The sequence below is a fragment of the Anolis sagrei genome, chromosome 2 (assembly GCF_037176765.1).
Source record: "Anolis sagrei isolate rAnoSag1 chromosome 2, rAnoSag1.mat, whole genome shotgun sequence".
Lineage (NCBI taxonomy): Eukaryota > Metazoa > Chordata > Lepidosauria > Squamata > Dactyloidae > Anolis > Anolis sagrei.
The window spans coordinates 282,941,319-282,996,203 of NC_090022.1; the positions used below are offsets into that span (position 1 = coordinate 282,941,319).

A 54,885-nucleotide genomic window follows, 5' to 3' on the forward strand; every position below is an offset into this window, starting at 1 on the left:
AGCTGTTATTCCCTCCGGAATTCCTCAGGGCTGTAAGGCTGTTTCCCCGGGACCCTTGGGAATCTTCAGAGGCTCTCAAGACTGTTCTCCCCCAGAAAGTCTTAAGGGACGAAGCCTTTGTACAGGAGGACATCTGTATATATCCTCTGCATAGACTTCCTTTTTGAGACTAACTGCAAAATGGCCCCTTCCCTCCAAAAAACCCAGAGGGGGGGGGGGGGGAACCAGGGATCCTAACTATTATTGACAGTTGGCTTGCCCTATGATTGCAAACTATAACAAGAAGCCACCCTGCTGCAAAATCCCAAGCCTGGGATTGCAAACAGACATTTAATTCAAAGAAGTAAAAAATGGAGCTCCTGGAACTGCTGTTCCAGAACAGAATGCTTCTAGAACGTGGCCATATAACCCGAAAAACCTAGAACAACCTACAATATTGTTTCTGAAATCAAGTGTTTTTGGACTCCAACCCCCACAATTCCTAACAGCCGGTAGGCTGTTAGGAATTGTGGGAGTTGGAGTCCAAAACACCAGGCGGGCCAAAGTTAGCCCATGTCTAAATACTGCAATGTGTGAATGCTCCTTCCCAAACCCTGTTGGGTTCCCAAACGGCTGATGCAATGCACAGAAGTGTCACCTCTACCGGCACCTGTAAAACCAATACATTTAAAGGGGCGGTGACACTTTTTAGGAAGCAGGAAGGTGCCTCTCTTTCCGGCTTCCCTATCCAATGAAAGGCAGCTGAGTAAGCCAGGAGGGCGGCGCGCGCCTCGACGACGCACGCGCAGTCGGCTCCTTGCAGCACAGCAGCAGCAGCAATTCCCGGGGAAGCGTCGCTTTGCGGCAGAGAGGCGCGCGCGCGGCTGATGCAACTGGCCTGCAAAGGAGGGAGCAGCAGCAGCATCACCCTCGGAGGCCAGGACCCTTTGGAGCCATGTCTGCCGTGATTATCGAAAAGGCGGCCGGGCTGGGCCTGAGTGAGTCTGCAAAGAGCCCGTCTGGCTTTTTCCTTCCTGGGTGGGATGGGTTTTTGGGGGCGGGGAGCATCCACTCCCATTCATTGGAAGACCTTTGAGGGAATCAGCTTGTAAGGACATTCCCTTCCCCAACCTTTAAATATTTGTTTATGTGGAATGTCATTGGAGGTTATACTAAGGTCCTGTAATGGAAAATAAAGAAGAATATAAATGCATGCATGCACCATGTGTTCCCCACTCACAATATTCATTCTCTATTGGAATAAGGGGGATATAAATACATGCATGTGTCATATGTTCCCCACCCATAGTGTTCATTCTCTCTATTGGAAAGGGGAGATATAAATACATGCATGTATCATGTGTTTCCCACCCATAGTATTCATTCTCTCTATTGGAAAGGGGGATATAAATACATGCATGTATCATGTGTTTCCCACCCATAGTATTCATTCTCTCTATTGGAAAGGGGGATATAAATACATGCATGTATCATGTGTTTCCCACCCATAGTATTCATTCTCTCTATTGGAAAGGGGGATATAAATACATGCATGTATCATGTGTTTCCCACCCATAGTATTCATTCTCTCTATTGGAAAGGGGGATATAAATACATGCATGTATCATGTGTTTCCCACCCATTGTATTCATTCTCTCTATTGGAAAGGGGGATATAAATACATGCATGTATCATGTGTTTCCCACCCACAGTATTCATTCTCTATTGGAAAAAGGGGGGGATATAAATACATGCATGTATCATGTGTTCCCCACCCACAGAAAACATTCTCAATTGGAAAGGGGGGGGTATAAATACATGCATGTATCATGTGTTTCCCACCCATAGTATTCATTCTCTCTATTGGAAAGAGGGATATAAATACATACATGTATCATGTGTTTCCCACCCACAGTATTCATTCTCTATTGGAAAAAGGGGGGGGATATAAATACATGCATGTATCATGTGTTCCCCACCCACAGAAAACATTCTCAATTGGAAAGGGGGGGTATAAATACATGCATACACCATGTGTTCCCCACCCACAGAGTTCATTCTGTATTGGAAAAAGAGGCGGGGGAATATAAATACATGCATGTATCATGTGTTTCCCACCCACAGTATTCATTCTCTATTGGAAAAGGGGGGATATAGATACATGCATGTATCATGTGTTCCCCACCCACAGTTTTGTAAAAATGTATATTGTAAAAATGGGGGAATATAAATACATGCATGTATCATGTGTTCCCCACTCACAGTATTCATTCTCTATTGGAAAAAAAGGGGGGAATATAAATACATGCATGTATCATATGTTCCCCACTCACAGTATTCATACTCTCTATTGGAAAAAAGGAGGGAATATAAATACATGCAGGTATCATATGTTCCCCACTCACAGTATTCATTCTCTCTATTGGAAAAAAGGGGGGGGGGATATAAATACATGCATGTATCATGCATGTAGTTATCTTCCCACCCACAGCTGTTTCAATGCCCACACACAGCTGTTTCAATGCATTACAATGTTTTGGTGCTAAATTCGTAAATACAGTAAGTATAGGTTAAGGTAAAGGTTTTCCCTGACATTAGGTCCAGTCATGTCCAACTCTGAGGGTTGGTGCTCATTTCCATTTCTAAGCCAAAGAGCCGGCGTTGTCCGTAGACGCCTCCAAGGTCATGTGGCCAGCATGATTGCATGGAGCACTATTACCTTCCTGCTGGAGCGGTACCTATTGATCTACTCACATTTGTATGTTTTCAAACTGCTAGATTGGCAGAAGCTGGGGCTGACAGCGGAAGGTCACGCCGCTCCCCGGATTCAAACCCGCGACCTTTCAGTCAACAAGTTTAGCAGCTCACTGGTTTAACCCACTGCGCCACCGGGGGTTCCTTACTACATAATGTTATTGTGTATTGAACAGCTTTTTCTTTCGATTTGTTGTAAAAATGATGTTTTGGCTTTTAATTTGTAAGATCATAATGTCATTTGACATTTAATAAGCTTTTCCTTAATCCCTCTTTATTATCCAACATTTTCACTTGCCCAACATTCTGCTGGCCTGTTTATGTTGGATAAGCGAGACTCTACTTGTACATGCATGCATCATGTGTTCCCCACCCACAGTATTCCTCCTCTCTATTGGAAAAAAGGGGGAATATAAATACATGAATGCATCATGTGTTCCCCACCCATAGTATTCACTCCCTGCATTGGGGGAAAGGCAGAATATGCATACACATACATAATATGCCTTTCCTTCACTCCACAGGAGTAGTTTCCACATGCAGAGCCCCCCTGTGGTGCAGTGGGTTAAATCCTTGTGTCTACAGGGCTGCTGACCACTAGGTCAGCAGTTCGAATGTGGGGAGAGCAGGTTGAGCTCCCTCTGTCAGCTCCAGCTACTCATGCGGGACATAAGAGAAGCCTCCCACAAGGATGGTAACACATCAAAACATCAGTGTGTCCCATGGGCAACATCCTTGCAGAGGGCCAACTTTCTCACACCTGAAGCAACTTGCAGTTTCTCAAGTTCCTCCTGACATGAAAAAAGATCAGCTTCCAAATAATCACCATAGTTACTACTAGCTATAAAAAGTGTATACATTATTGAAACATCCTGTATGTGCAGATCTCTCCTTCTTTTTGCTAGTGTACTGATAGATGGTAAAGATTTGTTTCTAATGTGTACAACTAAGAATATAATGGTATGCCATCCATATCTTCTTCTGCCCTGGATGTGAAAGCTCTCCAGAAAAAAAAATCTCCTTAGAAAAAGGTTCTTGGATGCTGTAGGATTGCTCACAGGGAAGCCATGCAATGGGTGTTTTCCCTGCCGTTCAGATTTCACAATAGTTTCCGTTTCTCTTTCAATTCGGGGAATTCCAATTAGTGCATGTTTGCTGGGTGACTAGTTTGTTTCAGTGGATGTTACAAAAGTCACTAACTTGGTGTCTTTTATGCTATGTAGTCCACTATATAGGTGCTCCTGTGGATTGGGAGTTTCAAGCTTCTTGTCTTCTGTTGAGAATCATAGAGGGTCTGCAAAGACTATCTAGTCCAAGCATGGGCAAACTTGGGCCCTCCAAATCCCACAATTCCTAACAGGCTCTGGCTCTTTTCTTTCTCCCCTCAGCTGCTTAAGCTGAGTAGAAGTCCAAAACACCTGGAAGGCCTAAGTTTAGCCATGCCTGATCTAGTCCAACCTCCTACATTAGTGCTATGGGGTAAGATAGCCATCCAGCCCTTGAGCCAAGCTTAACGAGATGGTGTTCCTTGTCATAAGGGATGTCTCTTGTATGAGAGCCAGAAAGCTTGTCCTTTATAGGGCTGGCAGGTGCCCCTTAAGGTTGGAAGGCTTTTGCTTTTATGCAAATTGAATAAAATACCCCCTATCTCCAATTATGGTTTGGACCCCCCCCCCCCCATAAAGATAGAAAGGTGTCCGTTATAGAATCATAGAATTAAAGAGTTGGAAGAGACCTCATGGGCCATCCAGTCCAACCCCCTGCCAAGAAGCAGGAATATTGCATTCAAATCACCCCTGACAGATGGCCATCCAGCCCCTGTTTAAAAGCTTCCAAAGAAGGAGCCTCCACCACACTCCGGGGCAGAGAGTTCCACTGCTGAACGGCTCTCACAGTCAGGAAGTTCTTCCTCATGTTCAGATGGAATCTCCTCTCTTGTAGTTTGAAGAGAGGAGATTCCATCTGAACATGAGGAATTTATGCACCATAAATTATAAATATTGACACTGTGTTAATTTTACAGAGAAAATCTATGGCTAAGTTAACTGAAGTGGTGCTTTCATTTGATATTTAGGTAGAACATAAACTTAAGTAATAGTTTTCCTCTTCAAATGACATTTAGCTAATCATAGCAGACATTTTTCATCTAGTGATGTTCCTTGTTTTTGTCCCACTGCAAATTAGTCAGAGATTTATTTATTATTTATTTACAGTATTTATATTCCGCCTTCTCACCCCGCAGGGGACTCAGAGCGGATTACAATGTACATGGCAAACATTCAATGCCATAGACACATAACATATATAGACAGACACTCAGAGGCTATTAACATTCCAGCTTCTGGCCACCAGGGGAGCTGTTGCTTACTCATTCTTTGCATGCTTGCTGGAGATTTTTATGGCCTCGTAAATCAGTTAAATTAGCCTCCCCACAAAGTGGTACCTAATTTTCCTACTTGACAGATGCAACTGTCTTTCGGGCTGCAAAGGTTGACAACAAGCTACACAATTTTGGTCGGGAGCTCACTTCGACCCGGGCGGGCTTCAAACTCATGACCTTTCAGTCAGCAGTGATCTTAATGCAGCTGACTCTCAGCCAGCTGCGCCACAATCCTGGTGCAATACATACGGAACTATGTTCAGCCATCTTTGATTTAAATTAAAACTTTTCTCTTTGTGTTTGTTTGATTGTGAGTGTGAGCTATAAAACTAAGGAATACCAATTATGTACATGTACTTTTTTAAAGGCGAAGTCTATGTCTCTGATCGAGAAGGAAATGATGCTGCAGGAGATGGAACGCAGGAAAAACCTTTCAAAACTGCTTTGCGGGTACCTTTTTAAAAAATCAATTTGTGTTATTTGTGCTCAGATGAACATCTAATTGTATGATATAGTAAAGTCTATACATGATCAACTTATATTTTATTGTTTGCTCCCATTTTCCAGACAAATAATAATAATAAACTTTATTTATACCCCGCCACCATCTCCCCATCGGGGGCTCGGGGCGGTTTACATGAGGCCAAGCCCAAACAACAAATTACAGTAAAATAAAAACCAAAACGCAAGCAATAGCACAATAAAATAAAAAAAAAACATATGAATACAATAAGCAATATACAAATGCAATATCCATAAACACAGTGACAGTGAGCATGTGCATGTCAAAATACTAAAACTCAGGAAGAGCTAAAAGAGGAGCAAATTTGCAAGGGAGAGCTCAAGAAAAAAACAGGGTTATAAAAACAGGCTTTCATATAAGGAGGGAGTGTACGCCAGGGGCAAAAGTGTTCTGAAGTTCCTAAATCAATCAATTTAAATAAATAAAATTTATTTTTCATGGGCAGGTACCACAGATTGAATGGCGATGTGTTGTCAGCCCATTTCTCATTTTTATATCTTAAAGAGACAGAGGAAAAATGGAAATGAAAAAGTAGCGAGAGGGGAGAGATCAGTTTGACTAGTTAGACCAAACAGGTTTGGGAATGTTGGGTTTTTTTGGACAACATCTCCCAGAATCCTCAGCCACCATGGATAATGGCTATGACAGATTTTGAAAAATTGTAGGGATTTCCTTGGGAATGATAGGCAGTTGATGTTAGGGAAAACTACCCTAAAATATACAGCAGAGCATCCAAAAACAAACAGGAGACAAAAGTCGAGCATCAGCTCATTAGCAAGCAAAGCGTGAAGTGCCGTGTGATGTGACTAAAGAATTTAGAGCTTAGGCAGGTAAAGATGCAGAGTCCAATCTTAAAAATCACAAAAGATTTATTTATAATAATAAACCATAACTGCATTTCTTAATAGTAAAGAACTAGGTCTGAGCTACTCTAACACCCATCTCTTCTAAGGTTTCAAAGAGAGGGAAAAAACGCCAATCACTACATCTGTCCTGACACACAAGCAGAGAGAGATCTCAAAGCACACAGCACATACACAGATGTAAGAAACAGAAGTCAGGTTTAAAAAAGGCTTACAGTAGAAAAGTATCCATTTTAAAAATATCCCCACCTTAGAAATTTTCAAGAGGGATCTCAAAACCTGGTTTTTCCGATGCGCTTTTAGAGAGTAGCCATATTATCATACATAGTTGCTCCCCCTCAATGGTTTTTGTCCCAGAGTATATTTTCCGACCTGTATGAAGGTCTATATTTATGATCCAGTTCCTTTATTAGTTTCTCCTCCACAAACAATCTGCTCCATCCCTATCTCATCCTGATTTTAGTATTTTTAGTGTCTTAGTTTTTATCTTGCACATGCGGCCCGCTCATTGTTATGTTATGTTATTTTATTGTGTATGACTTTGCTTTATCATTTTTGTACTCATATGTTGTATGTATTTTACTGTGTTGTTATTGTGTTTTAGTTTTACTTTATTGTAATATACTGTTGGGCTTGGCCTCATGGTAGCCACCCTGAGTCCCCATTGGGGAGATGGTGGCGGGGTATTAAATAACGTTTATTATTATTATTATTATTATTTAAACAAACAATCTGAATGAGAGCTGAAGTATATGAAAGTAGATATATTCCAACTGTCTTGCCAGAGACATGGGGGAAGGGAACTCCCACAGCCTATACTAAATTAATAATAATAATAATAATCATCATCATCATCTTTATAACCTGCCACCATCTCCCCAAAGGGAACTCAGGGCAGCTAACAGGAGGCCAAGCCCAAAATAATACAACATAATGAAACACAAAATAACAAGGGAATACATCATAACAAAATATATAAAATAACAAATAAAATAAACAATATAAAATGACATAATAAAATCGAACACAAATGGTGGGCCAAATGTATGAAAGGTTAAAACCCTGGGTGGGATAGGAATAAAAAGTGCATTTATAAAAGAGGAGCCCGAGAAAGAGGAGCAATGGGATTTGGCCTTTATAGAGGACAGGGAAAAGTGGTTTATTCTGAGAACAACTGTAGGTGGAAACAACCAGGTGGATTGAGCGGTCACTCTCCGAAGGCACATCAGAAGAGCCAAGTTTTTAGATCTTAACTATCCTCGTTGAGGGCTTGAGACTTAGGCAGTGTGGGGTTGAATTCCAACAGTTGACATGTCTGATTCATTTGCTATTGAAATTGGAAGTAGTCCTGCTGCCTAGCTTCCCTTCTTCCTCTGTCCAGTGGCAGAAGGTTCCTTTGTTCACTCATTGTTTGCATTTGCAGGTGATGTCTTGCTCTTGTTTAATGTACAAAATCTGTAAACTGGGCGCTCCCTAAGCTTTTTATGGCAGCGAGAAAAACGTGGGTGCAGGGACGAATCACAGCCATTTAAACATTGTCCACTTTTACATCAAATGTTCATCTATTGAATTTGTCTCCATGTATGCACGTCAGAGTTGTCATGCCTCTTTGTCATGTCAAAATAAGGATAATTTAAGTGCAATGTCAGTGATTTGGGGAACTTTTTTTTAAGCAACCAGTATTATCCCTTTAGGAGCAATGGTATATGACCTAACTTCTATCATTTTCTTTCTTTCTAAGGCTTTGCTATCTGTAGGAAAGGAACCCTTTCCTACTATCTACGTGGACTCACAGAAAGATGACCAGGTTGTGTAACATTTATTTTTATTTTTATTTATTTATAGCATTTATATTCCACACTTCTCACCCCGCAGGGGACTCAGGGTGGATTACAATGTACACATATATGGCAAACATTCAATGCCAATTAGACATACAACGTATATAGACATACACAGAGGCTATTTAACTTTTTCTGGCCGCCAGGGGAGCTGTCACTTTCATCGTCCATCTGCGACACTGATGAAGTACTTCCACATTTCCCGCATGCTTTGCTGGAGTGCTTTTTGCTGGAGTCTTTTTATGGCCTCATAAATTAGTTAAATTAGCCTCCCCACACATAGGTGGTACCTAATTTTCCTACTTGACAGGTGCAATTGTCTTTCGGGTTGCAAAGGTCGACAACAAGCTACACAATTGGTTGGACACAAACTCCGACCCGGGCTGGCTTCGAACTCATGACCTTCTGGTCAGAATGATCTTAATGCAGCTGACACTCAGCAAGCTGTGCCACAATCTTACAGTGTGAAGAAGAAAAGGAAAGGGCCCGAGGCTGTTAGGAGTTGAAGTCCAAAACACCCAGAGGGCCCAAGTATGCCCATGCCTGAGATATATGATTTACAAAAGCAATGAATGGCTGCCATATCTGGATAAGCAAGTTTACCCTAGTTTACCCTTTTAGGACTTTACTTGCAAAGGTTGTCGATGTCAACATTGTTTTGTGACAAAGCAAATGAATATCCCTTCTTTTCTTTCAATATGTCAAGAGATGGGAAACTATTTCCAAGACACAGTTCAAGAATGTCAAAAAATTGTGGCAGAGGGAAAAACAGAAAAATGAAGCCAGAGAAAAGAAAGAGGTAAGATATTGAACATTAAGGCACCCTTCTTCTGTGATGTATAATGCTGAAGACAAGTTGGATGCAATGTAAATGAGTCTTGGTGTCCTGAAGACAAGTTGGATGTCATGTGAATGTGTCTTGATATGATATTTCTTTGGTTATGTGAGAGGTGGCATAATTTAATTGGTTTTCTTTTTATCTAGCATAGAAAATAATAGCATAGTAGCTACAATTTAGAAAAAAATTCATGGCTCGAATCACTGGGTTGTTGTAGGTTTTTCGGGCTATATGGCCATGTTCTAGAAGCATTCTCTCCTGACGTTTCGCCTGCATCTATGGCAAGCATGCTCAGAGGATGCTTGCCATAGATGCAGGCGAAACGTCAGGAGAGAATGTTTCTAGAACATGGCCATATAGCCCAAAAAACCTGCAACAACCCAGCGCCTCCTGGTAGTCTGTTGAGCTTGGGCTTCTTTGTACCTTGACTATTTTGAGTTCCATCTTGGGACGAAATCACCTTAAATCCTATTTGGCAGGATATTCATTCATCATAATCTGGGTATGCTGCACTTTCCACTGAAAATTAATGTTAGGAATGCTCTTGGTCTGAATGATTCTAGGGCTGGATCTATATTGTCATATAATGCAGTTTCAGAATGCAGATTGACTGCATTGAACTGGATTATATGAGTCTACATTGCCATATAATCCAATTCAATGTAGTTAATCTGCATTCTGAAACTGTATTATATGGCAGTGTAGATCGAGCCTCACTTTCACTCCACATGCTTTTATTCCGAGTCTGCACTGAACAAAAGGCCCTGTTTAAACCTACTTTTTACCTGATCAACAACCCACAGGCAGAAGACTTATTGAGACGTGAGAAGAACTTGGAGGAGGCAAAGAAGATCACCATCACGAAAGATCCCAGCTTACCAGAACCCAAATGTGTGAGTAAAATACTCCAAAAGACGTTCTAAACTTAGCCTGATGTTTTTACAGATTTTATTGAGAAATGGGTTTGGTTCACACATATAGTATGAAGCCCTCCAGATGTTTTGAACTATAGCTTCCATCAGCATTAGCTAACATAGACAATAACAAATCCTATGAGGAGCGGCTTAAAAAGCTGAACATGTTTCACCTGCAGAAGAGAAGACTAAGAGGAGACATGATAGCCATGTATAAATATGTGAGGGGAAGTCATAGGGAGGAGGGAGCAAGCTTGTTTTCTGCTGCCCTGGAGACTAGGACATGAAGCAATGGCTTCAAAATACAGGAAAGGAAATTCCACCTGGACATTAGGAAGAACTTCCTGACTGTGAGAGCTGTTCAGCAGTGGAACTCTCTGACCTGGAATGTGGTGGAAGTTCCTTCTTTGGAGGCTTTTAAATAGAGGCTGGATGGCCATCTATTGGGAGTGCTATGAATGTGATTGTCCTGCTTTTTGGCAGGGGGTTGGACTGGATGGCCCACGAGGTCTCTTCCAATTCTATGATCAAGGCTGAATGTTGTCCTGGGGAGGGGAGGGGTGGAAATCCACACTTTCCCTGCTCCTATTATAAAATGTGTACGCTGTAGCCTTGAAAACAAAGTTGGCACTACAAAGAGTGAAATTGAATATCTGAATACTTAGGTGACTTTCAAACACTGTTGCTCATTTTGTGTAGTGGTTTGGCTGTTGGGCTCGAACTCTGAGAATCCAGGGTTCAAATTGCCACTTAGCCATAGAAATGCACTTGGTGACCTTGCAAAGTTGCATTCTCCCAGCCTCAGAAGAAAGCACCTGAACAATAAGTTTCTAGCACTTAAAATGTAAAGTAAAATGCAAGGTAATAATGGGAATTTTGAAGTATCTTCCACATTTGAAAATTACTATGTAGGTTGAGCATGTTGCCTGATGTAGAAACTGAATGCAGTTTCTACATCTGATGTCTTGGTCCTTTTGCCATTCACTTCTGTATTTGTGTAGTACAAATGAAGTAAAATGCAGCATGCACAGATTTAGAGTTTTGACCTTTGTAAACCAAACCAAGAAAAATACCTGGCTTTGGCTATTGTAAGCAATAGTTTACATGCAAAAGGTAATCTCTTTGATATTACTGATCTAATATTAGATGGGCGTTCTATGTTCATGCACTGGTATGTTATTAAAGAAAATAAATAGCATTCTTTTTCCTTCTTACAGGTGAAAATCCGTGCCCTAGAGGCCTACAGAGGGGAGAGAGTAAAGGTTTTCGGATGGGTCCATAGATTGCGCAGACAAGGTAAGAACTACCCTATATACTCGAGTATAAGCCGACCTGAATATAAGCCGAGTGGGAAATGCAGCAGCTACTAGTACATTTCAAAAATAAAAATAGATACCAATAAAATTACATTAATTGAGGCATCAGTAAGCTAAATGTTTTTGAAAATTTACATAAAACCATATTTTAAGATAAGACTGTCCAACCACTCTCCAAAATTAGTACCAAAAGGGTTACAAATCAGTTTTTGGTCATCTTCAGATTCCGTTTGGTTATCTGGGGTTCTGATTCAGATAATTGCATTGGATAGACCACATCATCTCTAGTTTCTGATATAGAACATATGCCAACTAGTTGTCACCATCTGCTCGCCCACAGAAAACCATATTTAATACTCTAGACCTGATTTGGTAGTAGTAATCTTTTGTGTGTAGTACCCTTCCTACATCCCCATTGCCTTGGCACTATAAGAGGGTTTTGTAAGACCAGTCACTCTTGTTGCCACATGGTTTTGAGGCAATGGTGTAGTAATGGTGAGGCCGTGGACCATCATTTCGTTCTTGGGGACCACTGGTGGTCCACAGACCGCAGGTTGGGAACCACTGCTTTAAAGATTACACCCTTTTAAATTTTGTCTTTCACATACTTCTTCCCCGCAAAACATATTTTGGTTTTCTCTTCTATAAACTTGGGAAATTAACAAAAATATGGCAGATCTTTTTATGTCATTTTCATTTTACAATTATGGGTTTCCTCAGTTTCCTTCATGGGCATCACAGCATTAATAGAAAGGCTTTTAATGCAAATATGGTTTTAGGAGTCGTCCCTTTCCATTTTTCTTCTTCTGACAATTCCACGAGGCCCTTATGAAAGAGATGGACTTTGCTGGATGAACAAATACGTAGCCTTTAAAATGCTGCGGGACAGAAAATATTTATTCACGGTTGTGGGAAGAGGATTGAAGATGTGGAAATGAAGAAAAGGGAATTAAATGTTTTGAAGCCCTAACTTTCTGCTTTTGATTCTCAAGGGAAAAACTTGATGTTCATTGTGTTAAGGGATGGCACCGGCTATCTGCAGTGTGTCTTGTCGGATGATCTGGTAAGCTGCTTTCTCTGCCCTGTATCAAACCTGCCTCTTTGTGCCCCTTGATTTCTCTCTTTTCTAAGTTAAACCCCCTCCTTTCCTTTGACTTCTCTTCTGCTTTTAAGAGACCTGGGACCACTTTTGCACAAAGGAAAAATATGAAAGAATAGTTATGGGGAGATGCCTTCAATGTTCACTTTGACATAGGATGGGTTACTGAAATCTAAAATCACCCTTTTGCCACATGATTTCAGAACCAAAGGCCCTCCTGAACAATTCAAAGGTATACTTGTCTGCTGGTGAAAAGAGCAACTGAGTCTCTTCTGAATTTCTTCTAAATTTGTGGAGACCAAAATCCACTGATTGCAGTAATGTGAAAGTATCTAAATTAACTCAGTGTATACATTACAAATACACATATCAACAAAACACAGAGCTGCCACATTCACATTACCACAATCAGTGGATTTTGGTCTCCACAGTTTTAGGTGAACCCATTTTTCTTGCTGGACCTTAGGGAAGGCTGAGCGAAGGAAGATAGATGCCTTTGAACTGTGGTGTTGGAGGAAGGTTCTGAGAGTGCCTTGGACTGCGAGAAAATCCAACCAGTCCATCTTCCAGGAAATAAAGCCCGACTGCTCATTGGAGGGAAGGATACTAAAGACAAAGTTGAAGTACTTTGGCCACATCATGAGGAGACAGCAAAGCCTAGAGAAGACAATGATGCTGGGGAAAGTGGAAGGCAAAAGGAAGAGGGGCCAACCAAGGGCAAGATGGATGGATGGCATCCTTGAAGTGACTGGACTGACCTTGAAGGAGCTGGGGGTGGTGACGGCCGACAGGGAGCTCTGGCGTGGGCTGGTCCATGAGGTCACAAAGATTCGGAGATGACTGAACAAATGAACAACAACAACATTTTTCTTTTCTTCTAAATTTCCCACAAAGTCTGCAGTTCTATAGGTTGCAGCCATAGCATTAAATTTAGCATCAAAGTGCTATAACTGTGTATTATAAAAAGGTATCAGAAATATTAAAAATTAAATAGGTATTTTTAGTTACAAAAAATGTGAGTAAAGCACTGAAAGGGTTAAATAAATGCAATGACTCACCAAAAGCTGCAGTTCTATATAAGTAGGTGTATCTGTAGCTTAGTAGCAGTCAGTCTGAGGTAAACCTCAGTGGGGGACAAGTCTCAGTCTGTGAGAAAGCATCACAGTGTGAGATAGCCCTTAGTCTGTGAGAGAAAGTCTCAGTGGGAGGTAGGCCTTAGACCAGGGGTCCACAAACTTTTTAAACAGGGCCAGGTCACAGTTCCTCAAACTGTTGGAGGGCCGGATTATAATTTGAAAAAAACATGAATGAATTCCTGTGCATACCACATATCTTATTGGTAGTGCAAAAATCACTCAAAAACAATACAATAATTAAAATGAAGAACAATTTAACAAATATAAACGTATTCGTATTTCAATGGGAAGTGTGGGCCTGCTTTTGGCTGATGAGATAGGATTGTTGTTGTTTTTGTGTGCTTTCAAGTCGTTACAGACTTAGGTTGACCCTGAGCGAGGGCCAAGTAAATGACCTTGGAGGGCCGCATCCGGCCCCCGGGCCTTAGTTTGAGGACCCCTGCCTTAGACTATGTGAAGGCCGAGTATAAGTAGGCCTGCTGTGAGAAGCTTCGGTGAAAGAAGCAGCCCCAGGTTGAAGGTCGAGTGTGTAAAGCTACTGTGAATCCCCTGTGTAATTTTGTTGCGAGGAGGCTCTGTATAAGAAAGAAGCTCAGCATGGAAGCATCGAAGGAAATGTAAAGAACTTTATTTCTGTTGTGGAAATTGTTCTTGTAAATAATAGGAGTTTATTTATTTATTTACAGTATTTATATTCTGCCCTTCTCACTCCGCAGGGGACTCAGGGTGGATTACAATGTACATATACATGGCAAACATTCAATGCCATAGACACACAACATATATAGACAGACACAGAGGCAATTTAACATTCCAGCTTTTTCTTGAGGATATTCTGGCCACCAGGGGAGCTGTCCCTTCACCGACCATGTGTGACACTGATGAAGTACGTCCTCATTCTTTGCATGCTTGCTGGAGATTTTTTATGGCCTCGTAAATTTCCTACTTGATATAGATGTAACTGTCTTTCGGGCTGGAAAGGTCAACAGCAAGCTAAACAAATTTGGTTGGAAGCTCACTCTGACCCAGGCTTGCTTCGAACTCATGACCTTTCAGTCAGTAGTCATCTTAATGTGGTAGTGATCTTAATCCAGTCAGTTGTGCTACAGTCCCGGTGTATATAGCTATTGTTTTGCTATAAAGAAAAGCCTCCTGGAGAAGAGATAACATTGGTTTGTGCTTTTTTTTTTTTTTAATCACTTTGGGCTACTGGTGCTGGGTCATGCTGGTGCTAATAAGTTACTCTGCTGAACATTTATGGGGAGGGTATTTTGTTAATAAGCCCACTCTCCCAACAAAAGGACCCCAGGAGAAGGGTCTGGAAGGCAAACTCTACGAAGACCAGCTTAGGAAGATGAGTATGTTTAGCTTAGAAAAGAGAAGGTTGAGATGGGCATGATAGTCATTTGAGAGGATGTCACATTGAGGAAGGGGCAAACTTGTTTGCTGCTGCTACTGTATAGGACACAGAACACTGGATTCAAGCTGCAGGAAAAGAGATTCCACGTAAACATTAGGAAGAATACCCTGATAGAACTATTCAGCAGTGGAATATCCTGCCTCGGAGTGTGGTAGAGTCCCCTCTAAAGGTTTTTAAGCAGAGACAGGATGGCCATCTGTCAGGAGTGCTTTGATTGCCTTTTCCTACATGGTAGGGGGTTGAACTGGATGGTCTTTGGAGTCTCCTCCAACTTTGATTCTGTGACCAATGTTGGGAAAGGATGCCTATTACGTCTTCTCAGTGCTAGGAACTGGGAGAAGGAGGGGGATGCAAACTGACCCACACATTGGGTTCTATCTGACTACATTATTTTCTTTGGTCGAAATAGGAATCATCAGTAAGGTTGATTTCTCTCTTCTCCCATTAGTGCCAGTGTTACAACGGAGTCATCCTCTCAACAGAGAGCACTGTTGCCGTGTATGGAACCCTTAACCTAGTCCCAGAAGGTAAACAGGTGAGTACCAGGCCCTCATAGCTCTTGTTTAAAGTCAGTAGCAGAATGCTGTTTTTCTATCTCAGTGGCACAATAAATCTATTCCTTTACTATGAATCTATTCCTGGCTTTACTTTGAATCCATTTCAGGCTTTACTTTGAACTTTAAAGTTGTGGTTAAGGTGCAACACTCCGAAATAGCTCATTTAAAGTTCAGGTGAAAATCTGGTGTGGATTGACACTTCTCTGACATGGAAGGTGCCAGCTGTCATTATGCACAGTACATTTCTGTCTGCTTTTAAAATCTTGTTTGGACACTGTCATCCTAAAATAAGACAAGATTTTTATTGTTTTCTTTCGTGGACTGCCCTATCCCAAAATTGAACTGCATGCAGAGAAGGGAACTGTCTGTTTCCATTCCTTTTGTACAGCATTTCATAAACAAGAAGGAGTGATTTTTCAAATCTGCAGTTTGATCTAGTGCAATCAGAAAATACTCTACCAAAGCTTGGAAGAGTCACTTTTCCAAACTCAGCAACCCTGAGGTCATCATGGGAGTTATAGTCCAAAAATAATTTTTAGTTTGTTTTTTACTTTGACAGGGTTTTTTGCCCCTAAATCTAGCAAATGTGGAAGATTGAATGTAATGATCTATTTTCAAATTAATGTATTTTAAAAATGTAAACCAGTAGGGGGTGCCCAAGGAACAGGTATGGAAGCAATACTATCAAGTTGAGAAATATTCTCATTTCCTCAGTATGATTTACACCATCTTAACTGATGTTAATGAGGAACCATGACGGAGTGGATTCTTTTTCCCAGGACACATTCTAAAGCCCTTGTTTTCTGGATTGCTTGCTATTTTGGTAAAAACTCATAATATATACTTAGCTAGAACTAGCTCCCTGCAAAACCTGAAAGAAGAGTGCTAGTTTTTGAGTTTCATGGATTTTTTTTCATATATTCTCCAATACCCAATGTATACTTGCTCTATGGTGTATATATCAGTGACTTCTATTGGCCCCTAAACATATGTTTGTACATCTGAGACACATTTTTGTAAACTGTTCCCTAGTATTGGTTGAGGTTCCTTTTTACTCACATACATACCCTCTAGGTTTTATTGTGGGGAGAAAGAGCAGTCATGTTTTTGAAAATGAAATAAAAACACTGATGATTTTTTTTCTGTCATATCACCTTTTAATAGCTAGTAGTAACTATAGTGATTATTTGGAAGCTAATTTAGGAGCTAATTTAGGAGCAACTTAAAATAGGTGAAACTTAAGAAACTGCAAGTCGCTTCTGGTGTGAGAAAATTGGCTGCCTGCAGAGTCATTGCCCACGGGGACACACAGATGTGTTACCATCCTGTGGGAGACTTCTCTCGTGTCCACACAAGGGAAGTTGGAGCTGACAGACGGGAGCTCACCCTGTCCTGCGGATTTGAACCACTGACCTTCAGGTCAACAGTTCAGCCGACACAAGGGTTATTTATTTTATTTATTTATTTAAAACTTTTATATTCTGATCTTCTCACCTCCGTAGAGGGACTCAGACCGGCTTACAGCAAGGATTCAATGCTACTAATACAAGTTAAAACATCATACAACAATACAAGATTAAAATACATATAGATTAAATACATATATACCAAATTGCCAAGGTAAAATCATGTTCAACTCAGTCCACATATGTGGTCACTCACTTTGGTCTGTAACCAGTTTCAGCCATTATTCTGGGAATGCTTCGTTCCATAACCAGGATTTCACTAGCCTCCTGAAGGACAAGAGGGAGGGGGCAGATCTAATCTCACTTGGGAGAGAGTTCCATAGCTGAGGGGCCACCACAGAGAAGGCCCTGGCTCTCTTTCCCACCAAACTCGCTTGCGAAGGTGGTGGGACCGAGAGCAGGGCCTCTCTGGAAGACCTTAATATCCTTGATGGTTCATAGGGGAGAATACATTCAGACAGGTAAACTGGGCTGGAACCATATAGGGATTTATAGGTTAAAACCAGCACTTTTAACTAATTGCGCCACCACAGCTCCTCTTTTGGGGATAAGACTTCATTTGTTGAGTTATTAGTCCTGGCTGATGATGTTGTTCTCTTTTGTTATGAGACTATGATTTTATGCTGATGATTTTTGCCTTTTGCTTTATGCCCTGCCATGTTTATAGATGAGGTTGTAATATCTCTCCTTAGCCACATCTCCCACACCTTTTCAAAATAACTTTCCAAGTGTTGATCTGGTTCCCTGAGTAGCTGTGTCTTGTTCATAGTGAGCTCTAGTTGGTGACGAAAGGCTCCGTGTTTCTGCTGCCATCTCTTTTAAGTGTCATCTCTTTCAAAAACACAAATGTGGTTGGATTCCCGCAGGCTTCGGGAGGCCATGAGCTGAGCTGTGACTTCTGGGAACTCATTGGCCTGGCTCCAGCTGGAGGCGCCGATAACCTGGTCAATGAGGAGTCCGACGTTGATGTGCAGCTGAACAACCGTCACATGATGATTCGGGGGGAGACCCTGAGCCGGATCTTCAAGGTGCGCTCCACAGTCATCCAGAGCTTCAGGGATCACTTCTTTGACCGAGGCTACTATGAGGTAAATGTGTCTCCCGCTCTGTTGATTGTAAACGATACTCCAGCACTAATTGAGATTTTGCCAGAGACAGTCCCTTCCAGAATCAGTTTGCAAGTCTGACAGAAAAGCTGTCTGTCTTAAAACATTCAGCAGGTGAGATGGGTTTGTCCAGAGTCTGAGTGTAGAGCAATAGAAAGGAGCTTTGAGGATCCTGTGTAAAGGTTGATTGGCAATGAGCTACTCCTAGGATGGGAAAAAATGAGGCTGAATTTCAGTTTGTGCTTAAGGAGGCTATTTTTTTGATACAACACGCTAGAATTTTGTTTTTTACAAACTGGATGCAAAATGGGTTGCTGTGAGTTTTCTGGGCAGTATGGCTATACCTTACTGCATTACCTCTTGATGTTTTGCCCACATCTATGGCAAGCATCCTCAGAGGTTGTGAGGTCTGTTGGAAACTAGGCAAGTGAGATGTATACATCTGTGGAATGTCCAAGGTCAGAGAAAGAACTCTTGTCTGCTTGAGGCAGGTGTGAATGTTGCAGTTGACCACCTTGATTAGTATTGAAAAGCCTTGCAGCTTCAAGGGTTGGCTGCTTCCTGCCTGTGGGAATCCTTTGTTGGGAGGTGATTAGCTGGTTCTGATTATTTTTTGTCTGGAATTCCCCTGTTTTTTGAGTGTTACTCTTTATTTACTGTTGTGATTTTAGAGTTTTTAAAATACTGATAGCCAGATTTTGTTCATTTTCATAATTTCCTCCTTTTTGTTGAAATTGTCCACATGCTTGTGAATTTCAATGGCTTCTCTGTGTAGTCTGACATGGTGGTTGTTAGAGTGGTCCAGCATTTATGTGTTCTCAAATAACATGATGTTTCCAGGTTGGTTCATCAGGTGCTCTGCTATGGCTGACCTCTCAGGTTGAAATAGTCAGCAGTGCCTTTCATGTTCCTTGATTCATGTTTGGGCAGTGCTACGTTTGGTGGTCCCTATGTAGACTTGTCCACAGATGCATGGTATACAGTAGGCTCCTGCAGAAGTGAGAAACACTTGCCTAGTTTCCAACAGACCTCACAACCTCTGAGAATGCCTGCTACAGATGTGGGTTAAACATCTGGAGAGAATGCTTCTGGAACATGGCCATACAGCCCACAAAACTCACAGCAACCCAGTGATTCCAGCCATGACAGGCTTCAACAATGTATAGAATGCAAAATATCTGTCTTTGGAATAGATCGAGGTTTCCCAGGAGCCAGAAACCGATGAAGATAGCGATACATGGTAATATAATGTAGTCTGCTTTCTCCATTCACAGGCTTAACATTTGTTAACTTGATTTTTCATAGATTTGCATTAATATGCTGTCTCCAGGTCTTTTAGCACAACTCCATACCATCTTTTCCCTGAAAGTGATTATAACATCACACTGGAGGACCGTCTATGCTACACTTCCAGCAGAAGTTAGTGGTCAGCGTAGTGTAGTGGTTTAAGTGTTGCACTAGATCTCTTTCAGAGACTAGTGTTTGAATTTCCACTGGGCTACAGAAATGCACTGACTAACTTTGGACCAGTCAACCTCAGAGGAAAGTAATGTTAAATGGTAGGCCCTTTCTGAATGGATTTTGCCAAGAAAGCTCCATGATACGTTCATTTAAGGTCTTCATGTTAAATATGACTTGAAGGCCCAGAAGACTTTGATTATATGTTACTGCAGAGCAGGGAGTTGTCTCCAATGACACTTGTGGTCTCTTCCAACTATAAGATTCTATGATTCTGAGAACTATAGTATACAACAGGTCCTCTAGATCCATGATATCTAGCAACCATGGATTGGCATGCCCCATATTAGTAAATGGTGTTAATATGAATGTGGACACACTGAAATATGTAAATTCACATCACCAGAAGAACAAGAAGAACAACAACAACAAGAAGAACTTTATTTTTCTACCCACCTCCATCTCCCCGAAGGGACTCTAGGCAGCTTACAAGGGGCCCAAGCCCAAGGCAGAATACAATTAAAAACAAAGCAATAACAATTAAGACAGCATAAAACAGCGTAAAACAACATAACAATAATAGCTAGCAACAACAATAACAGCAGACTAATTTTGGAGAGGGGAGGAAAACCACTACGTGAATTGGTTACAGATAAGGTGGTTTAGTAAGGTGGATAACAATGTATAACAGCATAGGAAATATCATGGAAACAGAGCAAATTAACAGGATCAGTTACTATAATATGCTTTAAATAGTATCTGGTGTGATCGTTCACATTTTTCATACCTGAAACTGGACCCTTGCAGCTACAATAAGCCTGATCTCCTGATTTAGGGAACTAACTAGGATGAAACTTGGTCATTTGTTGAGAAATTACTGTAGAAACCTCGCATTCTTCAGGTCGGTTAGAATCTTGTCTGAAACCTTGCAAATTTTGCTGCTATTCAGAGTTAATACTGAGCCAAATGGGCAAGGGGGCTGTTTCAGTAAAAAGCAATTTCCTGTGCTCTTACTATGATCTCTCTGTCTCTCTCTTCTAGATCACTCCACCAACACTGGTTCAAACACAGGTGGAAGGGGGCTCTACTCTCTTCAAAATGGATTACTTTGGCGAAGAAGCCTATTTGACGCAGTCATCGCAGCTGTATCTGGAGACCTGCATCCCAGCCCTGGGAGACACGTTTTGCATTGCGCAGTCCTACAGAGCTGAACAGTCTCGGACACGCAGGCATCTAGCTGAGTAAGAGACCATTTACAGAACAATCTGTCATGCATTATTCCAAAGTACGTGGATTGAGATCTTCTAAGTAATTAGAAATGACAATGTCAAGCGCTTTGTTGCCGCTGTACCGTATGAACACTTTGGCACACCAGATACTTCTGCACTCAAAAAAATGATGCAGTTTGACACCACTTTAACTACTATGGCTCAGTGTTATAAATCCTGAGAGTTGTAGTTTGGTGAGGAACCAGCTCTCCTTGTTAAAGGAAGCTAAAGACCTGTGATGTTTTCAACTTCTCACATAATGGCTTCCTTTAAATTATCTGGTCATTTTGAGCATGTCCTTTGGCACTTGAAGTATACAAGTGGTGCAGTGAGCTATGAATCTGGGTGCAATTCCTTTTTAGGCTATGGAAATCCACATTGAGTGAGCCACACTCTCTCAGCCCCAGAAAATCCTGTGATAGGACCACCAGAAGTCAGAAACAACTTGAAGGCACACAGCAACAGCAAATCTTTATACAAGTTAATATGCAAGACTAAATTAAATAAAAAGTTTCAAATTTAGCTCTTTAATTTGTGTAGCAAAAGGGGCTTTTCCTGTGGGGTGCTCAGAGTCTTTAATTGCCTTTTAAATTATTTTAACTTTCTGCTTGTAGCAAAATATCTTCCGTTATTGTACAGTATAATAAGATTTTCACTGTACTTTGTTTAAATGCATTGTATATAGAGTGGCAGAGAGAGTAAATAAATTGAGCTTCTGAGGCAAGTTCTCTATCTATTTTATATTCAGGATATTCCCTTTTTGTTGACTTGATTTGAAACCCACCTTTTCCGCAAAACTGGCAGTCAGGCAAGATGTTAAAAATTAGAAGCAAAAAGAAAAGTTATACTAAATCACCATATTGAAAGAGAGTTAGTTGAATTCAAAACAACCCAAAGATATGTCAGTTTACAAATGTTTGGTGCTTGCTCTTGAAATTTCTCGTTTGTCAAAAGTATACCTGAATAAAAAGGTTTTTGACTGACTCCTTTCCATACAGATACACCCACATTGAAGCCGAATGCCCTTTCATGAGCTTTGAAGACTTGCTGAACCGCTTGGAGGATTTAGTTTGTGACGTTGTCGACCGAGTCTTGAAATCTCCTGTGTCTGAGTTACTGTATGCCCTCAATCCAGTAAGTGGATATGACCCATCACCACCACCACTACCCACAAAGGGAAAAAATGTTTTCTTTATTGACTTCAATATGTGATTCTAATTTTGGCTTTTCTTTATATAGCACCTCTGGTTCATCCGTTATGAATAACTTTTCAATAACTTTAAAGCATAGGTTCTTTTTATTGCAATTTCCAGTGTGAGAGGGTATATCAACTTTTACAGAACTTTTACATAAAAAATGACATAGGACATACAGATATACAGATTCTGTGTAACTACATTGGATTACAATGGGTAACAAACAAAAGGGAGTTATATTTTCAAGCCCCATTCACACACATGTACATGCATTCATCCTCATGCATCCAAATATTACCATTTCCTTTTCTCCCTCCTTGGAGAAACACCTGGTAGGCCAGACTCTGCTTTCCTTGCAGCCTGCCAATGCATAGTTCCAAAACTTCCATAACTCCTAAAAGCCGAAACTCCAAAACTTTTCTTTCCCTAAGAACAATGCCAAGGATGAGATCTGTGTTTTCCCTACAGCAGAACCTGTAACATGTATCATGACTCCAAAACCCACTCTTTTCTCTTCTCCTGAGGAAAAGGGGGTCCAAAGTGCTTTCCCATAGCAGACCTGACACTTTCCATACATACACTATCTCTCTCCTTCCCAATGGAGCAGAGCATAGCGGGTGAACAGTGTCTCTGTCTGTCACAATTTGAGAATTATTAGATTGAGTCTTTCATAAAAAAAATATTCTGCTGATATATTCCCAAAGTTGTAAATTAATGATAGACATCTTCCATCCTGGCTCCACCTCAGTTTCCTGGCCAGATGTTGACTCTTCTTGATTGGTGTTGGTCTTGTGTGGACTTCCTTCTTGACGTAGTAAACATTTCTCTTATCATTGTCACAGTTCTTATCACAGTTTACTTTTCAATTCTCATTAACAATTTTTAATTACAGTCCAGCAAGCAGGTAAGTTAGTCATTGCAGGCCTTAATATTTTAGGATGTTGTCTCCAAAATTATTAACTCTCATTCATTCATTCTTCCATACAATTCCATTCTTATTCACACATATTAAATCAAATCCACATTTATCAAATCTGCATATTATAGTTCTTGTGACACGTCTTCCACAAAACTCCCATTGCAAAAATCATTTGAGAAGATGCTCACAAATGCTATTTTGTTTATCTATACATTATTACTCTTGCACCATGTCTGTGGGCCTCCATGTTGGAAATTGCAACCTTCTATAAGCCTCCTATATTAGTTATTTGTTATATAATTGTGTTTACTTACTATATTGCATGTATATAATTTAGTATGCAGTTGTCCCTTAACTGTATTTTGTTTGAGGTTGTGGGAGAGACTGCAGACCATGTGACCAGATCTAGGACTATTCAGACTGAGACTCAATTTTAGTTTTCAGTTTGCATTGGAAGCAGTACCGTTTAGAAGTCAGTAGTGTCAGTATGCTGCAGTGTGAACTCAGTCTTTATTGAGTCAATGTTCAGTAATGTATTAGATTGAAGAAAGTGTTAATCTGTATGCAACAAAGAAGAGACTGAAACAGAATGCTTTAAAGCACCTACTGTTTAAATTCTCAAGAAATAAGAAATGTACCTATATGTTGAATACACAAGTTTTTAAGTAAATCAACTATGTTACTTTTAAAAAAGACTACCTATTTTTGGTCTCTTAAAAGCATGATTTAAAAGCAATATATTTTATGGGAGAGTCAGTGTTTTTTTTAACACCTGCAATAATACTTTTAAATATCTGCTATATATATATGCATTGGCATATCTCTGTTCCTAATAGTTCATAGAGATAACCTGGTATATCAGTCTAACAACCGAAAAGCCTAATTTTACCTTGCATAAATACTAGTGGATATTTACCACTAAGAGAAGATTCACTCAAACGAGTATTTAACTCTTTCTCAGCAAGATCATACTTTACAAAAAGGTTATGATTATTCCAAAGAGTGTGAATGCAATTAATTTCCAAATTGGTCATGCTTCCAAAAGGTTGTGGAGATTTCTGGTTTCTCAAAAGGTTATGATCTCTAAAAGGTCATGCCTTTCCAAAACTCCATGCAGTTCTATTGTATGCTTCCATGACAAGTTACCATAGAGTTACCCAGGAAGACCTAGCAAATTCATAAGTCCTCCAAGTGACCCAATGGTAACATCTGGTAAATGTCATTCATTTCTATAGGATTTGCTATTATCTGCAATTTCCTACTTCCACAATGAGTTTAGGAACGTATCCCCTGCAGAAATATGTAGATAAATACAATGTGCTTTTTAAAGGAACAGCAACAAATTCTGTATGATTTGATTTGCAAATTGTCATAACCTGTCAACAGAAGCTTCAGGACATTATTTCTTTGGCCTAGACCTCCCTTAATTTCCGATCCGGCATAAATACTGAAGGGTTCTAGGAATTGTAGTCCAAGGGAGTAATGTATACAATCTCTGCTTCTTATAATTTGGAGCAAGAAAATGTAGATGATATCAACAAATTTGGAAATTTACTTTTGAAACTCAGGAGTGCCGTTCTTTTGTCCCACAGAACTTTGAGCCCCCGAAACGTCCCTTCAGGCGCATGAATTACACAGACGCCCTTGTGTGGCTCAAGGAGCATGATGTGAAGAAAGAAGATGGCACTTACTATGAATTTGGAGATGTAAGATTTACTGCTTTGCTTTGCTCTTTAAAATGTAGTTGTTAGACTTCCGTGATGCATTCTTTAAAGGTACTGCATTTCAAACCTGTTTGGAAACAGGTTCAGAATACTCTTGAATGGGTTCAGGTTGGAGGAAGGTGTGACTCCTAAGTAATAACTAAAGTAGCTACCAGGATTTTTTTCAAAGTGTTGGTTTGTTGCAGCATGCCTTCCAAGTAGTTTCCAATCTATGGCGATCCTATCGCGTAATGAGTGGGGAATGAATTTCTTGTCTGCAGAGTCATAGCTCAAACCACAGCACTGCATTGACTCCCAAATAAAGTGCTTGTAATGCCCTATGAAGTCCTAAATTGCTTCAGTGTTTTCCAGTTGTGTGTGACTGGGTGAATTATCTTTATCCCTTGACAGCATCTAGTGCAGCGGTCCTCAAACTAAAGCCCGGGGGCCGGATATGGCCCTCCAAGGTCATTTACCCGGCCCTTGCTCAGGGTCAACCTAAGTCTGAAACGACTTGAAAGCACACATAACAACAACAACAACAACAATCCTATCTCATCAGCCAAAAGCAGGCCCACACTTCCCATTAAAATACTAATAAATTTATATTTGTTAAAATTGATCTTCATTTTAATTATAGTATTGTTTTAAAGTGTTTTTGTACTACAAATAAGGTATGTGCCATGTGAATAGGAATTCATTCATGTTTTTTCAAATTATAATCCGGCCCTCCAACAGTTTGAGGAACTGTGACCTGGCCCTCTGTTTAAAAAGTTTGAGGACCCCTGATCTAGTGTATGTGGCAGGAATTGGAAATAGGGCCTTCTTAGTGGCTGCACCCAAATTTCTTGTTCCTAAGATTCACTGCTCATTGAATTAGTTTACAATGAGTAAAATGAGATTGCGATTCTGTCTTAGCTTGTAGAAACTATCTTCACCCAATGAAAAGTATGGTTTTCCTTGAAATATTTGATTACATTTGGCTATAAATCAATTCCCGTATATACTCAACCCAAATATAAACTGAGGCACCTAATTTTACCACAAAAAACTGGAAAAAAGTATTGACTCGAGTATAAACAGAGGGTGGGTGGAAAATGCAGCAGCTACTGGTAAATTTCAAAATAAAAGTAGATACCAATACAAATACATTAATTGAGGTATCAGTAGGTTAAATGTTTTTGAATATTTACATAAAACTGTAATTTAAGATAAGACTGTCCAACTCAGATTAAACCATTTTTCTAACCTTCAATGTAATGTGCTTACGTATCCTTCCAATAATAATGAGAGTAAAATAATAAATGTAATAATAATAGAGTACAATAATAAATGTAGTAGTAATAATAATAATAGAGTAACATAGTATCAATGTAATAATAATAATAATAGTAAATAATAAATGTCATAAAAATCATAATAATAGCCCAGTAAAATAATAAATAACTTTGACTCAAGTATAAGCTGAGAGGGGCTTTTTCAGCCTAAAAAAGGGCTGAAAAACTTGGCTTATACTCGAGTATACACAGTAATAAACCATCCAGACTTTACGTACGGACCATTCTGACTACATGAAAGTCAACAGCTGTGGAGTGCAACACCAGAGGCACTCTCAAGTGGCCAGCTACTGGTCAAAGGTCATTTAATCAACTACCAGGCTTGCAAACTTTGTGTTTTGTTCGTCTGTTTGTTTGTTAAAAAATGCAATGCAATGTTTGGTCTGCCCTGACACGATAAATAAATAAAAACAGCTGTGGCTTCTATGTCAGGAGGGTGGTGAGCTATGTGTGATGCTAGACCTATTCTGGGCATAGTTTGGCTCTTTGGCAAGGTCATTTAAAGTTTGGACTAAAACTCAGAGCAGATTCACTATGCCCCATAGGCTTATTTATTACAGTATTTCTCACCCTGAAGGGAACTCAGGTCGGATCACAGAACACATATATGGCGAACATTCAATGTCGATTATACATTGACAAGATAGACAACAGATGGAGGTGTGTGTGTGTGTGTGTGTGTGTGTGTGTGTGTGTGTGTGTGTATGTATGTATATATATATATATATATATATATATATATATATATATATATAGGCTTTCCCATTTTTCGGCGTCTTTGGAGGCTGTGCTCGGTTTCGGCCACAAGGGGATGCTGTTGTTCCATCTCTTTGCCAAAGTGCTTTTCTTCGTTCATAGACTTCTTTTTTCTCATTGAAACGCAGTGCCTAAAATACCTCCCCGCTTTAATGCGGTTCCTGTTTATCTACTGACATTTGTTTTCGAAGTTCTAGGTTGGCAGAAGCTTGGCAGACCCAGGCTTCGCACTATCAACTTTCCATTTAGCAAGAATTATTGCAGCTTGTTGATTAATCTGCTGTACTAAAGCCTGGCCCAGTAATAATGGGGACTTGGAAGCTGCCAGTCATAATGAATACACTGAAGTTTAGTTAGTCAAAACACAGCCGCATAGTCATGCCTTTGCTAAAGGGGCAAGCTTTGGGAAGGTAGGGGGCTTAGAGGATGAGGCAGTGGTGTTCTAGACGGAAGGAAGTTGGATGTGCATGAACTAATAAGTTTTGCTCTTAACCGCAGGATATTCCAGAGGCTCCCGAGAGACAAATGACGGATGCCATTAATGAACCGATCTTGCTGTGTCGATTTCCCGCTGAGATAAAGTCCTTCTACATGCAGCGCTGCCCCGAGGATTCCCGCCTTACCGAATCTGTCAGTTTATGTTCTCTGCACGCGTTGCATGCAAGATGGGGCAGGGGAGCGGTTAGACTTCTTAATGGGGTCCCCCCTCCCAATCTCCTTCCCTATTCAAGTGGCTCTCCATTTCTGTTAACAGAGGAACAGACGTGAGGGTTGTCAGCCGGTTAGCGAGGTCTTGAAACCAATTAACCAGTGGGATTTTATAGAAAGTCACAACACTTCTCTCTCAGGAAGCCATTCTTTGAGGCTATTTAAAATGGTTTTGTAGGTACATCAGGGAGGCTTAAAAGATTATGGGACTCTCCTTTGATGGTCATTTCACACATGTGTATGGAAATCACTTCATTTCTGGCACTTGTTGAATGGCCTGTAGTCACATTTATCTTTAGGAGGAGAAGATTCAGACTGTTATATCAGTGCAGGTAGCTGATAATATGAGATATTTTCCACCTGGCTTTTAATCTACATAAAGCATGTCTGGAAATCAACCAGCCTTCCATATGTTTTTTTTTTTATCCTCTTCCTTCTCCTCTTCTCCTTCCTCTTCCTCTTCCTTTTCCTCTTCTCCTGCCTCTTCCTCTTCATTTTCCTCTTCTCCTTCCTCTTCTCCTTCTCCTTATTATTATTATTATTATTATTATTATTATTAGATATACAACAAGATTAGTACACAGCTAACAAGATCACGATGCTGGCTTTTATATTCGATCACACATCGGACACTTCCCAAGTGTCTATGTAATAATAATAATAATAATAATAACACTTTATTTGTACCCCGCTACCATCTCTCCAAGAGACTTGGTGCGGCTTACATAAGGCCGAGCCCAAACACAACAATACAAACAATAATAACAACAATACAAGCAATTAAAAACACATAGACAATAAAAAGTAACATTATCAATAAGACAACACATAATTAAAAACAGTGGGAAGGCCAAATGTTAGGTTAAAATTGGAAATAATGCTGGGACATGAACGGAAGGTGATGCTGGTGTTTATGGAAGGGCATACGAGCAGACCTAAAGAAATGTAAAGTGCTTTGGAGAACAAAGTGCTATGAGTCATTTTTCCGGGAAGGCACACTGGGACAGCCACATCTTCAAGTTCCTCCTGAAGACTGCCAAAGTTGGAGCCTGTCTGATGTATTGGTAAATAATGTGTGCAGGCCTTTTGCAGCTGACAGATGGTAATTTTGTCAGTGTCTATTGTGTTTAAGTGCAGGCCAAGGTCTTTAGGCACTGCACCCAGTGTGCCGATCACCACTGGTACCACCTTTACTGGCTTGTGCCAGAGTCTTTGCAGTTGTATTTTTAAATCCTCATATCATGTCAGCTTTTCCAGTTGCTTCTCATCAATTCTGCTATTGCCTGGGATTGCAACATTGACAATTTGTACTTTGTTTTTTTCCACGACTGTGAGGTCAGGAGTATTGCGCTCCAAAACTTTGCCAGTCTGGATTCAGAAATCCCAGAGCAGTTTGACGTGTTCATTTTCTATAACTTTTTCTGGCTTGTGATCCCATCAGTTTTTATCATCATCATCATCATCACCATCCCTACCCTGCCTTTCTCCCCATGGGGACTCATGACACAACCCAATACATTGAAAAACATGCCAAATAAAAAACTAAAAAAACAAATATTTGCATCGTAGATACAAATCAAAATACAGTTGAGATACAATAAAAGTATCTGTACAATTAAACTTATATTTAAAACGAAATATCCTCTTCAGTTCCTTAGGTGTGGAGGCTATTGTTGAGACTTGAAATTCAACATCTGCAGATCTAAATCCCTCCAATTTGCCCAGGGTTGGTTGGTTAGACTAGAAGAATAACAGACCCAAACTCCCATCAGCCTCGACCCAACATGGTCAGGGATTGTGGGAATTGCAGTCAAGGGTATGTACAAAGGTGGGGGAGGCAGTTTGTTATCTACCCATTTCCAAAAGATTTGGCAAGACAAACACAATGTTTATTGGGTTGTTGTAGGTTTTTTCAGGCTATATGAACATATTCTGACATTTCGCCTGCATCTATGGCAAGCATCCTCAGAGATTATGAGGTCTGTTGGAACTAGGAAAAATTGGTTTATATATCTGTGGAATCACCAGATATATAAACCCAATTTTCCTAGTTCCAACAATCCTCACAACTTCTGAGGATGCTTGCCATAGATGCAGGCGAAACGTCAGGAGAGAATGCCTCTGGAACATGGCCATATAGCCCGAAAAATACTACAACAACCCAGTGATTCCTGCCATGAAAGCTTTCGGCAATACAATGTTTATTTTTAAGAGCAATTGGATTAGGGAAGCAGATTTAAGTCGAGGTGGTCCGCCAGCAAGGTCCAGACTCTCAGGTTTTCCTGAATGAAAGATGGTGTTGTGTTGGTGAGTCTGCTTAGAAGTGGATCGCATCAATTTGCGGCCCGGTCTCTGTGCTGTTGCAGGGCAGATGGGTTGACCTTGTAGATGGGGAAGAAGAGCCCTCCGTCAAATCTTGTCTGCTGCTGCTTCATTGCACTTGTCTATGCCATGATGGGGCTGTAACTTAAGAAGAAAAATAGGCTGAGGCAGGGAAGGCGAATGTCTGCGTTTTGGTGTGTTGGTTTTTAAAATACCTTTTATCTTTGGGGAGAGGGCAATAGCTCAAGGGTGACCTATTATCTGCCCTGAAAGCAAATATCGGAGTTGGTCTTCCATAGCAATGGATTCAATTTTAAAATATTACTTGAAAATTCAAAAAGCAAAGCTTCATTTTGCCATTTTGTATATGGAGCAGCATTTTACTACACCATGGTACACAATGGGACTTGAACATAAACAGATTTTGGTATCTATGGAGATCCTAAGACCAAACCCCAGTGGATGCAGGATCTGTGGATACAGAGTGCCAACTGCACCATCTAGCACAGGCATGGGCAAACTTCAGCTCTCCTCCAGGTGTTTTGGACTTCAACTCCCAGAATTCCTAACAGCCTGCCGGCTGTTAGGAATTGTGGGAGTTGAAGTTCAAAACACCTGGAGGAGGGTTGAAGTTTGCCCATGCCTGGTCTAGCAGCATCTGGAGAGTTTTACAAAGCATAACACTGCTTTAGGGAAGCCAAACAGTCTGGGATTTCCGTTGAGGTTTAACAAGGAAAGCATCAAGCCAGACACACCGAACAGAACTTGAGGCCTTTGGCATTTCATATATATGCCAAAGGCCTCCAGATCATAAGTATCTGGGAACCTGCAACTCCCATTATCCCCCACCACTGGCTGACCAGACTTCTAATCCAACACATTTGTTTATCCCTGCAACCCTCTCTCCATTGAAATGAAATGGGTTCCTACTTTTATGGCAACTGGAGAGCCACCTACTTGCCCATATTTATTTATTTACTGTATTTATTTATTTATTTATTTATTTACTTTTTTGCTTATTTTTTTGTTATGAGTTTTATTTTATTGTTTGTATTACTGTTGTTATTGTTTTTATTACTGATGTATTGTGGGCTCGGCATCATGTAAGCCGCACCGAGTCTCTTGGGAGATAGTAGCGGGGTATAAATAAAGTATTATTATTATTATTATTATTATTATTATTATTTGTATACCGCCTTTCTCAGCCCTCAGGCGACATACAGTTTCCTAATCATTTTCTCTAATTGCTACTTCTGCCTTTTGCCCTGATTTTAAATGTATGATTTTCATTGCTTTTGTTCAGAATGTTTGGAAATCATGAGTAAACATATATATACTGTAGATATGTTTGTGTTCACACAGATACATATATATTTGTGTGTGTGTGTGTGTACATATATATGTGTGTATATACACATACATATATGCCTTAAGACAGTATTTCTCAACCTGGGGGTTGGGACCCTTCAGGGGATCACAAGGGCGTGTCAGACGGGTTGCCAAAGACCATCAGAAAACACAATATTATCTGTTGGTCATTGAGATTCTGTGTGGGAAGTTTGGCCCAATTCTATCGTTGGTGGGGTTCACAGTGTTCTTTAATAGTAGGTGAACTATAAATCCCAGCAACTGCAACTCCCAAATGTCAAGGTCTTATTTTTCCTAAACTCCACCAGTGTTCACATTTGGGCATATTGAATATTTGTGCCAAGTTTGGCCCAGATCCATCATTGTTTGATTCCACAGTGCGCTCTGGGTGTTGGTGAACTACAACTCCAAAACTCATGGTCAATGTCCACCAAACTCTTCCAGTATTTTCTATTAGTCATGGGAATTCTGTTTGCCAAGTTTGGTTCAATTCCATCATTGATGAAGCTCAGAATCCTTTTTGATTGTAGGTTAACTATAAATCCCAGCAACTACAACTCCCAAATGACCAATCCCACCAGAATTCAAATTTGGTTGTATTGGGCATTTGTGCCAAATTGGGTCCAGTGAGTAAAAATGCATCCTTCATATCAGACATGACAATTCATAACAGTAGCAAAATTACAGTTATGAAGTAGCAACAAAAATAATTGTGTGGTTGGGGGTCACCACCATATAAAGAACTGTATGAAGGGGTTGTGACATTAGGAAGGTTGAGAAGCACTGCCTTGAGCTAAGTTAATTGCATTCACTCCCTGTGAGCCCTCCTTGTATCATTATTGTTTTGTAAAAACAAACCCTTATTTTCTCTAGGTTGATGTGCTGATGCCCAACGTTGGAGAGATTGTGGGAGGCTCAATGCGTATTTGGGACAGTGAAGAGCTGCTGGAAGGCTACAAGAGGGAAGGCATTGACCCCACACCTTATTACTGGTACACAGACCAGGTAGGTAGTATTACGTGAAATTTTTCTTGTTGGGTTCTTTGCCCTAAATTGTTCCAATGCAAAGCCTTAGTAATAGCTGGCAGCTTTTCAGTAAAATGTGTGAATCTTTTGCAGTGTACTTTTCCCCTCTCTGTCCTGCTAAGGTTGCCCAAGCAAAACAGATCCAGATGCCGTTTGGCAGCTAAGGGGATGAACCCATTGTTCTAAAGGACAATAAAGCGCAAGGGTGTGGGGGTGGGGTGGGGACAAGGCCGGCTGCTGACCTCCTTGCCCTCGGGGTTATCAGATGGCTTTTTGCACCTGCTCCTCATGGTGATGGCCAGCGGCCCGTCTGGAGGCCAAGCTAGATGAGACACCGTTTGTGCTATGACCAACCGTGTGAAATGGAGTTTCAAGTGTACAGTATCATTCCATATCTACGGAATATGCCGTTTTACTTATTAACATTTTCATTGATATATTTAGGGCTTCTTTATAAGCTGCAGTCTGTTCTTAGCACCACTGTCATTCATTCCACTGAAAATAATAGGGTACCCACATGAAGTTTGGGGACATATCCCCCATTGATATGGCAAGTTTGCAGGGTGGGTGTGAGTGAAGTAATGGGAAGAAATTCATATCTTTACTAGCTGTCCCCTGCCACGCATTGCTGTGGCCCAGTCTGTTGATCTGGAAAATAAAGTAATGAGAAAAAGTTGGTTTCTGATATATGTAATTCCTTTATGCTTGTGGATAAACAGTATTCCTTGTTGTTTCTATGTCAGTATTGATGTGGAGATTGTCTGGTTTGCCTACTCTAGAACATGCAACATATAATTGTCCTTCCTTAGGGGTCCCTTTCAAATCTATGATACTATATCTCTCTGTGTGTGAATCATATCTCTCTCTATCTATCTATCTATCTATCTATGGCTGGATGGCTCTTTGTCTGGAGGACTTTGATTACGTTTTCTTGCCCTGATGAAGGGACTTGGATTGGATGGCCTTAAGTATTTTCTGTTGGTCATGGGGGTGCTGTGTGGGAAGTTTGCCTCGATTCTGTTGTTGGTGGGGTTCAGAATGCTCTTTGATTGTAGGTGGACTGAATCCCAGTGACTACAACTCCCAAAGGTCAAGGTCTATTTCCCCCAAATTCCATATGTGTTTATATTTGGGCATATGGAGTATTCGTGCCAAGTTTGGACCAGATCCATCATTGTTTGAGTCCACCATGCTCTCTGGATGTAGGTGAACTACAACTCCAAAAACAAAGGACACTGCCCACCAAACCCTTCCAGTATTGTCTGTTGGTCATGGGAGTCCTGTGTGCCAAGTTTGGTTCAATTCCATCGTTGGTGGAGTTCAGAATGCTCTTTGATTGTAGGTGAACTATAAATCCCGGCAACTACAACTCCCAAATGAAAAAATCAATTTTTTTGAGTGAAGGACATACATTGGGTTGTTAGGTGTCTTGTGTCCAAATTTGGTGTCAATTCCCCCAGTGGTTTTTGAGTTCTGTTAATCCCACAAACGAACATTATATTTTTATTTATATAGATTGCTGTGCCCCTGTCCTAACCCATTTCAGGAGGCTGTGCCTGCTCATTCCTTGTAAATGACTTTACACCAATGTGACTCAACACAGCATTACATAGTGGTTTGACCTTTGGACTTTAAGAGACCAGGTTTGAATTCACCCTGAAGCATGGAAATGTCACTGGGTGAACTTGGGCAAGTCACATTCTCTCAGCCATAGAGGAAAGCAATGGCAAGCCTCTACTGAATAAGCCTTGCCAAGACAACTCTTAGATAAATTACAATATATAAAAAAATGGGGGGAAAATCTGTTCCTGATTTGAAAGTGTTATTTCCTGTTTAGCTCTGTGGTACTTGCTTTGAAAGTAGTTGTTATCCTCCAGAAACTTCATTTTTGTATCTGTCACAAACTATGTTGAATTAATTAAGATGGTCAATGAAAAACTATAGCAAAATGTGCTGCAGGGTGTCCCGTAAAAACTGTGAGAATTCAACCCCACACTGCTCAAGTCTCAAGTGCTCAACTTGGCCATGGGGAGGTGCTGTTGTTTCATTTTCCACACCGAGGAGCCTGTCGTCTGTGGCCTCCTTTCCTGGTTGGTTTTTGCCGCATATTTTTTCAGGGTGCCTTTTACCTCCCCGCCAAAGTGGTACCTATTTATCTACTTACATTGTTGTTTTCAAACTGAAGCAGAGTGTTTGAGGACCGGGACATCCATAGCGATACCAAAGTGCTTGTTTATAAAGCCATTGTCCTCCCAACCCTGCTGTACGCCTGCGAAATGTCTACAGATGTCATACGCAAGTCGTGGAATGATTCCATCAGCGTTGCTTCCGAGAAATCCTTCAAATCTCTTGGGAAGACAGGCAGACAAGTGTCAGTGCGCTGGAAGAAGCAAAGGCCACGAACATTGAAGCGATGCTCCTCCGCCATCAACTCTGCTGGACTGGCCACGTTGTCCAAATGCCCCATCACCGTCTCCCAAAGCAGTTATTCTACTCCGAACTCAGGAACGGAAAACGTAATGTTGGTGGGCAGGAAAAGAGATTTAAAGATGGGCTAAAAGCCAACCTTTAAAACTGTAGCATAGACACAGAGCAAAGGATCACCGCCTTATCGGGGTGCTGGAGCTTGAGCACCTCAATGATGTCATGAGCGAAACCGTGAAGGGACACCCAAGACGGGACGGTTGTGGCAGAGAGGTCAGACCAAGCGTGATCCCTGGGGAAGGCAATGGCAAACCACTCCAGTATCCTTGCCAAGAAAACTAAATGGACCAGTACAACCAGAGATATGTCGGTATGCCATTGGAAGATGGGACTCCCAGGTCGGAAGATGGCCAAAATGCTACTGGGGAGGAGCAGAGGATAAGTTCAACTAGCCCCAGATGTGATGACGCAGCTAGCTCAAAGCCGAAAGGAAGGCTAGCGGCCGACGGTACTGGAGGCGAACGACGAATCCGATGCTCTAAAGATCAACACACCATAGGAACCTGGAATGTAAGATCTATGAGCCAGGGCAAATTGGATGTTGTTATTGGTGAGATGTCAAGACTAAAGATAGACATTCTGGGGGTCAGCGAACTGAAATGGACTGGAATGGGCCACTTCACATCAGATGACCACCAGATCTACTACTGCGGACAAGAGGAACATCGAAGAAATGGAGTAGCCTTCATAATTAATAAGAAATTTGCTAAAGCGGTGCTTGGATACAACCCAAAAAATGACAGAATGATCTCAATTCGAGTGCAAGGAAAGCCTTTCAACATTACAGTGATCCAAATATATGTCCCAACCACAGCTGCTGAAGAAGGAGAAGTAGATCAGTTCTATGAGGATCTGCAGGACCTACTGGATAATACACCAAAAAGAGACATTATTTTCATTACAGGAGACTGGAATGCCAAGGTGGGAAGTCAAATGACAACTGGGATCACAGGCAAGCATGGTCTGGGAGAACAAAATGAAGCGGGACGCAGACTGATAGAATTTTGCCAGGAAAACTCGCTGTGTATAATGAATACTCTCTTCCAACAACCTAAAAGACGGCTTTATACATGGACCTCACCAGATGGTCAACACCGAAATCAGATTGACTACATCCTTTGCAGCCAAAGGTGGCGGACATCCATCCAGTCAGTGAAAACAAGACCTGGTGCTGACTGTAGCTCAGATCACGAACTTCTTATTGCCCAATTTAGAATAAAACTAAAGAGATCAGGGAAAATACACAGACCAGTTAGATATGATCTCACTAACATTCCTAGCGAATATACAGTGGAAGTGAAGAACAGATTTGAAGGACTAGATTTAGTAAACAGAGTCCCAGAAGAACTATGGACAGAAGTCCGAGACATTGTTCAGGAGGCGGCAACAAAGTACGTTCCAAAGAAAAAGAAAACCAAGAAGGCAAAATGGTTGTCTGCTGAGACACTGGAAGTAGCCCAAGAAAGGAGGAAAGCAAAAGGAAACAGGGATAAGGGGAGATATGCCCAGTTAAATGCTCAATTCCAGAGGTTAGCCAGAAGAGATAAGGAACTATTTTTAAATAAGCAATGCATGGAAGTGGAAGAAGACAACAGAATAGGAAGGACAAGAGACCTCTTCCAGAAAATTAGAAACATTGGAGGTAAATTTCAGGCAAAAATTGGTATGATAAGAAACAAAGATGGCAGGGACCTAACAGAAGCTGAAGAGATCAAGAGAAGGTGGCGAGACTATACAGAAGATCTGTATAGGAAGGATAATAATATTGAGGATAGTTTTGACGGTGTGGTGAATGAGTTAGAACCAGACATCCTGAGGAGTGAGGTTGAATGGGCCTTAAGAAGCATTGCTAACAACAAGGCAGCAGGAGACGACGGGATCCCAGCTGAACTGTTTAAAATCTTAAAAGATGATGGTGTCAAGGTGATGCATGCCATTTGCCAGCAAATATGGAAAACACAAGAATGGCCATCAGACTGGAAAAAATCAACTTATATCCCCATACCAAAAAAGGGAAATGCGAAAGACTGCTCAAACTTCCGTACAGTGGCCCTTATTTCTCATGCCAGTAAGGTAATGCTCAAGATCCTGCAAGGAAGACTCCAGCAATACATGGAGCGAGAGTTGCCAGATGTTCAAGCTGGGTTTAGAAAAGGCAGAGGAACGAGAGACCAGATTGCCAATATCCGCTGGATAATGGAGAAAGGCAGGGAGTTTCAGAAAAACATCTACTTCTGCTTCATTGACTATTCTAAAGCCTCTGACTGTGTGGATCATAATAAATTGTGGCAAGTTCTTAGTGGGATGGGCATCCCAAGCCACCTTGTCTCTCTCCTGAGGAATCTGTACAAGGACCAAGTAGCAATAGTCAGAACTGACCACGGAACAACAGACTGGTTCAAGATTGGGAAAGGCGTACGGCAAGGCTGCATCCTCTCACCCAACCTTTTTAACTTGTATGCAGAACACATCATGCGATGTGCGGGGCTTGATGAATGCAAAGCTGGGGTGAAAATTGCTGGAAGAAACATTAACAACCTCAGATATGCAGATGACACCACTCTGATGGCCGAAAGCGAGGAGGAGCTGAGGAGCCTTCTAATCAAGGTGAAAGAAGAAAGCGCAAAAGCCGGGTTGCAGCTAAACGTCAAAAAAACCAAGATTATGGCAACAAGAATGATTGACAACTGGAAAATAGAGGGAGAAACCGTGGAGGCCGTGACAGACTTTGTATTTCTAGGTGCAAAGATTACTGCAGATGCAGACTGTGGCCAGGAAATCAGAAGACGCTTACTTCTTGGGAGGAGAGCAATGTCCAATCTCGATAAAATAGTAAAGAGTAGAGACATCAGACTGGCAACCAAGATCCGCCTAGTCAAAGCCATGGTATTCCCTGTAGTCACCTACGGATGTGAGAGCTGGACCTTAGGGAAGGCTGAGCAAAGGAAGATCGATGCTTTTGAGCTGTGGTGTTGGAGGAAAGTTCTGAGAGTGCCTTGGACTGCGAGAAGATCCAACCAGTCCATCCTCCAGGAAATAAAGCCCGACTGCTCACTGGAGGGAAAGATACTAGAGACAAAGTTGAAGTACTTTGGTCACATCATGAGGAGACAGGAAAGCCTAGAGAAGACAATTATGCTGGGGAAAGTGGAAGGCAAAAGGAAGAGGGGCCGACCAAGGACAAGATGGATGGATGGCATCCTTGAAGTGACTGGACTGACCTTGAGGGAGCTGGGGGTGGTAACGGCCGACAGGGAGCTCTGGCGTGGGCTGGTCCATGAGGTCACGAAGAGTCGGAGACGACTGAACGAATGAACAACAACAACAACAACAGACACAGAGAACTAGGAAGCACTCTAACTGGAGGTCAGCTGTGACCAGCAGTGCTGCAGAATTTGAAGAGGCACGAATGGAGGGTGAAAGGGAGAAATGTGCCAAGAGGAATGGACATCAAGCCAATCCTGACCAGGACAGCCTTCCACCTGGAAACCAATGTCCTCACTGCAGGAGAACATGCGGATCAAGAATAAGGCTCCACAGCTACCTACAGACCCACTGCCAAGACACCACATCTGGAAGACAATCATCGTCGAGCTACGAGGGTTCACCTTAAAAAAAAGGTGAGGAGAAACTGGGCTGATGGCAGGAGCTCACCCTGACCCAGGCTTGAACTGCCAAACCTTCCTGTCAGCAGGATCTTCTATAGCAGGCGGCTTAAACCACTGTCTAACCCAGCCCTGACAACCTTGCAGCTATACCACTATAATTTTGGACTGTTTTTGCTCCAGTTTTTCCAGCTTACCTGATGAGAAGCGTTCTGTAGAACTGAAAGGCTTGCATACATTTTTAGGGATGGGGTGGATTCATCCTAACACATTCTGTTCTCAAACTCGAGATGTTGTTTTGAATTACTCTGAGCTTTGGGGCTTGGGTCTCATCTGGCAGCAGAAATCTGAAACTGTCATTTGGCTCAGGGAGTCTCTCCTCCAGCCCTCGGGCGACCCAAATGCTCATGCTTGACACATTGTTTGTTGCACTTGGCTGGTTTCTGCGGCAGGGGAGAAGACCCATCGCTCTGCGCGCTGACGGAGTGATTGCTCCAATATGTCCAGTTTCCCGCTGCCTTTCTTTTGCATGGAGATTGCGGTGTGGCCTCGGTGGCAGCGTTTAAAACCTCGGGGAGCTGCTGCCTTCCTTTCTGCTCTGCTTGTTTTTATCAATTTGCAGAGCAGAAAGTGGCTCTTGAAAGGTATTCTGTCTAAAAGGCCAGGGTCGGATCGGCTTCATCTTTAACAAGCCCGTGCCCCAAGGCAGCCGCTCACAGGAGCTGACAGAAGGGGAGGGTTAATCTATTGTTGCCAAGGCCGCGTGTTCCTCTATCAGCAGCTCCTTTTGATGCAGTTGCAGTTCTCTTTCCGGATCCATGTCTTGGAAGGGATGCCCTGCATTGTGGGCATGCTGGTAAGGGTCAGGAAAGGGCCAGATCTTCTCTTACCTCTCTGCTTCAGCAGCCTTCTCTGGTGGCATATGCTAGCCTAGCCACAGTTACTATAGCACAGGGATGGAGACAGAAAGGGTGCATCTACATCGTAGAAAGAGTGCAGCTAGACACCACTTACTGCTATGGCTCATTGTTATAGAACCCTGGGATTTGTAGTTTGGTGAGGCACCAGCCCACTTACGAGGGTGGAATGAAAAGCAATGCCTCCACCTTCATTACTTGGAATATTTTAATAAATCAAACACAGAAATAATCCTTAGAATGTGCTCTTTAACTACCACTATTCAATGTATTCTCAAATGCTTTCATGGCCGGAATCACTGGGTTGTAGGTTTTTCGGGCTATATGGCCATGTTAGGACATTAAGATCGTCTGGGGAGGCCCTGCTCTCGGTCCTCTCACGCCTGGCAGGGACAAGAGACAGGGCCTTCTCAGTGGTGGCCCCCCGGCTGTGGAATGCCCTCCCTGCAGATATTAGATCGGCCCCCTCCTTACTGGTATTTTGAAGGAAATTGAAGACCTGGATGTTTGAACAGGCATTTGGCTAAGCAGTGTGATTGATTGATTGATTATTGGAATACGGAATAATGGATAACGAGTTTGGATACTGATTCTAGTGATGAGACCTAATGGATTTGCTATACTGATGTAATGTTGTATAGATGTTATGTTTATTGATTTGTGTTACTACCGTTTTTAAAGGCCTATTGTTTGTACTATGTATACAGTTGAATTACTGTTAACCGCTCTGAGTCGTCTAAGGGCTGAGAAGAACGGTATAGAAGTGAAGCAAATAAATAAATAAATAAATGTTCTAGAGGCATTCTCTCCTGACGTTTCGCCTGCATCTATGGCAAGCATCCTCAGAGGTTGTGAGGTCTGTTGGAACTAGGAAAAGGGGGTTATATATCTGTGGAATGACCAGGGTGGGACAAAGAACTCTTGTCTGTTGGAGCTGGGTGTGAATGTTTCAACTGACCACCTTGATTAGCATTTGATGGCCTGGCAGTGCCTGGGGCAATCCTTTGTTGAGGAATGATTAGATGTCCTTGTTTGTCTCCTCTCTCTTGTTTTGCTGTTCTCTGACTTCTCTGGTTGAAGTCAGCCATAGCAGAGCACCGGATGAACCAACCTGGACACAGCATATTATTTGAGAACACAGAAATGCTGGACCACTCTAACAACCACCATGTCAGACTACACAGAGAAGCCATTGAAATCCACAAGCATGTGGACAATTTCAACAGAAAGGAAGAAACCATGAAAATAAACAAAATATGGCTACCAGTATTAAAAACCTCTAAAATGACAACAGCAGAACCCTACAGTTTACCCCAATCACCTCCAGATATGCAATTCTCAGCTGCGTTGCTTTATAAAGGAAAAGGGCTGTTTGGTGTGTTAAAACATCATACAACAATACAAGATTAAAATACATCTAGATAAAATACATATATACCAAATCGCCAAGGTAAAATCATATTCAACTCAGTCTGCATATGTGGTCACTCACTTTGGTCTGTAACCAGTCTCTATTCTGGGAATGCTTCGTTCCATAACCAGGATTTCACTAGCCTCTTGAGGGGGCAGATTTAATCTCGCTCGGGAGAGAGTTCCATAGCCAAGGGACCACCACAGAGAAGGCCCTGTCTCTCGTTCCCACCAAACGCACTTGCAAAGGTGTTGGGACCGAGAGCAGGGCCTCTCCGGAAGATCTTAATGTCCTTGATGGTTCATAGGGGAGAATACGTTTGGACAGGTAATTGTGGGAGTTGGAGTCCAAAACACCTGGGAGGCCAAAGTTCGCCCATGCCTACTGTAGAATCACTTTGAGGATTTATCAAATTTCATCTCTCCCCAAGGCATAGGTAGGTGAAACCACAGATATTGGTTCTGTGGTCACAGGGGTCTTACAGTATATCCCATTCTTTGAATAATAGTATGAATAGGAGTATAAATAACTAAAAATAATTCTGTATCTTGGTGATCTGGCTGCAATTTGTCCGAAGGCTGCATGTTTGAAAATTCTCAGTTGACTGTGATCCTACTGTTTGTAAAAGCAACGGATTGATCATATTTGTCTTTTGTTTGTCTTCACAGCGTAAATACGGCACTTGCCCTCATGGCGGTTATGGCTTAGGCTTGGAAAGATTCCTCACTTGGATCCTGAACAGGCACCACATTCGAGATGTGTGTCTTTACCCACGCTTTGTCCAGCGCTGCAAACCCTAATAGAAACCAGCCTGATGTTCACCAGAACCCTCCGAAGAGCCTGTTTTGTCATCCTACGAAAATTAATATTCTGCATTCTATTTTGTGAAATGAAAATATAATCACTTTTAATTTAAATGGAAGTCAGTTGATTTTAGGATATCCTTTCTTTCCGTCATCCATTCTGTCGGTATATTTGAATGTATTGATTGCTAGTTGTTCTTATTTTTTTAAGCAGCATGCATTATTTAGATGTTACATATTTTGCAAAATATAGTTCTTACAGGTTCTTGAGAAAATCCCATAAAATTATTTTTTATTATTTTCAGACGGCACTAGACTTCTGATCAAAAGTCAACCACTACTTTAAAATAATTGCAGTTTTCCAAAATGTAAAATTGTGTCTTATATGCCAGATGCAATGCATTAGAAGACTACTTATGGGGGAAATGGTCTGTTTGAACCCCTTTTTTTTGTAAAAACTGTTCCATTTGAGTACTTAAGGGAAAAAGGGAAATTGTTGTTGTACTATCAACTCTTCCTGGAGATTGTCTACAGAATGTTGTCCTAAAATTATTACAGCTCTCAAAATATGGCAGCCTAGCCATTAGTTAATTGCAGCTCACTACTTTGTCTCACACATGATAAGGTGTCTTGTGTAAAAGAGTATCCTGGCTGAGGCAATGTTGACAATAAACCAGAAGGAACAAGACTTGAGGACATTTCTCTCTGTGTTTACATTTATATTTATTCATCATTTGGTTTGCCAGATGAGGATAGTTCCTTTTGTTTTGGAAACAAATGACATTCATAACTTTTTCGAAAAGGAAAAATGATGTCATATCTTTTTGGCAAATGTGAATCTCCATGAACATTTGGAGACCACTTTTGAAAACTACTAGTCAAGGAAAGGCATGACCTTGTTACAAATCAACCCTTTGTACAAGTGATATTCACAAGTATTCATGTAATGGCACACAGGTAACTCAGCTGTTAAACTGACAAACCATGTCTTTGAACTGCCAGGGACAAAGACATGCCACTGCACACAAAAAAAAACATATATTTGGCTAGCAGAGTTTTGAAAATGTTTTTTTGAAGTTGAAGTTGCCCCCCAAAAATATACTCTCTGTTAAAACTTCTTAGTTTAAAATATGCGCTCAGAGACCAAAAACAAAGTCTTATTTAAAAAGTAACGTATCTTGTTTACTCACAAGCATCTTGTATTAATTCACCATACAGGCACATTTCTTCCTTTTGGAACATTTCTCCCTCTTGACCTCCATTTGTGCTTCTTGGAATTCTGCAGCACTGCTGGTCACAGCTGACCTCCAATTAGACCACACAAGGGCCAGGGCTTCCCAGTTCTCTGTGTCAATGCCACAGTTTTTAAGGTTGCCTGTAAGCCTGTCTTTAAGTCCACCAACATTATGTTTCCCATTCTTAAGTTCGGAGTATAGTAACTGCTTTGGGAGACAGTGATTGGGCATGCGGACAATGTGGCCAGCCCAGCGGAGTTGATGACGTAGGAGCATCACTTCAATGCTGGTGGTCTTTGCTTCTTCCAGCACTCTGACATTTGTTCGCCTGACTTCCAAAGAGATTTGCAGGATTTTTCGGAGGCAACGCTGATGGAATCGTTCCAGGAGTTGAGTGTGATGTCTGTAGACAGTCCATGTTGCACAGACTTTTATCGGGGTTGGGAGGACAATAGCTTTATAAACAAGCTTCTTGATATCCCTATGGATGTTCCGGTCCTCAAACACTCTCTGCTTCGTTTGGAAAAATGCTGCACTCGCAGAGCTCAGGCGGTGTATTTCAGTGTCAATGTCGACTTTTGTGGAGAGGTGGCTGCCAAGGTAGCAGAAATTTTCTAATTTTGACCATTTCATATACAGTAATCATGACAAGGACAGTAGGCTTACTCCTCAATAAATTTAGCAAACTTACATCATTGATAGAAGTGTGTCAGCGACCAAAAGTGGCCCAATTCTCTTGAGCAAAGCGGCACAGGAGCTTAAATTCTGCCTAAGAGCAGCAGTGGCCTGTTTTCAGCCCTTGACATAAAACACTGCCTCGGGCCATGGCTGAGCCTGGATGGGGTATTTTGTTGCTAAATGCAGCTGCATTATTTCTAAACTCCCCCTTTATGAAGATAAACAAGAAGGGTGAACTGAGCTGAATCGAGCTGCTTTATGGACTTCAGCCTAGTTGGAGTGCCATTGGTTTGTTTAAAAAATCTGTGTCATTGGCCGAAGATCTAATGGTGCACTTTAGTCTTTTGTTTGCTCTCCTTTCTGATTTATTGTGTGGCTTTTTAGAAGCATACCAAACCATACAATGCAGAGTTTGATTCTGAAAAACTTTGAGAGATGCGATCTAACTGGTTAACCAGACAGCTTCTAAGGTGTGATGATTCTTGAAAATAAAACATTACTTACATTTGTATTGTCGAAGGCTTTCATGGCCGGAATCACTGGGTTGTTGTAGGTTTTTTCAGGCTATATGGCCATGAATACCTCTAGACCATGGCCATATAGCCCGAAAAAACCTACAACAACCCAGTTACTCACATTTAGTAATTCTTTGTCATGCCCTGGGCATTCTGCAGCTCTTATCAAACCCCATAGAGCAGAGATAGGGGACTCTGCCCTCCAGATATTTTGTGCCGTAACTTTAATCATTGAGCATTCACAATGCTGGCTGCAACTGATAAAGAGTCAGTCCTATGTGTAGTCCCCAAAACATTGGGCAGCACCAGCTCACCTATCTCTTGCAACAAAGTCTGCTGTTGAGCACAATGAATTAAAGCATGTTCTCCTAAGTGATTGAGTAGGTCGAGTGTTGGTCTCTGGTTCCAGGAGATGAAAGTTCCAATATGTTTGGGTCTGGAAATTCACAAAATGACCTTGAACAAGCCACACTCTCAGCCTCAGAGGAAGGCAATGGCAAACCCGCTCTGAACAAATCCTGTCAAGAAAATCCACTTTATAGGAGCACCATAATTTGTAAACAATTTGAAGACACACACTGACATTTTAAGTGTAGGGAAGCTGGCCAAAATTATCAGAAAGGTGTGTGTCTGTTCAAGTTACCTATCAATGTATGGTGACCCCATTAATTTCAAAGGGTTTTATTGGGCAAGGAATATTCACTGACTGAACTTCCTGACTGTGGGAGCTGTTCAGCAGTGGAACTCTGTTTCTTGGCAGGGGGTTGGACTGGATGGCCCATGAGGTCTCTTCCAACCAGGGGTGGCTCAAACCCATTACGCAAAGTAAGCATTTGCAGTATAGTTGATTTTGCCCAGGGGCATTCTTGAGGCGCTCTTGGGGAAAAATATACCTTGACATATGTGAGTTGTAGTTACTGGGATGTATAGTTCACCTACAATTCAAGAGCATTCTGAACTCCTCCAGTGATGGAATTGAACCAAATATGGTACACAGGACTCCCACGATGAACAGAAAATATAAATCAGTGATTTGGGTGGGGGGACGGGGACCAAAATACTGTTTGCTTATCATTGAAAATTACCAAGGGCCACCTCTGCTTCCAACTCTATGATTGTATGGTTTTGCCAGGTTCTTCCTCTGAAATACAACCTACAGCACGTTATTTGTTAGTGGTCTCCCACCCCAATACTAACTGGTTAATCCTCCGTTTCCAAGAACAGATGGGTTCCAGTGCCTTTAGGGCACACCCAAGATAAACAAATGTTTTGCTGTTAACTAATGCCAAGCCTTATCGCAGCTGTATAAATGAGAGACCTCCAAGTCATCCCTATCTTCAACAACCTTGTTCAGGTCTCGGGGCTGTGCTTCCTTGATTTAGTTTATCCATCTGTTATGGCATCTTCCTCTTTTCCTACTGCCTTTACATTATCAAGCATGAATGACTTTTGTAGTGTTATGTCTTCTTATGATGTGTCCAATGTACAACAGTATCAGTTTAGTCATCTAGATGTCTTAAATTGGTGGAGTCCTTCCTCCAGGTTTCATGCCTCCTTAGGTAAAGGTAAAAGTTTTCCCCTGACATTAAGTCCAGTCGTGTCTGACTCTGGGGGTTGGTGCTCATCTCCGTTTCTAAGCCAAAGAGCCGGCGTTGTCCATAGACAAATCCAAGGTCATGTGGCCGGCATGACTGCATGGAGCACCGTTACCTTCCTGCTAGAGCGGTACCTATTGACCTACTCACATTTGCATGTTTTCAAACTGCTAGGTTGGCAGAAGCTGGGGCTAACAGCGGAAGCTCACACACTCCTTGGATTTGAACCAGCGACCTCCTTACTCTGAGTCTAATCCTGCTTTAAGTACAATCAGTATACAAGGCTGTTCTGAGTCCGCATGGGGAGAGCGGGGCAAGATACAAATAAAGTGTTGATTGATTGAAATGCAGCACTGTCTGACCTTCTTGCCAATTGCAATCTATTCCTCTTCTCTGTATTCTCTGCCCCAAATCGCTGCCAATGTGAAGCTGGGCAGACCTAATGAAAGGTCCCCCTAGATTTGCTCTCAGATTGACAGATGATGGGTCAACCAGAGCAATATGCTGTAGCTATTTTTAAATCAGCCTACCTTATATGAAAGTCAGTGGCAGACATTAGTGAGGAAAAAAATATTGATGAATCCTAACCTTATTGATTTCCAAAACACTCCTTCACAGGCTTCATAGATAGGTGTGTACGGCTCTAAAGTGCAGCTAACTGTCCACAGTATGGGTTCAGAAGACACCCTGCGCTTTCGTAATTGAGTTTAACTGCAGCTTCTCCTGACTGCATAAAGGAAATAACCTTTTAACACTTGCAAACTGAAAAGCTGCTGCCTTCCATATCAATAGTCAAACATCAGGGCAGATGGGGGCATGGCTTCTCGACTCAGCCACGAAGAGTACTTCTTACACCAAGTCATCTCATGAGGCTGAAATGAAAATACATTCTATGTATGATAGAAAGCAGGGTGGGAAATCAAAATAAGCAACTCAGATAATTTAAAAAAATAGCACTTTGGTACTTTTGTTTAGGAATTACAGATCTCAGATGTTCGACGCTCTGCTCCAGTTCTTAGACTGAAAGATAGGAATCAGCAGAAGAGTGCTGCCTTGAAACATATACAGACAGTCCCCAAGTTACAAACATCTGACTTACAAATTACACACAATTAAAAACAAGGGCAAGAAAACAGGAAGTGAGAGAAATATATCCCTCAAAAGGGAAATTCACTCCTGAAAGAGTTATCATATGGAAAAGAGGTCTCCACTGAAGTTTTCTCAACAATACTTGTTTCCAGAACAAGCCATTTCCCCCCGCCTCCAAAATCCAATCCTCATAGGGGCAGAAAGTAAGATGGAATCTTCTGAACATGGACACAGACAGCAAAACAAACATCACAAGGGTGTTAACCCTTCCCTATGTTATCCTATAGATATAAAGTAAAGGTAAAGGTTTCCCGTGACATTAAGTCTAGTTCTACATAGTTGTGTCTGACTCTGGGGGTTTGGTGCTCATCTCCATTTCTAAGCTGAAGAGCTGGCATTGTCCATAGATGCCTTCTAGGTCATGTGGCCATCATGACTGCATGGAGCATCATTAGCTTTCTGCCGAAGGGGTATCTATTGACCCACTCACATTTACATGTTTTCAAACTATTATGTTGGCAGAAGCTGGGCCTAATTGCAGGAGCTCACCCTGCTCCCTGGATTTGAATCACCAACGTTTTGCTGAGCAAGTTCAGCAGCTCAGTCCTTTAATCCACTGTGCCACCGGGGCTCCATATCTATATCTATATCTGGAGTTATATTGGGACCTGCTTACCTGCATGACCGCATCTCTGTATACGAACCCACACGATCTCTTCGATCATCTGGAGAGGCCCTGTTCTCAATCCCACCAGCATCGCAGGTGCGATTGGTGGGGACAAGAGAGAGGGCCTTTTCGATGGTGGCCCCTCGACTCTGGAACTCACTCCCTAGGGACATCAGACAGGCCCCAACTCTGGCAGTCTTTAGGAGGAGCTTGAAGACGTGTTTGTTCCAGTGTGCCTTCCCAGAATAATGATCCCACAGCACTTTGTCCTCCAAAGCACTTTACATTTTAGGTCTGCTTGTATGTTTCCACAAACGCCACTATCACCTTTTCGCCCATGTACCAGCATTATTTTCAATTTTAATTTTACATTTGGCCTTCCCACAGTTTTAATTGTGTGTTGTCTTATTGTTAATGTTGCATATCTTATTGTCCATGTTTTTTTATTTTAATTGCTTGTATTGTTGTTTTATTGCTTGTATTGTTGTATTTGGACTCGGCCTCATGTAAGCCGCACTGAGTCCCTTGGGGAGATGGTAGCGGGGTACAAATAAAGTGTTGTTGTTGTTGTTGTTGTTGTTGTTATTATTATTATTATTATTATTATTATTTAAAAATGTACCTGTTCCGACTTACATACAAATTCAACTTAAGACCAAATTTACAGAACCTTTCTTGCTCGTAATTTGGGAACTGCCTGTGGTCAGATTTCTATATCCACCGATTTAACAATCCGCAGCTTGAAAATATTTCTTAAAACAATTCAAAAATGCAAATTTGGATTTTGCCAATTTATATACAGGACACCATTTTAGTATGCCATTGTATATAATGGGATCTGAGCATCCATAAATTTTGGTATCCATTGGGCCTTGGATCCAAACCACAACAGATACCAAGGCTCCCCTGTATGTGTGTGTGTGTGTGTGTGTCTATCCATCTGCATATCAGTTATAATGTGTTTTTGTTTGAATAGTAAATTCTATAAGCTGGTCTATGCTTTGTGTATTTTGCTGAAGAGCATCAACGAAGGACTATAACAACGCCCACCAGGGCTTGCCTCCTTTGACATGACAAGCAGTCATCTCTAGGTCTCAAGTTTTGGTGCTGAAATCCTAATTAAACACATTTTCTCCCTATTGTCTGCTACTGACTGTTTAGTATGCCAGCCAAGTGTGCCCTATTTCAAGATACTGTTACTCGTTTAGTGTGCCAATCAGGCCTCTTTCAAGATATTCTAATTCGCCTCCCCAAATCCTGTTTTTCAGCTCCCTACCTACTAGCATCTACAGCGTAGAAGAAAAAAATGGGTTGGATTTACAGCTCCCAGAATCACCTGTATGTGTGGCCGCTGGCTAAGGAATTCAAAGAGATTTAGTTCAAAAGTAACATTCCTCACAATCTGCCTCATAGCTATGCACAGTTTTGCAGCAAGAAAGCAAGCTGAGTCCAGAACATATTAAACTGGACCAAGTTAGGTCAGGGTGTTTGTTTCCAAAAAAGATTTTTGGTACTTCTAAACATTTGCTTTTTCTCTCAATCAAGATTCACCCCTTTGTTTATCATTGCTCGGTTTCAGGTTGTAATTCTTTCCGCACTCCCCAGCTGAACTTGACACATTTAAAGGAAGTGATTGTAACAACAGGCTGGTTCTGTGCATATGCCACTGTGAATATGTCACCGGTGCAATTATCAATGTTGTTTGTCTTAGAATGGAAATTGTCTGATTCGAACTGAAAGATCAGTTTTATACAGGCATTGGGGGGGAAAAAATCAATGCATAATGGACACATGCAAAATCACAGTTGGATTGGGTCCTTACCAAGTGAGCAATTACCCAACCTGTTCTCCTTTTTATATGACAATAAAATAAAGGTTAGCTGATTTAGTAGCCCCATGTGACTAGTTGGGATACACACACAGAGAGAGAGAGTTACAGTGTCGTGTGCCACATTTTCCCAGTGTCTATACACAACCATCTAGCCCTGAATTGTGATGTTTTGTGCCTGAGGCAAAGATCCAATCACAGCACTGTTGGTCTGTTTCTCTCCAGTGAAGAGAAGGAACAATCTACAAATTCATCTTCCACTCTGTGGAATGAATGTGTTTTGGCACTACTTTAACTACCACTTCCAGAATGCCATAGTACTGACCCATGGCAGTTAAAGTGGTGTCACTTAGGTGATCCCTCACTGTCCAAGTAGGATTGTCTTCCAAGATCGGTGTACTGGCGGTGGGTCCGTAGGTGACTGTGGAGCCCTATTCTTGATCTGCATCTTCTTCTTCAGTGACGGCATTGGTTTCCAGGTGGAAGGTGGTCCCGGTCAGGGCTGGCTTGACACACCTTCCTCTTGCACATTTCTCTCTTTCACCCTCCATTTGTGCCTCTTCAAATTCTACAGCACTGCTGGCTACAGCTGACCTCCAGCTGCAGCCCTCAAGGGCCATGGCTTCCCAGTTCTCAGTGTCTATGCCAGAGTTTTTAAGATTGGCTTTGAGCCCATCTTTAAATCTCTTTTCCTGCCCACCAACATTCTGTTTTCCGTTCTTGAGTTTAGAGTAGAGAAACTGCTTTGGGAGACGGTTGGGCAGGATTGTTTGGAGGCAATGATGATGGAATCCTTCCAGGAGTTGAATGTGACATCTGTAGATAGTCCACGTCTCGCAGATGTAAAGCAGGGTTGGGAGGACAATAGCTTTATAAACAAGCACCTTGGTATCCAGAGGCGGTCCTAGGTAATTTTCAACAGTAAGCAAACAGTATTTTGCTCCCCCCCCCCCCCACCAACCAATCACTGATATATATTTTCTGTTCATTGTGGGAGTTCTGTGTGCCATATTTGGTCCAATTCCATCATTGGTGGAGTTCAGAATATTCTTTGATTGTAGGTGAACTATACATCCCAGTAACTACAAGTTGCATATGTCAAGGTCTATTTTCCCCCAAGAGCGCCTCAAGAGCGCCCCTGGGCAATATCAACTATATTGAGCTGCCCCTGTTGGTTGAGCTGCCCCTGTTGGTATCCCTAAGGATACTCTCTGCTTCATTCAGAAAAATGCTGCACTCATAGAGCTAAGGCGGTGTTGTATTTCAGTGTCAATATTGACTTTTTTAAAAGTGGTGTCAAACTACTTTGATTCAGCAGTGTAGATGCACTCACAATGAGGTTCTGTACACAGAGGATTGAAATGAATGGTTGTTGAGCGACTCTGGGAGTTACATATATAGCAAAACTTCTCCATGAATGAACGGGCCTAGTGGGCCAGATATATTATGCCATCCATTGCACCAGAAGTCTGTCACTTGAAGCAAACACTGTCTATGCCTCTGTGGCTACCCAAAAGGAAGGCTAGCCTATCAACCTTCAGAGTCGCATCAGCACATGTGTTAGAAATGAGCATTTCTGTGTTGATGGGCACCAAAAGAACCGTAGAGAATGATGTGTCTACTGACCTGGTACAAATACTGCATTTACCCTTGCTTAATACCCCGGAATACAAGCATGTTCTGTTTACACAGTAGCCCTCCAAGCATGAGATGACAGAACTGATTAGTGCATGCCCTGTGCCGTAGCACATGGCCTAAAGTCCACACCAGAAGTACTCTGATAGCAATTGGAGGGGAAAAACAGAAAATCTAGCATTGGACTGGTAAAACATAACATATATGAAACGAGCCATTGAAATCCCAAGGCATGTATATTCCCAGCCATGGAAAAACATGCCATTTGGTACTGGCATTTATAGCTAAGTGTTGCGTCACAGAATCTGGGCGCTTTTATTACATATACATAGACACATAGCTTAGTAGTATTGTTTCTCGTCTTGCTTAAGCTGTGAGAAATTCTACAACTTGGTTGATTTTTCTTTAGACGAGGGATATCTTTGTATTATTTGCAAAACATTTTACTGGAAATAAAGCTTTGGATGCCCATGACCATCCTTTTGGAAGTTATATTGGAAGTTATATATGTGTGCCTGTGTGATGGAGTAACTATTCATCGCCATTCATTAATTCATTCTATATGCTACTCCAACTATTGGCTAAAAACATACATATTTATTTAAGAGTAGGCGGGCAGAGTTGTTATATGCATTGGGGTGGGGATTAATTTCCATTCAGATTACACTATGCAAGGAAGGGACTCTCTTGTCAGTGAATACATGGCGCCTGCGTTCATATCCCCACATGCTGTTTTTAGCCTTGGGGGGAAAACTCCCACTGCCAACAAAATTAGAAAAACCAACAATGCTGAACTAGAACAGGACTCCCTGCTTGCTTTGTCAGGGGGAACAACCCCAGCTGAACTTCACACACTGTGTCTTAAGACATACAACAACAATAACAACGACAACAACAACAATTGGACGAGTAAAGAAATGCCTACGATGAAGGATTGACAAAATAAGATATTGGAAATAATGAGTATGGACAGATTCACTTATTGCATAACACCAAACCAAGGCTTACCTAGAAAACAAACTGACTGGGATCTAGTTAAAGACTACGTTAGAAAATCAAAAAATGGAGCTTATAATTTAAAGAAAGAAAAAGAGAGCAGAAAATAAAAAAGAAGTTTGCAAGATAAATACTGTAAGAAAGGGGAAGTAGACGAGTTAGAATAAAGATAGGTTAACTTCCTGGAACATAAATATACAAAGAAGATGGAGTCAAACACCGAGGAGTAGATGGAAGTTAAATTATATATTCTTTATGTGGATTTTCTTTTTTCCTTCAGTCACACCCACTTTTTTTCCCTTTTTCTTTTTTCTTCAATATCCATCCTTTATTCCCTTTTCTTTCTTTCTTTTCTTTTCTTTTTGAGAGTTTATATATTTTTATGTCTTTTTTTTTATCTGAATGTAAAACTTGCTATATGGCATCAATAAAATATTTAAAATAGTAGTAGTAGTAGTAGTAGTAGTAGTAGGAAATAGTTGTTGTTGTTGACAAAAAATGACAGGAAAAACTCACCTGTTATCACGACCTCAAAATCAAACTGCAAAGGCTCTGACATAAATCAGTACAGGTGGTCCCAGTGGTAATCCTTTAGACATTGTGTGTGTTGTCGTGACTGGAAATGGAGAATATGTCACAGTTGGCAGTGAAACATGGCCAAGTGACAGTAGCACAACCTTTCATGATCCTTTCCTAAGAAGAGATTCTGTGGGACCAGATCAGGTGACTTTTGAAGACGTGTCTGTGGATTTCTCAGAGGAGGAGTGGGCCCTCTTGGATCCAAGCCAAAAAGCCTTGCACCAGCAAGTCATGGAGGAGAATTTAGGGATCGTGTCATCTCTAGATCAACAGACTGGGCCACAGCAACGTGTGGCAGGGGACGGCTAGTATGTTATACTATTTGTTGTTGCACTTATTGCATTTATATGTTTTAATTGTTTTATAATTTGATATGTTATATTTACTATTTGTTGTATGATGCGGCATTGAACGTTGCCATAATCTGTAAGCCGCTCTGAGTCCCCTTTGAGGTTGAGAAGAGCGGGGTATAAAGACAGTAAATAAATAAATAAATAAATAATCGGCACACTGGGTGCAGTGCCAGAAGATCTCAGCCAACATTTGGAAACTGTAAACATTGACAAAATCACAACCTGTCAACTGCAAAAGGCCACCTTTACTTGGATCTGCATGCATCAATCGAAAATTCATCACACAGTATTCATAATCATAATAATCTTTATTTATAGGCCACCCGCTCTACTCGAGGGGACTCAGGGTGGTTTACACACACAAAAGGAAAACATTCCATGCCCATAAGTGAATGCAGACACTTCAAAAAAATACAGACACCTCAAAATAAAACAAAATACCAACCGTAAACTTATAACAAAAGAAAAATTAACATCAAAATGAAAAACAGAATATGAGTAATCAAATAAACATACTGGTAATTATACCAATAACATGGATTGTTGCAGGTTTTTCGGGCTATAAGGCCATTTTCTAGACAAAGAGAAGCATTCTCTCCTGACGTTTAGCCTCTCACAACCTCTGAGGATGCCTGCCACAGATGCAGGTGAAATGTCAGGAAAGAATGCTTCTAGAACATGGCCTTAAAACCCGAAAAACCTACAACAACCCAGTGATTCCGGCCACGAAAGCCTTCGACAATACTAATAACATAATTAACAATTAAGAGATAAACTCTAAGGGAACAATTAAAATACATAAAAATGGCGATCATGGTTGTTCTTTTAAGTGTACCATAGCAGCAGTGGAATACAAATAAGTTAGCCAGCATTAATCCTCCTCCTCTCCATACACTAAAGTGCATAAGTGCATATTCAGGAGTTTTTGGAAGGAGAGGAGGGTGGGGATCATTTTTATTTCTTGGGGGGAGGGGGAATTCCAGTGACAGGCAGTGATCATGGAAAAGGCCCCTTCTCTCATTCCCACCAACCGTGCTTGTGACATGGGTGCGAACAAGAGCAGGGCCTCCTCTGTTGATCCAAAGTGCATGAGATGGCCTGTATAGGAAGATGTGATTAGGCAAATAGCCTGGACTCGAACTATTTAGGGCTTTATAGGTAACAACCAGCACTTTATATTTAGTCTGGAAACAAATCGGTGTCGTCCTCCCATAACATGGTACTCCAGTCAGCAATCAAGTCGCCAATATCTGCACCAGTTGCAGTTTCTGAACGATCATCAAAGGCAGCCCCATCTAGAGAGCGTTGCAGTAGTCCAAACGGGGTGTGACTAAGGCATGGACTACCATGGTACCTCAAGGTATGGGCACAGGTAGCACACAATTTTCAACTGTGCGAAGGAGCTCCTGGCCACTACCGACACCTGGGGTTCCAGGGTCAGCAATGAGTCCAGGGTCACCCCCAGAATGCAGACCTGTGTCTTCAGGAGGAGTGTGACCCCATCCAACACAGGCTGTAATCCCACATCCTGTTCTGCCTTTCGACTGACCAGGAGTACCTCTGTCTTGTCTAAAAACTAAAGACTTATTGATTGGGTGCATTGTGGCCTATCAACCATTAAAATGCATTAGACAGCTAATAACATCTGGTCAATAATAAACAAGAATTTGTCACAAGTATTGGGTGGTGCCGTGGGCTGAACCTCTGAGCTGCTGAACTTGCTGACCGATTGGTAGTTCGAATCCATGGAGTGGGGTGAGCTCCTGCTGTTGGCCCAGCTCCTGTCAACCTAGCAGTTCAGAAACATGCAAATGTGAGTAGAACAGGTACCGCTTCGGTGAGAAGGTAACGACGCTCCATGCAGTCATGCTGGTCACATTACCTTGGAGGTGTCTACGGACAATGGCGACTCTTTGACTTAGAAATGGAGATGAGACGGACACGAGACTTAATGTCAGGGGAAACCTTTACCTTAATTGTCACAATAGCAAAAGAAATGTAAACATTGAAAAGCAGATGCTCATAGCATGAGATGGTAGTCCTCCTCCTCATCCCATAGCAGTGTGGGCCAGCTTGGGCCCTCCAGGTGCTTTGGACAATCTTGGCAACTCCCATGATGAACAGAAAATACTGGAAGGGTTTGGTGGGCACTGACCTTGAGTTTTGGAGTTGTAGTTCACCAAGATCGATGCTTTTGAGCTGTGGTGCTGGAGGAAAGTTCTGAGAGTGCCTTGGACTGCGA

The 54,885-nt window shown here is 41.5% G+C and overlaps 1 protein-coding gene across 2 annotated transcripts; it reads left to right on the top strand.

The window, feature by feature from the left end:
- Positions 1-765: 765 nt before the first annotated feature.
- NARS1 (asparaginyl-tRNA synthetase 1) lies at positions 766-42,161 on the top strand. 2 transcript variants are annotated; one of them, XM_067464649.1, is made up of 15 exons: positions 766-982; positions 5,486-5,563; positions 8,241-8,306; positions 9,047-9,139; positions 9,982-10,071; positions 11,310-11,388; positions 12,401-12,471; positions 15,512-15,598; positions 17,953-18,174; positions 20,692-20,891; positions 21,917-22,052; positions 24,626-24,739; positions 27,328-27,459; positions 32,101-32,232; positions 41,339-42,161. In XM_067464649.1, the coding sequence occupies exons 1-15, from the start codon at positions 935-937 to the stop codon at positions 41,468-41,470; spliced, it is 1,680 nt and encodes a 559-aa protein (XP_067320750.1). In that variant the 5' UTR covers positions 766-934; the 3' UTR covers positions 41,471-42,161. The 2 variants fall into 2 exon arrangements, with proteins under 2 accessions (XP_067320750.1, XP_060617300.2); XM_060761317.2 differs by having other exon boundaries at positions 789-977; positions 5,481-5,563.
- The last annotated feature ends 12,724 nt before the right edge of the window (positions 42,162-54,885 follow it).

What these genes read in the sequence shown, in the direction of transcription:
- NARS1 (XM_067464649.1), top strand. Translation starts at nt 935, where the DNA reads ATGTCTGCCGTGATTATCGAAAAGGCGGCCGGGCTGGGCCTGAGTGAG. An exon ending in AAGCCAGAGAAAAGAAAGAG is followed by an intron (nt 9,140 to 9,981) that starts GTAAGATATTGA and finishes AACAACCCACAG; the next exon opens with GCAGAAGACTTATTGAGACG. An exon ending in TACTGTATGCCCTCAATCCA is followed by an intron (nt 22,053 to 24,625) that starts GTAAGTGGATAT and finishes TTTGTCCCACAG; the next exon opens with AACTTTGAGCCCCCGAAACG.